The 72,089-nt window shown below is 32.3% G+C and overlaps 2 protein-coding genes and 1 long non-coding RNA gene across 3 annotated transcripts; 1 reads left to right on the top strand and 2 right to left on the bottom strand.

Annotated features, from left to right (window-relative positions):
- The first annotated feature begins 12,820 nt into the window (after positions 1–12,820).
- LOC129217636 (cytochrome P450 4V2-like) lies at positions 12,821–35,882 on the top strand. The gene is made up of 10 exons (XM_054851969.1): positions 12,821–12,907; positions 14,759–14,844; positions 15,795–15,985; positions 19,768–19,843; positions 21,771–21,900; positions 22,298–22,489; positions 22,758–22,931; positions 23,064–23,130; positions 25,968–26,147; positions 35,716–35,882. The coding sequence occupies exons 1-10, from the start codon at positions 12,866–12,868 to the stop codon at positions 35,880–35,882; spliced, it is 1,305 nt and encodes a 434-aa protein (XP_054707944.1). The 5' UTR covers positions 12,821–12,865.
- A 1,397-nt stretch (positions 35,883–37,279) lies between these two features.
- LOC129217625 (cytochrome P450 4c3-like) lies at positions 37,280–53,990 on the bottom strand. The gene is made up of 6 exons (XM_054851957.1): positions 53,925–53,990; positions 50,294–50,470; positions 43,585–43,758; positions 43,128–43,194; positions 40,384–40,563; positions 37,280–37,437 (listed from the first exon to the last, which is right to left on the bottom strand). The coding sequence occupies exons 1-6, from the start codon at positions 53,988–53,990 to the stop codon at positions 37,280–37,282; spliced, it is 822 nt and encodes a 273-aa protein (XP_054707932.1).
- Positions 53,991–54,211: 221 nt separating this feature from the next.
- On the bottom strand, positions 54,212–59,047 carry LOC129223751 (uncharacterized). Its single transcript, XR_008580644.1, has 3 exons — positions 58,918–59,047; positions 57,576–57,651; positions 54,212–54,333 (listed from the first exon to the last, which is right to left on the bottom strand). It is a non-coding gene; the product is annotated as an uncharacterized LOC129223751 (long non-coding RNA).
- Positions 59,048–72,089: the final 13,042 nt, after the last annotated feature.

Genomic DNA, 72,089 nt, shown 5'->3' with positions numbered 1-72,089 from the left:
ACAGGCAGTTGCTTCAATCAAATGAGGAAGCAATTTTCACCCGTCATACCTTGACGGGTGATTTTCCAGTTTGTGTATAGTTTGCTAGAGTCACGTGATACGAAACAAATACCTTATAAATGGAAACAACTTTGGAATTGAAAATACTATGCAGAGTAAGAATGTGTGAAGTTGATCAATGTAAAAATCAGAATGTGGCAATTCTTTCTCTAACTAATCCTGACCTCTTATATTCCCCGAAATTGCGGAACATATAAAATTCATTGAAAAACATTATTTGTTTTTGTCAGCGCAACCCAAAGTTTTGATGACAGCGTAGAATATGATATGGGGAGAAAACATTTGTTCTGAAATTTGAGTTTCTGTATGTGAAATGAGTGGTTCGCCCTGGAAAATATTATTAAAAGCCTTACATTTTCGGTAAAAAAAATTTTACAAATTGATACGTAAAGGAAAATTTTCGGAGCCTATGTCTCCTCTGTTTGCCAACCAATTTTCTTCATTCAATCCCCCCTTTTTTTGTTTGGTAGCTACTGTCAAGTTTTAGTACTATCAATGAATGATTTTGAAAACGGACGCTAAGTGATCTAGACATTAATTAAGAACACATTTTTATCCCAAATGACTCTTCCTACGCGAATGGATCGTCCATTTTTTTTCCGATTTTGATACGATTCAAAAACCCGTAAAAAATAACCCTAAGACATTTCTCCCGTATATGTTTGGAAATTTATAGGACCTAAATTGACTAGAAAAAGAGTTAGAAGCAATTTTAAATAAGTGAAAATTCATTTTTATCTGATCTTTTGTGTGAGATAACGTAAAGCACATGCTGAATAATACTATGTTTTTCCATTCCTCGTTTGAGTGTTAAGAATAACATTATTGCATTCGTTTTTATTGTTAAAGCTATGTAGGTAATCACGGGCATTTTACATATTTCCATTTAAATTATATTTTTGTGACTTTAGTATGTAATTCATAATTATTATTACTGTTAAGGTGGGGGTGGGTTTTTGTTCCAAATAGATAAAAGACAGCTTCTTTCAAAAAACAGAATTCTCAGTAATACTTGCATTTGCTTTTACCATAAACACATCGCAAGGTCAAACTTCTGATAAATTCGCCGTATTTTTGCTACGTCTGATGTTTTCGTTTGGCCAATTATATGTTGCTTCAAGTAGAGTGTATTCTTTTCATAACTGAAACTTAATTTTTCTAATGGCAAAGGTGAAGAAAACATAGTCAATAATAGTAAACTTTCTACAAAGAATATTGCTTCTAGATGAGTTTCACATATAAACTGATTTTTTCTTTATCATTTCGTTTATATTATTTTGAGAAAATCAGATAAAAAGCAGAATTGGAACAAATTACTACTATTTTGAATTGTTAATGCATAGGAGAGAAGCAGAGTCTGTGATTCCCTGGCCACCATTCAAGTACCCATTCCAAGAGAACGTTTGAACTTTAAACCAATTTTCAACCACGAAATCATGTCCAATAGACAGCGTGAAATTTGCCATCGCTTGCTAAAGGTGTTTACGGCTAAATCCTTTACAACCGTCCTTACTAGTCTTTTACATTTTGCCCGAAACTTCCTTTTCAGTAATAAATTATCCACGTCTCCTGTGCGCGACATGTGAATGCCTCGCTTTGCTAAATCGATTAACTCCATAAAGCAAAAAGTCGAGAAAAGTGATGAAAAAGATAGTGTTATCTATAGGAGTGAATAGGCCTTCATGTTATATTTTCTGCCATCACATGGATGGAAATAAACTGAACCAAAACTTTAATATAAATTCACATGCTAAGCATTGATAAAGCACTATTAAAGCAGAAATGAGGATTTATTTTTTTAAACTGGAGTTAATCGATTTGAGGCCCTTGAGGCATCTATGTATAAATTCTGATGATATTTATGAAATCTCACAATGAGAGAGAGTTCCTTTTGTTGCAAGCGAATCCAGTCGTTCTTTGTCTTTAATCTCGATATAAGATGGAATTCATTGAAAGAAAATTAATTTTAGCACCTTTTTAAGAAAGTTAAACGCTTGTGAAACTAATTTTATTGAAAAAAAAATATTTTGTTCAAAAGAATTGTAAAACACTTGCGAACTCAAGAATCAAATTCTATTTCTCCGCCTTTTCCGGCTATGACATCAGCTAGATATAACAAAGGGAGTACTCATTCTAGGAGTGTTCTCTAGGTCATTTTCTACCCCAGATCAGGCAGCGTAGGCAGGTCAAAAAAATTTTTTTTGCCTTGCACGGGGCTGTTTTAAATGCAACTTTTCTGAATAAACAGAGGTTAATATCTTTCTTTTTTAAGAGGTTAATTTTCTTTTATGGAGTAGCAGGGAGGAAAAAAAACACACCCTGCATCCATCCCTCCTATCGACGATGTCGCAAAATTTTATACGTTAAGGGTATACCGCCACGTCTAAAAGTGGTAGTGAAGATCACTACCGCCTGAGCTCTGGGGACGAAAAAAAGCAGGCATATCGAAAAAACCCATAACAACTTCTGAGGTCATCCTACAGGGTGCCCAGCAAAGGACTCCCTGGTTTCAAAATTAAATATATCGAAAACAAAGGACGATATTGAAATTTAAAAAAAAAAAAAAACGGTATGTTTATTGTGAAAACCATAAAAATCATGTACGGAAACTTGGAAATTAGTCTAGAAAAGTGCCAACAGGTGGCACTGCACACTGTAATTGCAATAGAAGGCTCCATAAATTTTGTTGCGAAGAGGTTGGACGATAATTTCTAGCTTATATGTAAGCATATCTGAGAGACTAAACTACTGCTGAAACAACCAACCTCTTCGCAGCACTATTTGTAGAGACTCCTATTGCAATTACATTTTTGCAGCGCCACCTGCTGGCAGTTTTTAAAACTAATTTCCAAGTATAAAATAACTGTATAAAATTGAACGAAAAATTGTTTAGATCGAAAAGGGAAACAAAGGAATGAGGTGTCAGCGCCAAGATCTTTCGAATCGGGCTATTCACTCAAAAGTTATAAGGGGGGGGGGGCGCAGACAGACAGACCGACAGACATTTTTCCCCACCTCAGTACCCTACTTTCCAAATTTTTAATTTTTCGTTACTATTTATTTAGTTATTTTATTTATTTTTGACTCTCATTTTTTCGTTTTTCGCGCTATTTTTAAGATGCATTAAGCCTTCTTTCAAGCATTTTTCTTCTTTCTCTGACTTTTACGGGGGAAAGTAGGGTAAAATAAGGAAAAAATAGATATATTTCAAAAACTCACGAATTTTGAAACCGTACATCTCTGCACCTATCTTAGCTATAAGGAAAAGAAAAATATATATTTAAAAGAAAATGTACTCTCTTTAATTAAACAATTGATGATTTTGCTCTTAAGTAAATATATAGAATTCATAGAAATCATAGAATATATAGAAATTCATAGAATATGTAGAAATCAGTTTTCATCTTTGAAATATAAGATGAAAACTGAAAAAATAGACCGCGAAGATAAACAGAAAAAATGGAATTCCTAGATATTTGTGCGAGCTCCCCTCAACCCCTCTACCACCGGGGCTTTTATTATGTTCGTTAGGAGATTTTTCTGCACATGTGTGCCAAAACCCTTTGTCTGTTGTTCCCCCCCCCCCCATTCTCATTTTGGGCTTTTCTTTGCTGGACTAAGGTGGAGAGGGGGGGGAGGGAAGGAATAAAACGAACACCTGAACATATCTTTTCTCGCCCCCTTCCTCCACCACCTGCAATCCAGTTTTAAGAAAACAAATCACTGTAGATCCTTACTTTTTCAAATCAAAAAGAAGAATCGTATTAAACGAATCTTTGAGGAGTCTTTAAAAATAGAAAAGAGGGGGAAAATGGTGAGTTTTTCAAAAATTGACGAACTTCGAAATTGAATGTCTCAGCATCTATTATGGCTACAATAAAAACAAATAAATAAATAAATTAATAACTAAAACACTTTTGATATAATTTTACGTTCTTTAATTTACTGATTAATAATTTTGCTTTCAAGTACATAAATGTTGAGATAAAAGACGAAAACAGAAAAACTGCACCTAAAATTTAAGATGATGGCGCGAGCTCCCCCTTGATCAAGAGCCGTTTCTGTATGTGTGTACCAATTTTCAAAATTACATTTTTTTTTTCAAAGGTAACCGACTACCGGACAGAATATGGCATCCCAACGATTCCCTTACAATGCCGACTGAACCAGCAGAATATTTTCCATTCCCAAAAGGGAAATCTTCCCTCAAAGGATACCGCAATGGGCAATGAAAAACCGCTGGCAAACTGTGTCGACGCTCAAGGGATGCATGTAGTTTAAAGAATTTAGCAAGAACCCTTTCTGTACTTGTGTGTCAATTTTCAAAATTGCATTTTTTTCTCCAAATCATTCATTGACTAGACTATCAATCGGTGCTCCAAGGTAACCGATTACCGGACAGAATATGGCTTCCCAATCATTCCCTTACAATTCCGACTGCACCAAGCATCAGCAAACTATTAAGTTAAAAGTTAAATTACAGCAGTTAAAAGTTAAATCATTCAGATTTCTTTCCTTGTCTGCCAACAATGACATCGTTACCAGTCGCACGAATTAAACGCCTTGAATTAAACAAAATTTAATTTTAAAAAATGTTATATACAGGTAATTCCCGTTCTATATAACTTGCAAGCTTCGAAGAAATTTTATCAGACACAGAAAATTTGCTCTTTTGTGTCACACTAATACTATAAATGTGCACGAAGGTTTTCGCATTAAAATTGTGAAAAAATACTAATTTTTGTGGTCTTTTAATGTCTCCAGTAATTAAAGTCTTACAAAGGCAAAACCTAGCAGAGTACACTCCCGAACAAAATCGTTTTCGAAAAAAATAAAAAATAATAGATTCAATTCTTTAGAAGCTGCGGTGTCACAGACAAATACACAAATTTACACATTAAACTTATAGTTCTCTTTCTTGGAGCGTTTGGGATTTCAAACATAGTTTCGCTTGCTCACCATTTGATTTTACATTCTAGTTCTTCAGCGTCTCTGTTTGTGCTTGGTTGACAAGATGCATAAAATGTAAATAAAACTAATGTACAGTAATCTTCGTATTTTTTTAATGCGGATGTTAATATGAAACAACTTTTTCTGTGAAGATGTAAATTAGTGACAATTTGTAGTGACAGCGAATGGGAAAGACGTAACATAAAATTGATAAATTATGACGTAACAACAAAGATAGAAATGAAATTAATTAAATAGTGAGATGATATTAATACCATTAAAGGTCATCATATAAAAAATCAAGGTTCAAGAATTAACTGTGACACGGATGGATCTAAAAGTATATTGATAATGTGGAAATTGGTGATTTAAATGTCAATTCTAGCGTTGAAACTTCAAGATTTATGTATACTTTTTAAGATTATTTGCTTCGCTGAAAACTTAACAAAATATGAAAGAGGGACAACAGTGATTTACAGAAAATTTAATGATAGTCTATTTTGGTTTTAAACTTGGCACGCGATTTACTCGAAACTTAACCTTTTGCTTCTCACGGTCTGACTCTGACTCGATCAAATATTATTGTTCAATTTCAGCTAGTCAGAATGTCAATTTTAGCGAGCCAAAGCTGTTTCAATCTCGGAAAGTATGTCTCCATTCATAAAAGTTTGATTATTCTGAAAATAATTTTTTTTATTACAGCTTAGAGAAAAAAGGTTTTTGGTTATTTTCATTTTTCCTCGCACCATTATTCTTTACAGCAATGAAAAGCACACGTTTAAGACGCATTTGCTAAAAGGAACAGTGGACAAAATTAATTTTTTATAAATTCTTTTTATTGGTTTCTTTTAAATACGAACAGCCACCATTTTTACGAGACACCATTTTTATACGTTCCTGCTCACTATATTCAAAAGGCCAGCATTAAGCATTGTTTATTGAGTCAGGAAGCAAATTTTATTTCTTGACGTTGATATTCGAGTATGACAAAAATTTTACGCCGCCATCGAACGATTTCGCAGCCAATGAATCAATTTCTTCAGTACCCTCAATATTATTTCCTCTAAAAGATCTTATAAGATTCCTATCTGAATAAGAAGCTCTGATTTTTGAACCATGCAATATGGATACAGCGCTCTATCAAGTTTCATTATGGGGAGTTTTTACTTGTTTGTTTGCTGTTTTGTATTCCTGGATCAACAGGATACATTGGGTTAAATGCTGTAGTAGCATGCCACTTTATGACATTGGACCTGTGTACAGATATCCACAGTTTATTAGAAATTTCAAGGGTAAAGGAGGGATCCCACCGTTGAGCTGTAAGTTTAATTTTTCTTTTCCATTTTAAATTATAATACGGATTTTTTATTTAAGAGAAATAAAGCTATCGGACCCTTAAACGAGCTACTGAGCACAATTCCATGACCAAAATATCGTAAGATACTAACGTTTGACACAAAACATTTAATTTTTTTTTCTCAAATGTGTGGACTGGTAGTATTTTTATGACTCTGCTTCGGGGTGTTTTGAGAGTTAAAAGTGGAAAGCAAGCCGGAAACCCAGTTAAAGAACTTTGCTAACCAGTAGAGAAACACAAAATTTTCTAATCGGTTTCTTTTTGGAATGCTATAAATTCATGCTGGCAATTCATCTAAGAAAAAGTTTTCAAATCCTTATTTTTATCAAAAAAAAAAAAAAAAAAAATCGGCAGTCATGGGACTGCCGATACATGTGAGAACTTAAAACTACAAAAACTAATTTGATGTGTTTTTGCGCAAGCGCGCGCGCGCGCGTGTGTGTGTGTGTGTCTGCGGGTTGCGTGTATGCGTGTGCGTGTATGCGTGTGCGTGTGAGTGTGTGTGTGTGGGGGGGTGTAAGTGTGGTGTGTGTTTAATTTTCATTTAAAACTAATTGTAGTTTCAATAATTAAAATATTATGATTTTTAAATTCAGAATATCAGCTACAGTCTAGTTTTTATGTTTATCAGCAATCTGAGCATTAATTACATACATCTTGGTATGGTCTATTTCAGCTCGTTTATAAAGTAAGTATTGATGCAAAGATAGGAAATATTTGAAAATAAATTCTTAGTTTGTGTTATTCAGTTTTTCATGCCATAAAAATAATAAACAATACACATACTGAACTTTCCAAGTAATCAATTTACTGCATTACCCCTCTTTAGACGACATGCCGTGAGATTGACCTAGCATGCCGGGAAAGTCAAATTTTTTGGCATACCAGATAATTTCCGGCTTATTTCGAAAAAAAAATTAAAAAATAGATTTAAGTAAAGAAAAAATTAAATTTACATAAATTAAAAAAAATCCAATTTTTTTTATGTTTTCAAAAATGTCATGATTTTTTAAAGTCCTGATCACACACACACATCATCATTATTATCATTATATTCCAAAACTGATACTAAAGGTTTATGGTAAATAGGAAATAAAAACTTTGATTCGAATCCATTAAATCTCTTGTAAAGACAGAATCAATTGTAGTTTCATGTCTCGTTCTGCTAAGATTGCAATTATTGAACATCGTTAAATTAAATTATCTGTTTAAAAACTCCATTAATGGTATATTTTTGTCATCTTCAAAGTTGATGTTGAAATTCAAACTCAAAATCATTACCAAATCATCAAAGCTCTTCCCAATTTTATTTTGAAGTAATGCAGAAGCGTCTTTAGAAAAAATAAATGTATTTTCATTCAAAAATTCTTGTTTTGCGTTTATAGACTTGGTCGATGAAATATAAACAGAAACCATTACAATTAGCGGTCCATTTGCAGAGTGCAACAACAAACACGCATATCACCGATATCAGAAACATTACTGCTTTTCAAATCTCAAAAAATTCCCAAAGCGTCTAAAGAAGTTTTCACTTCAAAAATATTATGTTGCTTTCGGTCGGAAGTTCACACTTCCGACCGAAAGCAACGTAGCAATGGAACTGAGAGAAACCGCGAATGCGCGCTATTTAAAATGTCGGTGCTGAGGTGACAGTGTCACGAAATGGATGGTTTTTGGCAACCTCAAAAATGCTCAACGCGCCTAAGGAAGTTTTTACTTCAAAAAAAGTTTGTTCTTTCACTCGGTGTGTGCTCACTCATCGGTTGAACTGCACTACTCAAAATTTTCACTGTTTAGAGCGAGCTTCAGTGCTAAAAATTTCATTGTTTGCCCCAAAGAAGAGGACTTTCGTTTTTTAAAGTTGAAACATCAGTACCGGCAATTTATCTAAGAAAAAATTTCAAGTTTTTATTAATTTCACACCCCCCCCCCAAAAAAAAAACTTGTTCATACATTCGGTGTGTGGTTCGTTCAGCGGTGTACTACCCCACCTAGATCTGTTATTGTTTTATAGTCAGCTACATTGTTAACTGACGTTGTTGTACTGTATTCTACCGTGAACAGGTAAAGGACAATAACTGCAAATTTTTTTTTTTTTTTTTTTTGTCATCTGTTGTTCGTTAGCTTTATTGTACAGGCTCGTTTATTTGGTTTCCGTTGGAAAAAAAGGCGCGAAAGAAACTTCTAATTCCAACATTTCCCTATTGCAAGCATTGAATCCAACGCACACTTCTTCAAATATCTCGAAAACTGATTTCTGCAGATACTACCGTTTACCCGCCCACTAAGGTGGTTCAAAAATACATGTAAAAGAAAAGTTTCTCCCAGATAGCAGGACATCCCTCTATATTTTTAGACTTGTGGATATTAATATACTGGAAGAATTTTAGCTTCCTGTTACAACTGAAAGAGGGTGCTCAACTCCCTACCCCAAACTTCATAAGTATGGAGAGGGGGGTTAGCAAAATACATTGAATTGAAAAAACAATGCTAGACATTATCATATACACTAGTAATATGCATATACATAGCAATAAAATAATTACTAGTCTACCCGTGCGGAACTCCGCACTGTGCTTCGAATCGCTTCATAAGGCATTTCGTCCTTAAAAATTTCGAAGAAAGAACATTTTGAAAAGAACCGAAAAACGTAAACGGAAAAAAGTAAGAGCACAAGAGAAGGCATGTTATATGAAGACATCAGTAACAATAATTCGTTAAATTCAACGTTGTGATAATTTGATCATCGCTCACCTTTTGGTTGTACGTATTTTTAATGCAAACATAAATATCATAAAAAGTGTGGCTAAGTGACTCGTGAAAAAGCAGTAATTATGCATGTGAAAAAACAGGTTGTGGCAATTACAGTCCTGCCCATGTAAGCATCTGACGGGGAAAAAAAAGAAACATTAAAGAGATATTTATTGGCACGGATTCGAACTGGCGTCATTCTGATTAACAGTACGACACTCCAACAAACAAAGAAATTTCGCCTTCCTTTTCGAATGCTATTCATTGAAGGAATGCGTAGAAAAAAACAGCAAAAAAAGCTTTTTGCCGAAAAAAAAATAAGATCATTCGTCTATGTTTTGTCATTAGCAAGCATGATACGATTTAAAATTATTCGTAAAACAGGAAATGTGATTAAAGAATGAGGAAGATCTCATGTAGCGATTGAAACAAACATTATAGAGAAGCAATAAATTAGATTGAAAATAAGTGTTTTTATTATTGAAAATTGAACAATTTCCCATAGCAGGCTGCTTTACCCGTTATTGCTTAAATGCCCGCACATGTTTTTCTTTCAATCGAACACTTAAAATTCAAAACCAAAACCAGTTGAACTGAGTCCGTTTTTTAAGTGTAATTTTTCGAACGTAGAGAAAATGTTTTTTTTTTTTTTTTTTTTTTTCCCCAGCCGAAAGCAGAATAGTAGAAAATGATTTCTGACTAATGAAGTTGATAATAATTTTAATGTTTTATATCGAATTCGAATTAATAATTAAAGGTTTACTGGATGAATCTCGTAATTTTAATTTGGCGTAGTATATTTCCATTTGTACAAGAGGTCGAACACTGCTATTAGTAAAATCTACATTTCAGCATACAATGAAAAAGTTTTTCTCCACAAAAAGGATTCCCTTGAGGTAAATCTAATTTTTTTATGCTTAAATTATGCTTAGTGGTCTGGACCGAGTCAAAGCTTTAAAAAAAAAAAAAAAAAAAAAAAAAAAAAAAAAGAAGAACACCCTTCGATTGACAGTCAACTTATCTGAATAACTGTAGCCTGCATGTCGAAGTACCAAGTAGCATTCCCATTGCATTTATTTTATTACGTGTGCTATCTGTTGTATGTTATGAGTACATGTAATGCGTAATATTAATCTAAATTTGCTATTATGTCAGACAGCCCGGGTTTGCCCGAAGTTTAGATAGTTTATAGCCAAACGCTCTACAAAAAAAAAAAAAAAAAAAATTTAATTTAACCGAACAACTAAGTCCAGTACTTTTAAAATTTATTTAAAAACAAAAAAGTTTTTTTTTTTTTTTGCTGAAAGCGACGCAAAATTGTATTGAAATTTTGCTTAAAAAAAATCTGTATAAGAACTACAGGCTGCATTAAGTTCTTGCAACAGCAAGGGGCGTTTCCAAAAACTTGATTTTTAGACCGTAAGTCTATTTTTCTTCATTAGCCGGCCTGATAAGTTTTAAAATCAGGTGGGAATTTCTTCAAAAGATAAGAAAGATCTCGTAAACTGACAGAAAAATAATCCACAGAAATAATATATAAGATAAGATATTGAAGAGAAATGTTTTTATTTTTGAAAATTTGTACAATTTGTTATCGGAGGCTCCTTGAACCGTTATGGCTTAAATGGCAGCACGTGTTCATCATTTAACAGCACGGTTAAAATACAAAATAATTTGAACTAAGTTATTTTTTAAGCGTAGGTTTTCGAATGTAGTAAAAATGTGATAGGATATTTATTTTTTGCAAAAAGAAGAAAAAAAATATATTTTACTCTTCAATTTCAGGTAGTATTTTTTTTTTTTTTATTTGTAGAAAAAGTCCGAAACTCATTAGAAGAATCTATATTTCAATATACGATTTATTATTTTTTCTGAACAAAAAACAATTCCATTGTGGTCTGAAATCTTAAACCTGATACTTATATTTTAGCTTAAATTATGCTTTAATTTTCTGACCGGAACCAAAGCTTTAAAAACAAAAACAAAAAATAGCCTTCCAATCAAGAATCAATTTAGCTTCATGTCGCATCAAGTTTTCCTAACAGCAAAGAGCGTTTTCTTTTCATTTATTCTATTCCAGCGTTTTTGTTATTCATTGTTATTAAGTCTTCCTGTAATGGCCGACAGTTCTCTAACTTTTTGATGCAGATTGTCCGGACATGAGCCCGAACACTCATTCTCCTGGTTGCCAGTCGAACGCTCCGCGTTGATCGAGCTATTCAGCTCTGTCAGTCACAGTGCAAGTTAAAGTTATAAATTTAACCAAAACCTCATTCTGGTTCTTTAAAACAGGAGTTTTTGACACAAAAAAACAATTTTTAGACCGTGGGTCTATTTTTCGTCATTACCCTGCACGATAAGTTTTAAAATGAGATGTAAATCAATGAAATCGATCAAGAGTTGAAGAAGATCTCGCGTAGAAACAAAAACAGGCTGCAGAAATAATATATATAAGGATTTACAAACAAAACAGCTGGGGAAATTAATTTTTTCGAAATTTGTGGCATTTTCTATGCTACGGCTAATGTTAAATTAAGGGATCATTGAGCAACCTCTGAAAATTTGAGTAAGAGGCTAAAACTCTTACAGCACAATACTATTGATAACTCAAAAAACAATAGGGGGGGGGGGTGTCCTGGGCTGTAGCTGAAAAGAAGTTTTTTTGAACCACCCTACTGCCCACGGCAGTATTATTGTTTAACTTCAATGAAGAGGATTTCGGTCCGTCAAATTTGTGAATCAGATTGTCTTGTAAGATGCGTATTTATGTACTAATAAAAAAACGCGAAAGAAGTAGTTCTTCGTTTACATTGGTCGACTTCCGATTTCTGCTACATTCAAGAAGCAAAGGAGACTGGGGGGAAAAAAACGTAATACAATGTGTGCTTTAAGAATGTTTCAGAAATCAAAATTAATTGTTTGTATGGGATTTTTGATAACTTATTGTGCTGCATTTTTATAACAGGCTATAGCGGAATTTTAATGACGCAGAACACGTCAAGTTAGAGATTTAAAAAAATCTTATGGCTAAAAGTGCTGTGGCCATTTCATGCAAAAATTCTATGATTGATGGAATATTTATTGTGTTTTAATAATTTGATACATTTTTTAATGGATTATTTAGCTATTTATTGGATAAATATAATTCATTGAAAGGTTGTTTTCTTTTTAATGGAACATTCAGTCGTATGTTGTACATGAATGTATATGAATTAGTTTTGGCAAGATTTAAAATGTAAATAAGCATTTCGTTTTGATTTGTTGCGAAAAAACTACTGCAGAATGCAATGATTTCTGTTTCAATTTTCCTTCCAACCGTACAATATATTGTGATAACAATTTTCATTGCCAACAATATGGCTCGTATCTTCTTCTTCTCGTATGTCGTAGGTTAGTTTAAAAAAAAAAACTACAAATAAATAAAAAAAAACCGTTGTATTTTATCCATCACGTAATTTGGATAATCTTCGAGATGAGATACAAAACTCCTTTGAATAGTTTGATGAGAAGAAAAAAAAAAAAAAATGTGGAAAGATCTCAGAAACGTGATTAATGCCGAATGCCTCTGGCATTTTAAAAGCAATTTATTTCATTCAATTTGATGAGAATGTAAGTACACAATGTTTTTAGATAGATACTGTATAAAAATGTACCTGTTCATATTTCTCTTTTGCAGTTATATTCCAATTTATATATGGTTTTTCCAAAGTATTTTACAAAGAAGGCTTGTTTGTACTATGGTTGAATATGAGACCACATGTCGTCTTATACAAAGCTGAACTAATTAAGGTAATTAAAGTATTTCTTGCTTTTAAAAATGATAGTTATGTTTCACAACTAAGACCACTTGGATTGTCCCTCCAGAGCACATTGGTATCAATGTTCTCGCTCTGGAAGATCCTTGTCTCTGGGTTTTAATAGACAGGATCAAACAATTCTAGACCGTCTTTGAAGTGGTCACCTTAAATCAAAGAAATTTTCCGAGGGATCCAGGAACTTTGAAATATGTTCCAACTGTTCTTTTGGGCAGGGTTCACCACAACACATTCTCGCGTGCTTGGGGCTCCAGAAACAAGATTTAACTGACGATCCTTTAACGGTGTCGGATTTTTTGAGGGTGTACATCATGGACCTAGTCTAGCACTGCTGGCCAACGGTCCAACAACATGGCGTGCAACAACAGCAACAACACTAATAGGATACACAAACATACGCACAGGTACACCGTTGAGAATGGAGGGAGTGAAACTTTCATTCGTGAAAGAAAGTTATCGAAATATGAGGTCTTATCGTCTGAGGAAATTTTTAGAAAAGAAACCAAGTTTAGCGAGTTTTACTGATAAGTGGTAGACATATTTCACACGTTTTGGTGGATGGACCAATGAGCAGAGATAAAACGGTGGGAGTGAAGACATTCATTCGTGAAACAGAGATACCAAGTCACGTGATAGGTTTTAAAGAAAAGAATTGGAAGAAATCAGGTTTCTTTTGCTAGTTTCACGCCAAGCGTGTCAACCATTCGTCGTTGCTGAGTCATGTTACTTGAGGATGATGTCAATGTTTGAACTTGCTCCCTCCATTTATTAATTCCTGCTCTAACAGATACACCAATACACATTAGCCTGGGTCAAAAAGCAAATTTTTCGGGGATAAGAACTCCAAAGGAAAATTCCAAAAGTGGGCCAACCAAAGGGGGGGGGGGGTATGTATGCATGATCTTTCAACAACAAGGCAACGAAAACGGGCAGTGGGTAGCTTAATGGAAAAGACGCCGGTCTCAGAATCGGACGTTGCTAGGTTTGGAGCCGGACACCACCAAATACCCTTCGAGTTCGTGCTCGTAAAATCAGCGAGTCCGAAAGTCTTGAGGCCGGTTGCTAGCAGTTGCCTTTGGTACAGGGTACCGCATACTCTCCTTACCACTCAGTACACCGCCGGATGTACCATTTCTCAGCGGCCCCCTTGACACTGGTTTCCGCAGCATTTAACCTGGATACAACCAATAAAAATTGTTAGGTGCATGGATCTTTGCAGTATCATGTTATTTGATTAAAACCAGTAGATTCAATCCAAATATAAATGTAAATTACATGCATATTTCTTCTTTAAATGTAAAATGCTTTACCGTTCATTATTTTTCCAAAATGAAGACACCTTGTTTGAATTGAAAATCCAAAGTATGATGCTTTCGATATTTTTCCGCAATGCATACGGAAAAGTGCAACTTGTTAGCTGTATCACTTTACACTTCACACACTCAAAGTCCCCGTACCTACCAGTGTACGTGGTTTAACTGATTAGATGAACCTTGAAATCCAGATCCAGACCAGAAGCCGAGCAACTCCTGATCCAGCACCTCCAAAGGTATTGATTTGGAATTGGAACCTGGAGGACTTTGTGACCAAGCATATTTAACATACCCCAGTCACCTTTAAAGAACACGGAGGATCTTCGACCGGCTGTCATCGAACCCAGGATCTTCCACTTAAGAATCCAACGCCTTACCAATCATGCCACATCGGCCTCTGTTAGCGAATCACAGTGTTACAGTAGAAAATGTTTTCTTGACGCACTTTAAGATATGCATACTTACATATAAAAATTCTCCAGTTTTATGGACACATTTTTAAATTTTTCTAGACACTTATCAATCATCCTCAAGCTCTTGACAAAGCTTCATCTTACTCCTTGCTGGAATGCATGTTCGCCGGTGGATTACTCACAAGGTAAATTATAAGTTTCCAAGTATAAAATATGTATATTATAATTCCTTTCTAAGTAATGTAGATTTGTTTGTTTCGGTTTTGTGAGATTCAGTTGCTTTATTTTTTTTTATGAAGAGTTATGGAAAGAAATCACTTAATTGTAACAGATTTCAACTAAATTGTTATTTTTTTTTTCAAGTTTTTTTTATTAACTTAACTATTAACTAGAAAATCACTCGTCAAGGTATGACGGGTGAAAATTGCTTCTACATTTGAACGAAGCCATTGCTTATTTGGTGAAATTTTTATAGTTGAAATTTTAACCCTAACTCCAGTGGATTAACCCTAAAATCCAGTAGATAGTGTTTATTGTTGACCAATTTTGTTTCCTCATTCTCCTAAAATGAGTTTTACCAGTAAAACAGTTAAGTTACCGGATCCAGTTCCACCTTGTCAAAATTAAGCTTTTCCGTGCATATCAAACATTACCAAAAAATATTATCAAAATATCATGCCGTAGCGCGAGTTTCATTGTTGATGACGTCAGGAGCGTTACTCGATCAGTGAATTCGCTATTATATGAGGATTATTTATATGTTCACCTTTTAGTTTGTATAATCTGACATATATTTTCATAAGTACTCTACAAAAAGAAAAATGCTGCAAAAAGGAATGTAAAAGAACATATTATTAAACATATATCAGTGAAATAATGTTTTTATTAATTTTATTTTGGAAGCGTTATTTACGCAGTTTTGCTACATTAATTGAAGAGTTATAACATTGGACTCTAGTTACAAATATTAGCGTGTATTTTTATTATTCTTTTTTTTTCTTTGCTACGTTCCTATATATCAATTTTTGTTGCGTAAAACATGACTGTAAATTTCAAGAAGTGAGTTTTTCATTTATTTTTTATTCACTAACTTCTATTTATTGTTATTAATATTATTTATTTATCTATTTTCCAGCAATGGCGAGAAGTGGCGCCGGCGCAGAAAGCTAATAACGCCTACTTTTCATTTAGAAATTCTGAGAAGTTATCTCGGGATTTTTAACGAGCAGTCGATGATTTTTCTCGAAAAGCTGAAAGAATTACCCAAAGAACCATACATCGAAGTTGATAATTTGCTTGGAAAATATTCCGTTGACATTGTGTGCGGTAAGATTTGCAATATACACGAGCATTCTTACGTTACAGGGAGTGGTTAAAATAACCAAGCTTAACATTGGTTTATAACGGTAAAATGAACAATCAACAAAAAACAAGCAATAATTGCCAAGCTTATTGCTTTTTTTAAACATGATAATTTTTTACTAGTTATTTACATAATAAACGATAGTTCTAAACTGTATTTTTTTATTTGTTTGCGTCATTCGACAGTGATGAAATTACAGATTTTGTTTGACTCTACCTATGTGACTAAAATTAACATTTTCGCCTCACCTTTGTAATCCAAAACAATCAATTTCAATATTATTTAGGCTTCTCTTATTCAAAAAGAATTATTATTATATCTAGATAAGCGGTTTTCATTTCATTTTTTTTATTTAGGACAGTTTAAGTAAAGTGGGGTAAAATGATTAAGTGTTAGGCACTACTACTACACTGCTCAAATCAATTAAAGGATATTAAGGTTTTGCGTTGATCTTGCTCCTGGAGAACTTTGTGGATGATTGATACGTTATTGACAGCCGTAGTTACATATGTGAGACAAAAATTACATTATTTTAGCAGAAAAAATATATTTCTTAACTTTTGGGTACAAAAGGAAAAAAATACACTTTGTGCATACGAGAAAAACAAGTAAAAAAGTGGGTTTCCTCAAAAGAAAATCGCTTTTAGTTGGGGGTGTGGAAACCCCCTGAAGCATGGAGTCAGTGAGACTATTAATGAGGGGTTGGGGTATTCTGCCCCACTCCTTCTGAATAGTTCTTTCCAGTTTTTGGAGAGTTTGTGGAGGGTGTAGGCGTCTAGAAACTCGCTGCCTAGAATGTCCCAAACGTGATCTATTTGATTCATATCTGCAGAACACGCTGGCCATTCCATTCGTATGATTCCTTTCTAGATAGAAGTTATATATCACCAAGTTAGAACGATGTGGTCTGCAATTGCCGTCCATTAACATGAAGTCATCTCCAATTGCTGCAGGGAAAGGGACTCCAATAGGTTTGAAGGTCTCATCCCTACTTCGGCAACGGGTCAGAGTTCCATTCTGAATGACATGCAGATCGGTGCGTCCATCAATGGAGATGCCAGCATATACCATCGCACCACCATCACCAAATTTGACACTTTCGTGCACGAACGCTGGATTACTTCTAGTGCCACGTTCCCTCTAGATGAAAATACACCACTATTATAATGAAGAGAAGCTCGGGACTCGTCAGAGAAAGGATATTGCTTCATTCATTTCTTCTCCAATTCACATGCTCTGTTACTCCTCCCTGCAGCGCGACGGTGCCTTGCAGCAATTGTGACACACACCATTGGTCGAGGAGCTTACAGACCTACAGCGTGAAGACGATTTCGGACAGTTTGTGCCAAAATTGTGGTGACAGTACCCGAGCAAGGGTGTCTTTGTAGTGGAATGGCATTCATACTTCCGTGCCTCTGAGCCGTTTAGTCTAAATAATGGTCTTTATTGAGCGTTATTGCCTTCTGTGACCTTGTTCTGATCCTCGACCAGCATTTTCAGTCTCTAAGAATCATTTTCATATCCTGGAAATCACACTTTGCGAAACTCCAATAGCTTCTTCTGCATCGGCTTCTGTTTGGCTCCTCTCTTGCCTGCCGAAGACTCTAGAAACTTCTGATTCCGTTAAATGACTTCGCTGATACATCATACTCATCGAAACAACGCGCTTACTGAATGTCGATCATTCTTTTCTGCTTTGTCTTACAATAGGGGTTTAGCGGAAACCTCTTTCGCTGCCACTAAAACTTCGTCATCGACGTCAAACTCAAAATTTGCATACTGAGATGTTTGGAATTGAGGAAAATTTGTATTTATGACTCCCTTCTTTGAGTCTATGCAAAAACATATTTGTTAATACCTTTTTTTTTTGTACAAGACTTACAATATCCTTTAATTGTTTTGAGCAGTGTATTTCCGTATTCCATTGTAATATTTATCATTTTAGATGTTTCCACTTTTGGAGAAATAGACGACATACAGGTCGACATGTATACTGTAACCACTTGCATCCAATGAAACAACATATGCTGTAAGAAATTTAAAAACAAAAGAAAAAAATCTATAGGTACGGGTGATCCTGATTAAAGCCCTGAATCGTAGCTAAAGTAGCGACCCGTAAACCATCTTGGGGCCAAACGATGCTTTCTTCCATGTCAGCTATTGTGAAGTAGCGTGTTTTGTTTCTTGATTGGGGTTTCTTATTCACTCCATGTTAATCCGCAATCAAGAAACACCACATTCAAGTAGCAAAACACGCTACTTTACCAAACTAGACATAAAATAAAGCATTGTTTAGCCCCTAGTTGGTGGACGTGTCGCTACTAAAGCTACGATTCAGGACTTTAGTCCTGCTGGAAGCTATAGATGCTGCAAGTCCTTAAGATGAGTTTTCTTTCCTTTCTGATGAAGTTGCGTACGAGCTGTAACCTCTTGCAGAGTCAGTGCATCCCCCACTGTAGCATTCATTCTTTCATGTGGCACCACTATCGGCGTTTGCCATTACCACGCGAATTTTGACGCCCAGTTTCCCTACCAGATTGAGGCTCTTGAGCTGTCTTCGATGTGAAACTGTACAAGGAATTTAATTTTACAAGAGTACTGTAAGCCAAACGAGTACTCAATGGATCTTTTTATTTGCCGCATAATAATACGACATGGACGCTGTCGATTTTCTGCATCTTGAAAATCCATCGACAAGAGCCAGGTTCGAACCTGCTTCTTAGGCCTTAAGATGCGAACGCTTAACCACTACAACACTCTGCCCGCACAAGAAGAGTATTGATCATGGGAAAAAAACATCTTGTTGGCAAAATTTCTGCAAATCTGAGCACTGTAAGAAAATAATTCAAACTAAAAATACCATGATGCTGCCTTCTGACAAATTATCCGCAGGTTATTGGAAACAGATTGAAGTACAGTGAGAGAAGGTTGATTAAAACTTGTATGTCATATTTTGTTAGCAGAAAAAATTATTCACATCGTTCAAACACTGAATGAGTCAATAATTCAGTCGTAGAGATCATTATGAATTGCTTTTATTCAATTGAAATTAAACAATAATGTATAAAAATGTTAAGTAATGTGTATATATTATCTGTTTTTTAATTGGTCTTAGTAATTTTTAAAGCCTTTTTCGTTTTCTCAAGCTGTATTCATTTTACCTCTCACAATGGGGTACAATAATCACAAAAACAAGCCTAAATTAAGAAGTGACTAAACAGTATTTTTTTTTTTCAAAAAAGAAGCAAAAAAATAAATTTAGAGTTTTTAGATAATGTAAAGTGTTTTAAGTGTCAAGAAAATTCAAATATTTTAAGTGGTTAGAGAAGTGTATTTATGATCCTTTCACCCCACTTAAAATTATCTCTTTTTTCAGCACATTAAATGAATTTATAAAATGTGTTGCTGAGTTAGAGATATTGAATTGTTAATGATTGCGTAATTTAAATGAATTTTTCTTTATTTATATATAGACCTCTGTACCATTTAATAACTACCAAATAATTTTATTATAAACACGCGTCAAGTACCTTAGGAAAACTACAGACATACAGTAAGATTAGATCATCACCTTGGCTTTCAAAATTGAATGTTTTTACTTATAAATGGGCATAGTTTTTGCTCTTTTCCAATGAAATTTGCATTGTGTAAACACTCTTTGCTCGCCCCTCTTTTGGTAAAATTTGAAGTGGTGGGCCTGGAAGAGATGTAAAACCATTCTAACTAACGCATTTTTCTCTTCCAGACTCCGCTATGGGTCTGAAAGTAAGCGGCCAAAAGGGCAGTGATCTTGCTGAAAATTATTTCCACGCTTACCATGAGTAAGTATATTATTTTTGTAAGTGAAATGGATGAGTTATTTTTTATTTTTTATTTAATTTTTTTTCCCGAGATGCTGAAATAAGATTGAAGGGAACAAATGATCATCATAGTACACGAAATACACCACCAGCACAGTCATTCCAGCCGAGGACCGCAGTTTCGTGCTTATTAGCACTCATCACCCCGGCATAGGAAGTGACTGAGCTAGAGGTGGAAAACCTCTTAAGGAAGTCAAAAATGCCAAACAAACTGGTGGTTAATATAGAATTAGCACTGCCCAGACGAGTGACCGAAGCAATAATTCGGTTCACCCGAAGATTTAAGGCAAGGCATGATATTTTCAGTAAGTTACCGCCCATTAGCCATTGCTTCGGACACTCGTCTGGTCCGTGCTAAGTCTATATTAGCTACTAGTTTGTTTGGCATTCTTGACTTCCTTAAAAGGTTTTCCACCTCCAGTTCAGTCACTTCCTATGCCGGGCGGATGAGTACTAATAAGCACGAAACTGCAGTCCTCGGCTGGAATGACTGAGCTTGCGGTATATTTCAAGTATTTCTGTCTTATCCCTGCCTATTGAGCGGTAACTTACTGAAAAGATCATCATAGGTTTCGCAATCGAACGAGAAGACATACAGTCGTGTCCACTTATTGGAGTATCAGTTTTGAAGAATATTCTGTTTAATGTAATAAATTTTCAATTTACCAAACAGTTGAAGTTAGCCACTTTGATCCTAGAAAATGGAATATTCAGGTTATTAGAATAATATTTGGTGGTAAGTTGGGCTATTCCATTAAGCGAGCTCATGCATTAAAAAAAGCTTTATCATGTAACTTAACAGATGCGTATCTTTATATTAGAAGCTTAAGTTTCTTCATGAATTAATGCCGCTCATTTTCAAAAAAATATTAGTTTTAAAACTTGGTAATTTAAAAATATAGGATTATTTTATCTCCACCTGTTTAATTATTTGCAGTGAAATGACAAATGAAAACATTTTACTTCAGCTGCCTACAGATGACGGCAACCAAGATTGCTTGATGTTAACGTTGCCAATTTGCAAGATAGGTATCAATAATCCCAAAAAAGATAAGAAAAGAAAAGACACCTTTCAATAAAATGTTTCTCAACTCTTTTCTACTGACTTGCCCCTTTTCGTGTATCGTTAAATATTCATATCCCCAACACAAAGACGTTTGTGTTCATTAAAATGTGCCTTTACAAATTTTGCTGTTAAACCATTAAAATTTAGTTACTTTTCCTCACATGCCATTCGTTCATGGAAATTTATTTTACTTAATATTCTTTTAAAGGGTTTAGAAACTAAACTCAGTGGCGCAGCAGTCAATGGAGTAAAGCCCTCGTATGTGAGATCTCAATTGAGACGCGTATGTGCGTCTCAAAGCAATATTTTTAGCATTATTAGTTCTCTAGTGTAATACACGGCTTTTCTCTGCCAAAAAGAATAATGCGAACACAAGAACTATTACAATGTAAAGAACGTATCATGCTTGTTTCAGAATTCACCAATGTAATAACTTCTACTTATTACTCCATGGTAAGCGCAGCATATTTTTATTTTTATATTTATTTATTTATTTACTTATTTATTTTGCTTGCGGACCAGAGTGATGCGAAGAAAGAATATTGCAATAACAAGAAAAGGTGGATGAGTACTGGTAGGATTTATATTTTTTCCTTTTTTTTTTTAATTTACAAGTATATCTCTTTATTAAAGTTTATTTCTGCTGTTAAATAACATTTTTTTTCATCCATTAAGCTTTTTATTAAATTTAAAAAATCTGTTTTTTACTATAATGTGTGTCAAAATGTTTAATCATAAGCACACTTTCTCATTTATCCATGTTTACGATTTAACAGGCAACATGACTCAGTAATTTTATTCTTTTCGTATATGTATTTTTAGATGCGGAAAGATTTTCGTTCACAGAATTTTAAGACCATGGACAAATTATGATGCACTTTTTTTTCACTGCTTTCCAAAAGGGCGCGCGTTGAAGAAATTTCTTGATGTTCTTCGAAGTTTTACGAAAAAGGTTCGTATATAGAACAATGCATTATCCAGTGGCGGAATTACAGGTTTGGGGACCTGTCGCAATCCGTTTTGGGGGGAGGGAAGGGGGCTAGAGATGAACGGAATTACATTAAATATTTTTCAGAAGCCTATTTTGATTCCCTATGTCATGGCCTTCCTTTACGATTGCAACATTTGCGACATGGTAAATCCGCCACTGACAATTCCTAGACCATGAGTGTTTTTATCTGCATTCTCACAACCTTATTTGTTTTTACTCTGTCTCTTATTCACTTTAAAGATCAATCATTCATTGATCATTCTTTCATTCGTAATATTGTAAGAAAAACTTTGCACATAAATAAAAACTTCGAAAAAAAATAAATGCTAAAAATAAGTAATAAAATAATTTGTTTTAGGTCATTAACGAAAAGCGAGAGTCGTTGCTTCAAGAAGAAAGTACTCTGTCGGGCAAAAGTCAATCCAAAGAATTTTCACAGTTACCAAGAAAAAGAAAATCATTTCTTGAACTCTTACTTGAGTTTCATTTGAAAGATCCTGATTTTAGTTTAGATGATATTCAAGAAGAAGTTGATACTTTCATGGGAGCGGTAAGTGTGAGGGTCAGGTCAGTACAATAAAAAAGGTAAAAATATTTCCTAAATTACTCTAATTGCTTGGATCTTGCTTTGAGTAAAATTCGCGCATTTCAGTATTTATTCGCTTTCAAGTATTATAAATGTATGTGATTAAGAATGAAATCAGGTTGGCGGAAATTGCTTCCTATATCAACAAGTTTAAACTGAATGCATTAATTATAATACATGGATACTAAAACTTTTGTCCAATTTATTTTTATTGCTCCTTTGTCAATTTCAGGGACATGACACTTCAGCAATCACTTCAAGATGGATTTTGTTTATGCTCGGAATGTACCCAGAAATACAAGAGAAAGTTATTAACGAGTTGGATAACGTGTTTAAAGGTGATGCACACCGGAAGATAGCCTACGAGGACTTGAATAACATGAAGTACACAGAATGTGTTATTAAAGTAATTATCGCTGACAATATATATTTATTCTTACTCCTTCAGATTGAATTACTTAAAAATTTTAAAAACAATATATTTTTTTTTCTATCTTGTAATGCAGCATCTGTAATAAATAATATTTTATACACTTAGGAAACTTTACGCTTATTTCCACCTTTACCATTTGTTGGGAGAGAGGTACATACTGATGTTAATGTTGGTAAGTAACAACTTCAATCGGATCCATAAATTTGTACAATTTTACAAAATCTTAACAAACACCAAGTAAGATAAACCGGTCAGAGCGGAACATATTTAACTAAGTCGAAAAAATTGTCAATTGTAGTCTTAAAACGGAAAAAAATGTAGGGATGTGTGAGGCAAAGTGATATAGTTCAGATAATTTGACTTTTCCGAAATGAACAAATTGAAAATTCCAGTACGTAACAAGAAGTTCCGTCTAGAACTAAACGAGCCTACTTTCTCGTATACTCATACTACTTTCTAGTACCTGATCAATATTCTCAAAAATAGATAAAATCGCAAATTGTTCCAAACACATTTTTTTAATATTTTAAGCTGACTTCTAGAAATAAAATATGCCTCACTCATCTAAAAAATTAGATGCAAAAAAAATTAATAAATAAACGAACAAATAAAATAGCAGCACCTTTTAAACAAATCAGAAAATGCACTTTTTTCATTAAAAAAATATTTAACCGGTTTCAAAACAAAAAAATAATAATTAAAATTAATTCGCAACTCCAAAGCTTGAATACGCCACCTTGCGGTGATTAACAATACTACCGAAAAAAGTAAAACATTCCATTCCACGCGTTTTCTTTGGGGTAAATTACAGGTTTCAGACAGTTTATGGTATGATGTAATTTCAGAAGAATAGAATAGAAATCTTCCCACAAACACAATGAAAAACTATTGTCATTCACTAAGCGTCAAAGCAAGTTATAAGTTACGGCATTTGTTTGTTTTACGTTTTTCATTCGTCATTAGACAGTGACTGCAGGGCCTCCTATAGTTTATTGGAGTTGCGAATAAGCTCATTAAAATAAATACATCACATTAAAAAAAGGTTCTTTTTCCCCTGTTGCCAAAAATAATTTTTTTAATGAATTAATGCACTTACCAAAATAAATAAAATCAATAAAATGTCAACTTGAAGAAATAATTTTCATTGTCAGAAAGAAAAAAAAAGCGTCTGCGCATATTTTTATGTAGAAACATAAATGACTTCGAGTTTATCCGCCGAAAACTGAATACCTAAATTAAAACTTCAGAGTGAAAATGAAAACAAGTCATATTAACAATAATTATTTCGCACTTAAAACCATGTCTGCGGAGTCGGAGTTGGGGTCAATCTCATTTTGGGATAAAGGAGTCGGAGTCGGTGACTTTTTCCTCCGTGTATACAGTTTTGTTGAAGCTACGAAGTCAGAGTCGAAGTCGGGGAGTCGGAGTCCGACTAATTGTCGGGCACAGGAGTCAGAGTCAGATGCCCCTAAATTCTCGGAGTCGGAGTCTGGAGTTTGTCGTCAAGAGCTATTTCCAACAAAATTCGTTTGAAGTAAATCCGCCTGCAAGTACGGAATCTACATTGACTTTCAGTTTTCTCCGTAGGGGCTAATGTTAAGGGAATTGAACTTTTTAAAAATGAACGGAAAATTGTTCAAATCAAAAAGATATTTTATATACAAGTTTTTCATCAAAAGCTTTTTCCTACAAAGTTTGTTTGAAGCAAATTCACCTCGTAGTTCAGAATTGTCTTAAATTTCCCCGTAAGCGCTAATGTTAAGTTTTTTTGAACTGTTCAAAACTGAACAAAAAATTTGTTCAAAACAAAAAGTGAAATATGGGAATGAGGTGTCCTCGCCGAGATATTTCGAAAAAAAAAAGTTTGTACGAATCGTACTATTCATTCAAAAGTTATTAGGGGAGGGGGGAAGACAACCAGACCGACAGACATCCCCCCCATCTCAATACCCTACTTTCCAATTCTTAACTTTTCGATACTTATTTAATTATTTTATTTATTTTTGACTTTTTTCTGTTTTTCGCGATATTTCTAAGATGCATTAAGCCTTCTTTCATGCTTTTTTCTTCCTTTTCTGACTTTTACTGAGAAAGTGGGCTGAAGAGAGAACAATTTAGTTTGTTATGAAAATTACATTAAAATAATGTTTTTTCATTTTTGTCACTAAATTTTCACCACATAACCAAGTAGAGAAGTTGTACTTTTACTTTCTTGGGGCAAAAAGAAAAAAAAAAATGTTTCCTATTAAAATGAAATGTTTCCTATTTGATAAACAAACATATTTTTGAATGAATGAATAAGTAAATAAAATAAAAAATGAAAGCATAAATGAATGATGCAATAATAAAAGACTTAATTAATTAATTAATTAATATAGGAGAATTTATAAATGAGTGAATAAAAAAAGAAAATAAGTGAATGAATAAATAATCAAGTGAATTAATAAATGAAGTGATGAACTAGTTGATGAATAAATACATAAATAACTTATTAAATGAATAAATATGTAAACGAAACGAACTTTTTACTTTGGCGATACTCTTTTCAACGCGTGCACTTGACTAACTGTAAAAAGTATTTAAAATAAAAATAAGTTTAAAATTGAGTGAATAATCACTGAAAAAATATTAGTAGGTCTCAGTTAATATTTTAAATGTTGTAAAAAAGAACTGTATAATTTTTTATAGCAAAAACAATTCTTCACTTACAACAAAGTATTATAATGGGAGTATCGGTTTTTCAAAATTTCTTGAATAATCATGTGATTTGATCTTGAAAGGTAACTACTTAATTAGGCTACATTTGTTACTACATAGTAGTTAAAATATTACCAAATAAATAGAGCTACAAACAGAGGAACTATTTCACCATTTCAAATACTGTTTTTGCAAATTTCCTGGTTTGAAAAAAATATATAGCAGAAGAAATTTTGCACATGTTTTCAAATTAAATATTTTGTTGAATTCTGCCTGAAAAAAAATTAAATGACTATTTTCATCTAATTTTAGGCCCTTACACAATACCAGGAGGCAGTGTAGCAATATTCAACGTATACATGCTACACAGAGATTCTGAAATTTTCCCCAACCCTGAAAAATTTGATCCTGATCGGTTTATACCGGACAATTGCAAGTACAGACATCCGTATGCTTTTATTCCATTTTCAGCTGGACCAAGAAATTGCATCGGTAAGATATATGCTAAGTAAACGATAAAATGTTTTTCACACACAAGCACACACACACACACATGGGCGCCCATATAGGGGGGGGGGCAGATGGGGCTCAAGCCCTCCCTTATAAATTAGAACTATCTGGGTTTTAGTACTTTTTTCTTTGCAAAAGTGTAGAAACATTTCGCCTCCAGCCATTAATGAATAAGTTATTAAAAATGTCAAATTTTAATAATTCTAAATCTGTACTGAAATCAGTTTTTATTGGGGGAAAAACCTGCTAAACCATGGGGAAAATCTAAGCCCCCCCCCTCCTTAAAATTTTGCATATGGGCACCCATGACACACACAACCACAGACATATATACATATTAGTTAGGGCTCGACCGATGGCATTTTTTGGCCGATGGGCCGATGTCGATTGTTGGGCGATTATTGAAAGATAGCCGATGGCCGATGTCCGATTGTTTTCTTCCAAATGGTCGATTGCCGATGGCCGATGCCGTTGACCGATGACAAAAAAAAATCTAACAGAAATAAATTGATAAGACTGTCAGGGATTTAAAGGATCCTTGATTCATTTCACTTTACTTCATTTCTACGAATGAGCACTTGTAATCACAAAAAAAAGGTCAGATTTCGACCTAAATTTCTATTTCACAATCACCCAACTTACACTTCACAAGTTTTTTCGACCGAAATATTCATTTTGAAAGCCTCCTTAGTTAATTATCGCAAATTCTCTTGTGATGTCTTCATGCGCGTAAACTAGCATCACTCAAAAACGTTATGAAATAGTGAGTTGAAAACTCAAACGTACGTAGTATGATCAAAACGTTCGAGGACAAGTTGCATAAAACCTTACCATGAATAGTTAGCATTGCCGAAGTAAATCTATCTGCAAAATAGTCACCTTGAAAGACTCTGCACTTCTGCCAACGTTCGTATAGCTTTCAGAAGGACTCCTGGAAGACATTTATCGCAACCTTCTGTAAGGCCTCTTGCGCTGCTGCTTTAACTTCATCGTGGGGAAGAAGGCGACTTTCATGTTGAGGATGCACGGTTCGATTGGTCAATACTCTGATATGACAAACAAATAAAATAACGTTTCGTCGGACTTAGCTCAGTGTGACTTTTACCTGTTCCCAGAAAAAAAAAACATTTGCATGGACGCCGCTTTCTTCCGTCAGGAGAAGATAAAGCTGCATCACAGAAGGTAGCGAAAAATGGCTTCCAGGAGTGTTTCCAAAAGTTATATGAATAATGGGAGAAGTACATAGTCCCTCAAGGTGATCTTTTGAAGGTGGATGTGCTTCGGTAATGTGAACTATTCTGGGTAAGGTCCCTTCTGGGTAAAGCTTGTCCGTGAACTTTTGGATCGTACTACGTACCATCTGTATAGGGTGTAGTTATGTTTCTCCTTTTTTGACTGCTGTACTGCTGTATGATAAAAGAGAAAGAACAACAGCCCCCCCCCCCTCCCCCCTAAAAAAGAGGAAGAAGGAAAAAAAAAGGAAGAAAAACAAAGAGACTGTTTAATAACCATTTTTTTTAAATTTAAACATATAACTAAGGTTTCAGTAATAATGTAATAATGTATGGATTTAGATACACTAAACATGGTTAAAAAACATTAAATTATGTTGTTTAATCATTCAAAAAAAAAAGAATAAAACAATGAAACGTCAACAAATTACGCAATTAAAGTGGAAAGATTGCACGTAGACATTTTTTAGTCATCAAGTTAAACAAAAAAGGTAACAGATAAATTACAATATGAAATCATAATAGGAATAATTTTATACTTGTTTAAAATTTATGAATAGAAAAGTTTGCATTTTTCATAAAAGCTATTACAGTGACATAAATTTTGCGGAAAAAAAGAAATTGCCACGAAAAGAGCGAGGTTCTTAAAACGCAGCTACAATAAACATACTAAATATTTGCACCAAGTTTCATAACTGAATACATATACTACTTGATCTGATGTTTGCACACGTAATATCGAACAATTTGATTGTTTAATCTTTTATGAAGAACTACAAACAAGTTCTAATTGAATTTTTCAATTTAGCAATAATTTTCTGAAATTAAAAAATTGCATAATAGAAAATCCTTGAAATTTTTCTATAACATATTATTAAAAATATGATGAAAACGAAATTAACTTGTGCATTGATTTTATATAAATACATTACAACAGAAAAAAATTCGATCGCTATAATGATGCAAAAAAGATGGCGCATTCTGAAATATAGGTGAAACAAGTATAAGAAATATGCAAAATGACATTTCTTGACCAAAATAAATAATCGCTAAATATTTAAGAAATGCTTGAAACGACGAGGGTGGATTAGGGGGTCACCCTCTGATTTTGGAGTGACTCACAACATTAAACTTCGGCATCATTTTTTTAGTACAGAACCGCTACCACCAACGCCTCGGAAGAGTTTCTGAATCTATTTCAGCACTTCTGAAGAAAAAAATTCAAAAGTCCCTTTGATTTCCGAATTATGTCATCATTCAAAACGTCTTTAAAACAGTTTCTTACATTAATGCTCTAAATTCTTCTTAAACAATAGATAAAGCTTGAAAAAAAAAATATCTCTAATTTTATGAATGGTGTTAGTTTAAACAACTCAGAAGTACAACTAGAGTTTAATTTCAGAAATTGAAACCATTTTTGGGTTATGAGAGATACATACGTACATCCAGTAGCAAGAAACAACACAATAATTAACTTGTTTGGTACCTGAATGCAGTATTAAAAACTCTTTTCTATTAAACTAGAAATTCATACTGAAGTTTAAGTAAACAATTCTATATGAAAACAATAACTCAATTTACTTTGTATTAAAAAGTAAAACAACAAAGGTCCTTTTTTTTTTCAAAAACATCGGCCAATTCCATCGGCTTTTTCGATGTTTTTTAAGGCTGATGGACCGATGTTTCCTGCAAGTTGGCATCGGTCGCCGATGCCGATGCCGATGGCTAAATTGTTGAACCATCGGCGCCGATGCATCAGTTGAGTCCTAATATAAGGGTGGTCCTTATTTTTTAAGTTGTAGATATTTTACGCGACGTTCCCTCAATTTGTTCCATTTTAAAAATAAATGATCCTCGCAACATTTTATGTCAATCCAAACCAGTGCCCCTAGGGCCCCCTTTTTTGTGTTTCGGAAAAAAAATTGCGGATTTTCTCATTTTTATGTAAAAATATTCGTACATTTTATATATAAAGTAACTTTGAACCTCAATAGATGCTGCTACTTCCAGACCGACATTCTCTAACTTTCATTGTGTAAAATTTTACATGTTACAGAGAATGCATGTACACTATGACCTTGGGTCAGGCATACTGCTCTTCTGCTCTCGTTCCAAAAAAAAAAGCGGCAGGAGGACATTTCTTTCCACCAAGATGGACACAAGGGATTCCAAAGGACATTAATGATTGGCCTAGGTCATTAATGAATGATCTTTGACAACAACAAATTGCCTCTTCCAGGCTTTCAAAGTGTTGAATTACAAAATTTCCTGTGTATGTAATTGGTGTGAGAAATAGGGTCTCAAGGTTTCAATGCTATAAATATTAGGAATGGCAATTATATTTTAATTCCCTGTTCTTTAATTATAAATACACTTAAATGTTTATGCCGCCAATTTTCAATTTCTAAATATAAATCTCGAAATATCCTCGATTACTCTAATATAAAAATCTACTGTATTTTCCATATCTAGAATATAAATTTAAAAAAATCTTGATCTGAATAATGTAAAAATCTATACTTTAAATTAATTTTCTTCTATTTAAGTACATAGACTTTTATTATCATCAAATTCTTCTTGCGATTCACAAGATTTAGAAACCGAAATGGGTATCTATCCTAAACTGTTGAACCTTTTTTCTACATCTGGTCTACAACAACGCAAAAAAGCTTGATAACTATTTATATCTGCAAGCCTTTCATCACTGTTAGACAAATGCCATATTAGGGATAAAGATGCTGTTCATTTATTTACAATCTATGTAAATGTAGTAAATTTAAATTCAAATGACCTTTTTTTAATCAATCGTACACTCGTCAAGAGAGCGAGAAAAAATCATCGTTAAGTAAAATCAAATTTCATGAATTTAAATTTAGATGTAATTTTTCAGTGCGATCCAAAGCTTCTTCCAGATGGGTCATTCCATGCGAAATGAGCAAATCAGCTGTGGCTGACATGTCACAGATTTCAATGAAAATTTTTATTTAGGTAAACCATGCATATCTATGAGGGAATGCAAAGTATGGAAGTTTAAAAATGGGTTTGTTGCTTTGTTATTGAAATTAGAAGTTGATGCTTACGCTAAGCCTAAATTTTCAGAGTTCATTGCGGACAGTTTGTGACTCAATAACTCCATAAGTTATATACGTACACTTGAAAAATAAATATCTCCATATTCTATAAACAAATCTCTATTGGGAAATAGCAAAGTAAAATTTATCAGGATCTTTTTTGGAATCTGAGATATTAACAAAGATTGAAATTTTGCCAATTTACTTCAGATTTCAATTCACGCTTCCAGCTCTTTTAATGAAAAAATAACAGTAAAAATGATTCAGATTGAAAAACTATCTATAACTGATTATCTGCTCTAATTTCGTAATTGTTTATGAATTTCTTGATGACCGAAATCGTACTTTAAAAAATAAAAAATTTCCGAAAATTTTATTTTTTCCTCTATTTCAGATGTTTTTTTTTTTGAAGATGAGGGAATACTCTAAATTTACTCAATTTCTTTACGTAACACATTGAAGTGTCTTTTAGATGCTACTAAATTTTAATCATTGGTATCAGCGTATTTCTGTTGCTAGAGTAACTTGAACTAAGGTAAAATTTCATTAGTTACTTCTTTTTATTGTAAGTTTAGCAAAACTAACCATTTCTTTCGTGTTTCATTTTCTCAAAAGCATGTTTATAAAGTACTTGCTGAAATGTTTCCTTAATTATTGTGTTGAATTTTCCTCTCCATTCGTGATATAGGAAAAAAAATAGCTCTTAAGAACATACTAAGTTTAAAGATATGGGCGGAGGACCATCTCGTCTAATTCACAATAGCATTTCACATTGGGCTATGGTTTTGAGGAGATTTGTTTTATCCATGAATAAGATATTTGACGAAATACACTTCATTCTCTTTTGGTTTACAGGGGTCTAAAAATGTCATTTTTGTCATTTTTCCGATTTTTGAGGGGCTGTAATCTATAAAGGGTACACAAACACACAGCAACAGTTACATATTCTTTTTAGCATGGTTCCAGTAATTAGTTTTTGCCGTATTTCATTTGTGTTTCCGTCCCCTACGCGAGTTATCCCCTTTTGAAATGAGTAAAATTTTTACATTTGACCTTGAACTTCAACCTGTTGCCAATATTTTAATTATTAACTTACAATTACGTAACTCAGCATGTAAGACTAGCAACTTATGCACTTTAACATCAAAGCTTTAAATTAACTATCATAAATGTAATTCAAATAGATTTTGGCCAAAATGCAAAAAGTCCCTTTTTTGACTACGAAAATCCCTTTTGATGACCTCTAAAAAATCAAAGGTCCAGTTGAGAGAAAAAATAAAAGTGGTTTTAAACATCTTTCAAAGCTTTAAGGGGTATGAATTTCAAAAAAAAATTTAAAATGGTCGAGCGCACGCATTCGTCAAATCTGTATGGATGACTCATAAAACACAAAGAAAATGCTATTTTTCTGAATTTTATTTTAAGTTTGGAAATTGAAAACCAATTTCGAGTTTCTTCAAGCAAATAATGGAAACAGAGCTCTATATTCTTGCAAAATTTTAAAGTTGTCGGGATTTTCCCTCTTTTGAATTTTTGTGTCTATGTGAAGGAGAAAATCATCATTTTACAAAATGTCAATAAGTTTAAAACTGATTTTGAAGACAAAGGAGTTAAAATACAACTTCAAAAGGATGGTAGTTTTTTTATGATACTAAGCACATTAGTGGGTAATAATTTCAGCAAAGCTAATGCATTCCTTAAAGATTGAGATTGAAAAATAAAATGCTTAATTATGAGAAAACTGAAATATTTTCAGTTTTTGAAACTCGGTTAAAAGTCAACTATAATAACTTTGAAAATTTTACTGATATCAGGTTAATTACTCTACTCCATAGATTGCAACAACATATAACTTTTATGTTTTCATTAAATAGTTAATAAGATTCAAGCTTTCAAAATGCAACATTTAGCATTAATGAGAATGCTGTTCAATTTGACTAATTTTCAATCACATGTAACTATTCAAATAAAAAATATTAAGCAAAAATATTTTAGATATTTTTATACAGGCATAAAAGGAATCTGTATACCAAATTTCATAAAAATCTGTTACCATGCGGCCACCACTTTTTTTGTGAATTTTGCTCATTTCGTATGGAATGACCCAGATGTAACTGGAAAAAGAACGCCAATAGGCTTACCGTGCTAGCTTCAGGTCCCAATGTTGAACAGCTTTTTGGAATTCCTGAAATAACTTCAGTCAGATACTGGACTGAAAGTTTCTTCAGTTTTATGTGATATTGCTAACTGTTTGATACAACTGCTAGAAAACACGGCCGTATAAATTGTGCATGCAATTTTTTAGAGCAAAACTGAACTGCGATATATTACATTTGGATTGCAATCATAATGGACAGTTAAGAAATTCTTGTATGTCTTAGTTCTAGACCCGATATTCATTATTTAAGCGTTCAAAAATGTTGTGTAAAGATCTTCATCATTTAGAACTTATAACATTTCAATCACGTACACATGCCACTTAAATTTTAAAAGACGAAGTTTATGACATATTAATGTTTGTACAAAGAGAAATGGAAAAAGATCTTTTCATTTAAGAATGCAGGGAATTATCATGACTTGTAATAAAATTTCTGGTAAAATCTATAATAGAGAGAATTTTTTTCGGCAACCTGGAGCTTATCCCTGAGCCAGATAGGTGGCAAAAGGAATTTATTGTTTGAAAATTTATACGTTTAGGAAACTATATTTAAATTGGCCTTAGATGAGGAGAAAGCCCTTAAATGCTGTTTTACAGTTAAGTGATGTATGAAGATATGGTTATTCGCAATTGACCCAATCGAGGTTCCTTTAAATAATATAATGTGTCTAAAAAACTAGCAGCGTATAAAATGATGACATACAGTGCTGGCCAAATTATTAGACTGAGACTGTTTGAAAAGCAAATTCTTTATTGATTACATAACTATAGACACATTAACGAACAGTGAAATAACTATCTAATATTTAGTACGCATTCCCTTGTTCTTGATGAGCATTTTAAGTCTTTTTGGCATACTTTTCACAAGGTTTACACCATTTCTTTACTTTTTAAAAAAGGAGGTAAAAAATTGTTTATACTCACTATTATATATACTCACAATACATATACTCACTAATTACCTAAAATTAACTTTAAATATAACAGAACACAATAATAAAAAGAACTAGTGAACTGTTTAAACTGACTGAGGTTATGTTCCTGGTAGGTAGATAAACAAAGAACATAAACAAAACAGACAGTGCTGCCACCTGCAAACATTAAATTATGCTAAAATAACGTAATAATCAGTGTACAGTATGTATTGTAATTTAACAGTAAAATAAATAGTATTTTAGTACAAATAGTGCACAAAAAAAACTCTTTAGTCTAATAATTTGGTCAGAACTGTACATGCAGCAGAATCAGCAATAGGAAAATTCACAAATCGCATTTGGTATCTAGGGGATAAACTAGTACCTCTGTCCGTATTGGATGAAGGAATTAACTTTGAAGATAGGAAAAGACTACTTCAAAAAATACTTGCTGATAAGGAAGAATTGTCTGATGACTGTATAAGAAAGTTTCAGATAATAGTAGATGATTTGGAATATTTTCTTAGTGAAGATCCTCTTTATAGAATCAATTACAACTCAATAAAACTATTTTATAAGTTACAAATATCAAAAGGTTTTTTTTTTTTTTTCATATTTGATTCTGATTCCTGGCAAAATGAAGGAAGCTATTTTTAGGGAAGAGATATCTTAAAATGCTGAAAGTTGTGAATGATACAACTGAAAGAGAAGAACAATTAATCGAAGAATATCACCATCAATTTACCAAATATAAGTTACAAAAGCATTTTATTTTACAGTCCAAGACTTCGGAAAAAAATACTTACGATCGAGCTATGAGAAAAGCGTACGATTGAGGTAAAGTTTCTAAAGCATTTTTTCATTCTTATTCAACGTAAAATCTTTATGAGATGTAAAGTAATAAAAAAAAAAAAATTTAGCGCTACCTCACTGTAAAAATATTTTGAAAACCTAGCTAAACGATATACTGGGTCTGAAGTAAAAACTCGAAGATTTGTGGGAAAATTTTCAAAAGTGTTAAAGTTCAACGTCCTAGGGGCACGTGTTATTATTGACCGATCGAGTTCAAATTTTGCACACGTTACTTTTTATCATAGTGTCACAATACTAGGGGCGTCACTTGTTGAATTCCGAAAAAAAAATCCCATATAAATAAGGAACACCCTAATATGTATGGACCACCCTAATACATGTGTGTGTGTGTGTGTACAGGGTGTCCTGAAAAAGCTTAACAGTTTTTAGAAACTCCATAACAAGAAACCAGTTAAGGTTAAAAAACAGTTTTTGCAGAAAATGTGTTTGGCAGGGCGTAAATTTTGCCTCCCTGATATTCTGATTTTAGTTCAAAAACTGTCCAATTGGTGGAACTGCTGATAGCAAGCCCAGAAATCAAAGAAAGTGATAGTAAATCACAATGCGATTTTTTGAAATTTACAATGGATGAAATCACATTGCAATGTTCTTCAAATGTCTACCATTTACTGCAATTACATATCGATTGACTAAACGGTTTCAAAAATTTATTACCAAAAAACTCTTAGCTTCGGATAAAGAACATTTCCTACGATCCTTCATAGCTTCATGTGACGTGTCATTAATTTTTCTTCTCAGAATTTTTGGCTTTAATTCAAATGGTTTGCGATTATGCAGTATGTCGGCAAAACCTTCAAGCACTTGAGAAACTTGATCAAATGAGTAGTGACGAATGTGCAGCCATTGAATTGGAAATTTTGCTAGAAATTGCCAGCATTTTACTCCTCCAAACGACAAGCCGAGGTTAAACTTTTAGAAAATTTTGTAATGCAATTTTGTTCGATAAAAATTTCGAAAAATTGTGATTCATTTAGACTATTTTTCTTTGAGTTTTTTAGGGACTTGTGATTTGCAGCGCCATCTATTGAAAACACATTGAACATAAACCATATAGTGTGGCAGGAAAAAATTTACGCCTAATCGCATGAATTTTCTGCCACAATAACTTTTTCAATCTGAACCATTGTCCATTTATGCATTAAAAAATATATATATATATATATTTCAAGCCATTCTGTAGTTGAAAATGAATTTTAATCGAATATGTGCTATGATCCCATTAAAAAGTTCTTTTAATTGAATAAAATTAATGAAACTATTGCATTAAAGAAATTATTTCACTGTTTTAATTTTCCGTTTCAGGACAGAGATTTGCCATGACATCCTTAAAAGTGTTGATAGCTAACATTCTACGAAACTTCAGAGTATTTTCTGTTGACCAGAGAGACCAGATTCCTTTGACATGGGAAATTACACTGACGAACATAAAACCCATTCGGCTACGATTGATTCCTCGTAGCGTTGATTGATTTGAAGAAACTTAGAGTAATAAAAAAAGAAGAGATGTTCTTGACATAGCTGTTTGATAAGTTAATGTATATTTTTCAAAAATCAACCAAAAATCGGCTATACTAGAAATTATATTTAAGCGCATGCTTGCTGTTAGAAGTTTTTTTAAAAAAGCGAAGTTTAACAAAAGTGCTCAGTAAAAGAAAAAAATGTTTTGTCTAGTAAAGAAAGAAAACAGATTAATAAAACAAAATTCTAAATAAACAAATCCTTCAATGCAGATTTTGAAGTTTAAGCACAAACATCAATCGCACAATTTCAACAGTGTACTTTATACTTTAAGAGACATATGAAAAAACGCAAAAATGTTTCTGTGCTGGTTGTTTTAACTATTCATACATACCAGTAACACTTTTGAACGAAATTCAATTATTGTGTTTAGTTACTAATGCTACTACTTATTTAATTGCAGTTAATTAGTTAGGCTCTCTTTGCGTTTCAATCCGTCCAATGGCGTTTTTTTTTCTTCAATGCATAACACGTAACAGCGTGTCCGAGATATTTTTTTTTAATTATTTCAAATGCAGTTCACAGTTTTTTCCCCTTAAAAAACACACACACACACACACGTTACAAAATGTCATGGGTTAGATTTCTACCAATGCCTTGAGTGTTATTTGCTCTCCCCGCGTGCCAAACTTTCGTGTCTTGTCTTTTATTATGTGTACACAAATTTGGAAAAACTGTTGTAGTTATTTAATGGGACAGATGCAATGTGAATAGTAGGAAGTATTTTTATAATTGCATGAAAAAATTGTTCCGGAGGAAACTTGAACATATAATTGAATTTCCTCCAAATGTTATTCTTCTTCTTCTTCGTCGTCTTCTTCTTGGAGCTAATTTCTCATAGTTAATTTAATACGGACTGCAATCTCAGTGCATATTACGACTCCTTACGTATGAGGCAGTGAGAAGAAAGGGGATGTATGTGAACATTTAATAGTTTTGAGTACGTTTTTAACTTCAGATCCTAGGAAGGCTTTCATTGATTTTTTTCTTCTGAATCGTGATATATAATAGTAATAAATAACATAATAATAAACATTACTAAACACACTATTTCTGTATCATGCATTTAGACTTGATTCTCCATTTAGCGAGCTTCAAGGGATAGAAAAAGTCTTTAAGAATGTTGCGTCCTTAAATAGAGTGGTTTTTAAACTACAGTGAAGAGTCCGGGACCGTGAAAAGTCGTATTTTAAGGGAGAAAATTGTTAAATAGAATGTCGTTAAACAAAAAACCAACTGTATTTCAAAATAGTAAACATTTTCACATTTAAGTTAATCATTAAATATTGGAAAAGTTAAATCATGGTATAAGAAAAATTGTTTTAATTTTTTAAGTGATTTTACATTGTCACCTAGGAGTAAATTTGACACGAATTGGCTTCACATTATCCAGGGTCAGTTTCCACATAATATTGACTTGGTCTCTATGATCCAGAGAAGTCACTTTAAAAGATCTCAACAAGTGACTCAGCTGCACTTTCATGGACAGCATGGCAAACTTTTGGCCTAAAATGTACAAAGAAATGCTAAAGTTAGTATTTTCAGTTTTTTTTTTACCACACAAACAAAAACACCTATGAACTTTTAGGTAATTAATTTCACTATACTTGCTAAATTACTGCTGATCAAATATATATATATATATATATATATATATATATATATATATATATATATATATATATATATATATATATATATATATATATATATATATATATATATATATATATATATATATATATATATATATACATATATATATATATACGTGTGTGTGTGTATGTATGTATGGTATATATATTTGTCAGTCACACACACATATTTTGCCTTAAACTGAAATTGGATAAAATATTCCTAAAAGTAATTTTTAAAATGTTTATTTGAAGAGTTAAAAATAATATTCTAATTCAGTAAATATAATAACAATTGAATGATGAATCCTACTCAAATTTTTCATTGGCGAACTTTTTGCAAAAGTGTATGAAATACTAATTTAACACCAGTCATTGCAAATATAATTAAGAATGTAGACATAATGATTACAACAATGCTTGTTTAAACGAATACTGGTTTCGAATTTTAAGAACAAAACGTTGGAGTGAACCATGCTGAGACAGATAAAATACAATTGAAGAAAAAGTGCAAGAAATTGACAGCTCTACTTTTGTGTTTTACATTGAAATATATGGAGATAAACATTCTGTTTCAACAGGTACAATAACGAGGCATCTCCAACCAATACTTTATAAAACATCAATGGAAAGGAGCTGTTACGCGCTACATATCTGTACCTCAGAGCCAAACTAACGTAATTCCAAAAATTGCGATTTTCCGATTATTAGTGCATTGTATGAAGAATTCTATTCCACATAAATCTTAAAAGAGCACGAGTCCAATCGCTTGTATGCACCAAGGGACCGTTTTTCTTCTTTTTTGTAAAGTAGCGACCATGTGATTTACGCTAGGGTAGACCGGGGCACGTTGACGCAGTGCCCTTTTTTCAAAACGAATTATAACTGAAGAGCCAAAAATCATAACAGATTGATGCTGCTTTTTAGCACACATTCTCACAAGATTTTAAGCATCAGTCGAGCTTCGGTCTAGCATGCAGAAATAATCATATGTTTTCTAGCAAGTTGAGTAAGTTTTGTGTTGAACGTTTCGAAGCTTATTGTGAATAAATAATATTTAGTTAAAAAAGAACAAATATATAAAAATTAGCAGAATTTTATCCTTTTTTGAGAATTGTAATTGTATGAACTGAAATGTTATTATTATTATTTTTTTACGTTAAAAATAAATCCAAGCTTGGTGACGGGGCAAGTTTACGCGTTGACGTCGGTGCACCTTTACGCACGTTCTTACGGTGTCTTACTTCTAAATGTGACCTAACGCTTTTTTTGCTCCGAAATGTCTCAAACCTTTCTAGCATTTTCAGGCTATTTTGTTTTGAAAATCACCATTTATTTTTAAATTGAGTTACAAATTCGTATCTTATAGGTTACAATCATGTAGTGCTGTCTTCATGCCCATTCAGTTTTTACTTTATGCAATATTCAGTCGGTAATAAATTTGCTTTATTTTAAAGATGGAAACACATTATGTTCAAAACACTAACAGAACCACGGTAAGTGTCAAAATATCAATATGCGTAAATGTGCCCCGTGTCCGGAGCAAGTTTACGCAACTGACTTGGACTCAAAAATATTTTTTTAACGGTTAAAAACACAAACTGAGCAACAACTGAATATACCAATGTTTCCTTCATTAACTGCTGCGTAAGATCGCCATGTCGAAAATTTCCTAAGTTAAAGCATAAAAATTGGAAAATTCATTGAAAAAATTCCGCGTAAACGTGCCCTGGTCTACCTACTCTGGTTCTGAGGTACAGATATGCTGAACTTTTTAAAAACTCTATGTATTTTTTTGAAAATGAATTTAACTTAATACTAGCATTGGTTTCTTATTTGGATTTAGTATTACTTGGATTGTTATTAAAAAAAACCAAAGAAGCAATTGTTTTATTAAGTGTATATTTGGATCAATAACAAGGAAGTTGCAATTCATAACAATTAATTACGCACCGGTAATATTATGCTTAATTAAAGCATCGTAAAAAAAGGAAACGAACAGGCAAATTCTAACACATTAAATACGAAGAAAAATCTCAAAAATGAATTTCCAAAAGACTTTTGAAAATTCAAAATGATTGAAGATTTTTAGAATGTGGAGTTGTTCCCTACTTCAATTTTGCTTCTATTTATAAACAGCCTTTTTTACAGATTTGAATTTTCTAGTCATGTTTTTACCCTATCATAGTCAAGGTGAACTGTCTGTTTGTAGTTTAGATAAAAAATTAACTTACATCAGTAATTTTTGCCGTTATAATAGGTACGTCGCAGTTTTGTTCAGGGTAGACTGCCCATCTTATAAATACTTAAGCGCAATTGCATTTTCAAAGATTTAGAATACCGTCAAAAGCAGTAACTTTTAGTACATGGCATTAAAAACAATTTTACTGATGTGAGAAATTGTTTAAAACAAATAAAGAAAAAAAAATCACTGGACGAACTATTATGACTCTAGAGGTTTTCTTGGGGACTTGAACGAAAAGCTGTTCAGTTGGAGACAGCAAAGACAAACTAAATAGTAACATGTGCAGTAATTTGCCAAAACCCGCTGAAGCTATCCTTTGCTAAATCCTCATTCCACTTTACACGAATTTTGATAAGGGCCTCACCATAAAACCATTTACGTATTACAATTGTTTTCAACTGTTCTGTCTGCCAATTAATTTCCAACTTCAATTGTTACCGTTTTTGCTGTTTTAATCTCGCAAAGAGTATACTTAACTTGTAAAATCAAACTCTACTGCATACTTTCAATTTTCGGAAGTAAAATTAATTGTGTATATTAGAAGTGGAGTAGATCCAGTGAAGTTTTACTTACCTACGCAGTTCCGAGGTCCTGCAGAAAATGGTAAAAAAGCGTAGGGATGCCTACCAGAGCTGTTTTCTGGCAAAAATCTCTCAGGAATATATTTTTCTGGTTCTGGAAAGACTTTAGGATTTCTATGCAGTGAATAAACATTGAAAGCAACGAATGAGTCTTTTGGAATTATCTGATTGCCTGAAAATTAAAAAAAAAATGTTTTATGCATTTTTTTAAAGGGGGGGGGGTAAAAATAAGCACAACATAACATAAACGTTGATCAGTAAACGTTGCCTATGGATTTAGAAACGGATGACATATTTTTTTCTGAAGTTCGGTTTAACTAAATACCTTTTGTTAGACAGATGTAATGGAAAAGCCTAAACGTGTCATGTAATGAATTTAAATGTATCTCTTAAGCTGAAAATGCATTCTCAATCCATAAACCTAATTAAACTTATCTAACCAGTAGCAACAACTGAAATATAAATTTTTCGAAGCTGTTAGTATACTTTAAAGATCTCTTACCTGTTAGAAGGTACATTTTTAGTTCCATTTGAAGATAATTTCGTAATAATGTATGCTCTGACGAATATGGGACACTTGTTGTTTTTTTTTGGGGGGGGGGGCGGAGGAGGGAAGGGGAGCGGGAGAGGGATTATTATTTTGGCTCTGATGGTAACGTGGATTTTCTGAAACTGTTTCTATAATTCTTGTCGATGGATATTCAGGGATTGATGTATTTGTACTGCAAATGACTTTTTGGGATTTATCTGCTCTCCCCACACAGTAATACTACTTATTTTGTTGAAGATTTTTTGAGTAATTGTTCATGTTATTCTAATTGAGTTTTGGGGGGATCATCTGACTTATGCGCATAGTAATTTCAGGGTCGGTTTTTCTAATTTTAAAGAAAGTTTTTCGTGACTGCTGCTGTATTTAGGAAGTACTGATTTTTGTATCTCTGCGTTTCTAAATGTATAGCACAAGTAGCTTGAAAATGCTTTCGGTGGTCTTTAAACGTTATATTGGATTATTTTAAGAACTGTTCTTATTGTAACAGTGTCTTTTAAAAACATTTCTTCATTGTGATGGCAAGTTAACAGAATGGCGTATTTATCGTTGCTGTTGTCATGAAATGCCATAGTGAAAAATTCGTCGTGGTTTTTAAAACTAAAAAATAAATTGCGCAATTTTTAATTACTATTTGTTTATTTATTTATATATTTTATTTATTTATTTATTTATTTTTTGCCGGTATTAAATAGTTGTCTGAATGTCTACCACAAACGACTTCTTTTACTTACTTAGCACAAGTTCTACTATAAGGAAAATAAAAATAAAAGTTTCGAAGTAGAAGTTTTCAAAAGAGAAGAAATATGCGCAAACATAACCAATGTTTGTTTGGGTCTTCTATGGGTGGATGCTGAGATATGCTTCAAAATATAAGCGGAAGTTGAGGGCTAAAAAGCTTAGATTTAAAAAGGAAACCCTCCTGCAAATGTGCTGCGTAATTATTTTTTAATGAGAAAATTGGCAGAAATTCTTTCTTCAGCTGCCGTTTTATCGATTAGCTTACTATTTTGCATAAAAAAGCACTCTTTGTGAATTCGTAGCACTTATCTTTATAGTTTTTTTTAATGAATTTTAAACTTTATACAAATCTTCTTAACTTTCAGACAAATGTAAGTGTTTTCTTTTTAATCAAAACTTGTTTAAAAAAATGATTAAAATGGAAATGCAGGTTTGGAACTTTAGTACTAAATGTTTTGTCGTGAGTACAATACTTCCTTTCATATAAGGAAGGAAACGAGCTGATGTGTGCATCACATGACTTCCTTTTACTCCAATTTAATGTCATTTCCCCATTATTCGCTATTTTAATGTGATTCAATATTTATTCTCTAAATATCACCAACAATGGCCAAATTGAAACCAAAAAAAAAAAACTCCGCCAAATTTGTCGCCAAGTTGGCGACAAAACTTGGCGACCAAAAGACTGGCGATATATCGCCAAGTGTCCGACAAATTATAACGCCACTTGAGTTTACATCGAAATTAACAATGATTTCCCCCCAAAAAGGTGCAAAAGACCCCCTTAGGAACATCCGAAAGCAACCAAAAGGGGAGGTGCACAACTAGACCCCACTACGAGTCTATGTACCAAATTTCAACTTTCTAGGACATACCATTTTTGAGTTATGCGAGATACATACGCACATACGCACATACGCACATACGCACATACACACATACGCACATACATACAGACGTCACGAGAAAAGTCGTTGTAATTACCTCGGTGATGGTCAAAATGGATATTTCGCGTGTCTATACATTCTTAGGCACTTTTCCGCATGTGGTCGAATCGAAAAAAAAACTCAACATTCATTTGGGGGTGAGCAAAATGGAAATTAAGGGCGATTTTTGAGTGAAAATTTTTTCGCGAATACAATACTTCCTTTTTTGTAAAAGGAAGTAAAAAGGGGGAAAATTTGAATGTTCACCGTTATTTACTTCTGTTTCTCCTTTATGCTTACCTGAGTTAGAGTTTATATATCTTCTTGCACGCGTTGTGGAGAGCATCGCAGCTGGGTTGGCACCCTAACATCCTGGGTCTTGGCATCCACGGATATGTATTCAATTATAGATAACAGTGAATTGCTTTTTTAAGAAAAATCAGCGCTGACATCTACCATGATAATATCTGGTTTCAACGAAACAGATAATTAATCTGAATAAAATACATGTAGTAAATTTACCTATGACAATATCTTTCTGAGCTATTCTTCCAAATACAGGCAAAGGCGGGAAGAGACGGAGCGTTTCCTGTTAAAATGAGAAGTCATAAAAGACTTTAAATGTGAATAGAATCATAAAATACTACATTTTTTCCTCTGAAAAAAAGTCTAAATACACACATATGATGCTACTGACGAAAATGCTACCGATGTAAATATAGCAAATACTATTTTTTTCGAATCCAAAACTTTCTTTTACATATACGGATACTTAATGTACAAAAACAATAACATTAACACATTAATATAAACAAGACTTTTCTCCATAAATGGTCCAAAGCTTTTATCTACCTTTGTTAAAGGTTGTCCTCCCAATAAAACGATCGTCAACACATGTAATTGCATAAATTACATTTAAATAAAAATTCCATGCGTATTTATTAAATAAATTTCACAAAGATAAATATTAATTACTTACTTTTATAACGCATTCTGTGTATTTCATTTTACAAGTGTCTTCGTAAGTTAATGGTCGATGTGGATTATCCTGAAACAGAGATCTTTGCTCATCAAATACCTTATCTTGAACATCCGGGTGCAGTCCCAGTAAATATACAATCCATTTCATTGTACCTGCTGTCGTATCATGGCCCTTAAAAATATATGTGATAAGATCACTGTAATTATATTTATATGCAAAAGGAATTACAAGTTTTCTGTAGCAATATGCAAGCATTCTTGTACCAAGATGCTAAAAGGGAAATCATGTTATACATTTTTATATTAGCCGTTAGCCTATTCAAAACAAATTTGCGTCTTACTCGAAAGTAATAAATAATTATAAAATTTGAAGTCTTAATTTAAGTTAATGTGGCTAAATGGGTATTTATTATCATAAAAGAAATGTTTGTTCCTTATCTCTTCTGCGATTTTCAAGAAAACAACTTTATGCTAATGTAGCAAATACAAGATTTTGAAAATTACTTTTAAATAAAAGAAGAAAGGCTTTTTCAAAGGCGTAACTATGTACAAAAAAAATGTCTTCATCATTAGTTCAACTTTATCAAAGTTTGCTTTCAGAAAGCAAATGCACGAGTCACTAAAAAAAATCGCTTTTAGTTTAAATTTTTAAAAATGTAAATTTTAGAATTGTAATATTGTAAATTGTAATTTATGTTTCGCAATACGTGTCATGAAAATCGTGATAAAAGTCGCATGTTTCTCCACATAGCACCCCTATAGATGAAGATTAAAAATTCCAATAGAATGAATTGTATGTTTGCTTCAAAGAATCCTCAATTCAAAATTTTCATTATCATTACTCTTAATAATATATATTTTTTAATAATTTGTTTAACTATAGGTAAAGAAAGTATATACCTTTGTTATATGGCCTTTGTTTATCAATGGGCTTTATATTTTATCGTTTGTGAGGGAAATTGCATGAAATTTATTGTTTTACCCTTAAATTTTCCCTAAGGAACAAATAGGGTAAATCAAAGATTTGGAACCTAAGTTAGACCACCCCTAAACAAAACCACCACTAAACAAAAAAAAGGATAAAAACCGGTTCACTAAGTAAGACGATATACAAAGTTAACAAAGTACCTACAAATCGATTTAAATGTGAGTATGATAGTTGAAGAGTTTCCTCAATTTCATCAAATCTGAACTTGATTACCATTAGACCGCTAAGAAAGTATACCGTTTCAAACAAAAAAAGAATTTTCCTTATCGGTACAGGCAGGGACGTGCACAGAAATTTTGGAGCCCATTACAAATGACTTTTCCGGGCCCCTCTCCATATTGTTTACCCCTATATTTCACCGCTAGTTACAAAAATATTGGGCCCTCTCCAGGCTCGGGCCCCGGCCAACAGGTGTCCCTCCCCCCTCCCTGTGCACGCTCCTGGGTACAGGTGTCTTCGAGTATTTATGGAACATTATACAAAGAAAAAACAAATCCGACGAGTTCAGAACCTCCTCTTTTTTTTGAAGACTGCTAATTAATATAACCCTAATTTCAAATTGAACTGGCGGCATCGTGAAATAGTAAATTTAGAATATTGGTCAAACTTCAGAAATCATACACAGTTATAATGTATATTATTAAAGAATATAACTTAAATCAAGGGGTGGGGGGGGGTTCTGTATTCAATTCCCCCTCAATTGAACATTAAATTTATTTAAAAACTGAAATAGTAAATAAAGAACTTTATATTTAAGTGCCTAAATAAAGTTATTTATTAGTAAACAAAATATTAAGGTAATTGATTCTACTATTAAAGTAGGAAAATATATTTAATTTACTGCTTTGCTACGCAGTAATAAATACATTAGTAACACTTATAATAAAAAATTAATAGGTGGTTCAGCGTTGCGAAAATTAATCATCCATGTGCCGCGAGAATTAAAATATCGTTCAAAAGAAAGCCAAAACCTTAGATGTGAAAATACACCGATCACAGCAAAACCACGTGTCCCTGACGTATGAAATTTAAAGTTTCTTGGATTTCTCCGAGACCCCTTATCAGATTCAGACCAAATTACAATGGGACCATCTGGGAAGTATACCCTTCCAAACAATTTTTTTTTTTTTTTTTTGTTTTTCAAATCGGTCCAGTAGTGTTGGAATAAGTCGAAAACATACATAAAAAGCCGCAATACGAAATCATAACCTCTTTTTTTGAAGTCGGTTAAATATAAGTGAGCGATTCTTCACCTAAGATAAAGAACGGAGGCTTATTACGTGTCGATTCTATCCGAAGAATGTGGCATTTATGAAGCTTAATAAGTTAAAATATGACTTAACAAACACTTCAAATGTTATTTATATTTATCGTAAGGAAACCGCCTTGTCAATAGCTAGTATTTCCCCTTCCAATTTTGAGTTGTATCTCATTCTTTGCCGCGATGCGATTTACCTTCAAGCAGGAACCAATTTCGCAATAATCAAAGAAGGCAGCTGCCTAAGGCGGCAAACTTTTCAGGGGCGACAAATTTTGCTTTAACCAGGGTTTTTTTTTTTTTTTTTTCACTCCTGAAGTGAACTAGTAGCATTCTTTCATTTTCCATCTTTTTCTTGTAGTTGAATAATGTTTACTTTCACTCATCTTATGAAAATGAAAATTTTTCAAGCATGGTAGTGTGAAGAAAAAACGGTGTCCGATTGAAGAAAAGTAAGTGTCATTGCGTTTGTCCTGAGGCTCCAACAAGATTGGAGTTTTACTAAAATTTTTAGCGCCATAGTAAGGTTTATTCAATTATGGTTTCTTCAGTCATTGACGTGTAATTGCTCTTCTACATTACACTGGCCAACACACATTTTGGTGCCGGGGTATTTGGAGTTGATTTCATATGAATTTGATGCCCTGAACTCAAATATGGCATTAGTTTTTGCCTAGGAGCTCGAATTTCTGAGATATAACATTTTAGTGAAATATACGTTACACTATTTACAGTTAAATCCATGGATCAAATAAATATACTAAGTACCGATTTTTTATTATCAAATTTTAAAAATATTATATTTGTATATAATAATAAATACATACAAATACAATATACTAATTATATACGGTAAAATAATGATATATTACTAACATAGAGAAAAAAAATCATTGACGAAACCAACTACTCACTGAACACTTCCGAAGCTTTTTTTCCGTTACATTCTTGAATGTTTATAATAAACAAAGATAGAGGAAAAAGGACTTGATGAAACTAACTACTCACTGAACGCTTGGGAAGCTACTTTTCCGTGACATTCTTGAATATATTATGGGACAATCCCTTTTTAAAATCCAGCAGTAATCTGCCATCATGTGCGTATCCCATCTCCTTGCAAGTGGTCCTCCAGAGTTTTAATATCATGGTGAAAGATTTCACCTGTTTCCTCAGTGGTGTCTCCTAAATTGTCAGGAAAACGGATTTGAAACTTGTTTACCAGTTCAACATAGTTGTCTGCTTTGCGTTAGCAAAGAAAATTTCTGACAACTGCAACAAATGAAGTCCGGGCTTTTCGCTTAGCCTCATTCATCGAATTTACGAAGGCAGGATCCTTAATGAATTGTCTTATTTGTGGGCCATCAAATATTCCTGCTTTAATTTTTTCGGTACTCAACTGAGGCATTTCCCCCCCCCCCCTACATATGCAAAGCACCATCCGTTCTTATCAAGAGCCTTTACAAATTGCTTCATAAGGCCTAGTTTAATATGCAGTGGATGAAAGATGATTTTCTCTCGTGCAACTAAGGGGTCGTTAATGATATTCTTTACCCCAACGTCCATGTTTTCTCTTTGAGGTCACTCTTTTCTGACCCAGTGGTGTGTTTTGTCTCCGCTATCCCAGAGCCACAAGAAAGTTAGGATATTTGGTGTGGCCACTTTGCTGTCTGAGTAAAAGGTTTACCTTTTTCAAATAACCCATTGCAAATCACCCATTGATGTTCATGATACTTTATCTTCTCCAAGACCAAACCTATGCTGTTATATTCTTCTTTTATTTTTGTTGAGTGAGCAATTGGTATGGAACCATATTTGTTCCCATTCTGTAGAAGGGCTCCTTTCAAACTTCACTTTGAGCTGTCAATAAATAGGCGCCAATCATCTGGAAAATATTTAGGAACAGACAGTTTCCAGAAGCTCTTTGATTTCGTGACAAAATTCAAGATTGTCTTCTTAAGAGAAGCAGGGTTGCAAACCCTTTTCTCTTGTAGGGTAAAAAGAGATTTTGGTTCCTTGTTCCAGTAAATGTTGTTCGTTCGACCTGGGTGCCAGTAATTCAGCAGCTTCTTTTGATTGGCATATATACTTGCGCATATTGAGATCTCTGGTGAGGTCATTTAACTCATCCTGGTTGAAACGTTGAGGAATTGATGATATGCCCTCATAATCACTGTCACCTAGTAGTTAGTATCTGCAGGGTGATCAGATGGTCACTGATCTAAAAAAGTAGAGCTGATAGAGAAAAACTGATTTCATATTTAGATTCAGCGACCCAAATATAGCTTAAATTAATTATAAAATCCTAGACACCAAAAAAAAAAAAAAATTGTGTGCCTCTGTTATTAACATTAAAAACTTTTCTGTTAATACTATTGAGTCTGGGCGGCAAATGAAAATGAGTGACGAGAGAAAAAGGCTGATTGATTGATTTTAAAACGTGCTTAAAAACCGATGAACAAAAAGGAGTCTTCCTAAAGTTTTTAGAAAGAGATACATATTTTTTAAATGGGCAGCTTTCAAAGCAGAATCTTTGAACTTTTTGGAATGTAATCCAGTAACAATTTACAAGTGAAATACCATAGAGCAATGAGGAGTGGTAAGAAACGTAAAGTGAGTGAACGTAATAATACAGAGGAAATTATTTAAATCGTTGATTTAAATAATTTCCTCCATAGATGAAAACAATTCTCCATTTGCCGAATGTTAAAATACGAGCATAATGCACGATATCAAACATTCATAGCTCCTAATCAGAAGGAACGTTAAGCATTAAAAAAAAAAAAAAAAAAAAAAAAAAAAAAAACAATTTTAAGACAGAATAAATAATGTCAATGTTGTAATTTTGTCACCAAATTTTCTGAATATGGAATACTTTGGCAGGTCACAGTGACCTGCCGTCGGGGAACATATGAATATAAAATGCCATCACTTCTTCATGAGCTTGACAGTTTCAATTTCGGGAACACTATTATTTTTTTTAATCACGGAAATTTTGCATCCTTTTTTTTTTCTTTTTTTTGAGGGAGGGGGGGGCGGTAGATTTTAGATCCGCCTATGGGCGGCATAGAGCTAAATTCGGCTCTAATTTCAAGCTAGGTATCGTGAAACCATAGAGCTACCTGAAAGTATGACAGAGGTTCCGCAAATGATTAGTATTTGCTTAATAAAAGAGTCAATCTTTTTGTATTTTTTTTATATTCACATCCTATTAAATTTCAAATTTAATGATCTTTTTTGCCAATAACTCGCACAAAGCTGGCTTGCATAACAGGTGCGTGCTAGTGTAAAACTATATTGGTCATTCTTCAAAACGTGTAACTTTTCTGTCACACGCCTCTTACAGTAAAAACGTTAGTTAACAATTCATTTAACAATGATTTTTAATTTCATCAAAAATATATCTATTTAAACCAACCAACAGTTTTTTTATAATAATTTTTGTTTTAGTATATTTTTGGTTCACAACATGTGAATTCTCACCTCCGTGGAATGTCACACACCTTGTCTGCCTGTTTATGTTGCTTAATAACGTGTTTAATTAAAAGTATATACTTATTTATTTATTATTCCTTTCAGAAGTGTCTCAAATACTAATTGTTTAAGCACATTTAATTTTTTAATATTGTGTTTTAGTTCGTTTTAGTAGGACAAGGAGTCATGACACACAATAAATTCTCACCTCCGTTACCTAAACACAAAATGCTGTTCTTTATTAACACGTGGCAGTAATGACATCAAATTTTATTTTCCACGATACAAGGGAGCCTCCTTGTTTATTTTCAGCCATAATTGAAGTTGTGATATTTTTGTCGAAAAACAAGAAGGTAGATTTTGCTTTAAAATCTTAGTGTGGTTATTCTGACGTCTCACCCCGGTGAACTTGAATTTCAGAGATGTAAATTAATGTAAAAAAATTAGTGAATATTTTTTCATATGGTTATCAGGTGCAGATTGTAGCAACGAAGAAAAAAACAATTCTCCGAAAAATGTATCTTTTAGGCCTATATTAATGGAAAATTCCTCACCTCCGTGACAGAACTTATTAATGTCAATATCTCTGAGGTTAAAATAAATGATGAAAGGGAAATACATCAATAATAGGTATTCTACCAAAATTATAGATTGCCAGTATACCCTGAAATTTACTAAATACTGTTTTCTGACATACATTTGAAACTACTAATTAAGCCGTACTTTAATTAAGAGAGCTTGATATTATGTTCCCCTTTCGAATTAAAATAGCTGATTGTTTGTACAATTAACAGAATTACTATTTTGATGTTAAATTGGTCTCGATTTTTAAACATAAATTTTTTTTTATTTTTTTTTATTTCCGAGAACAAGTCATAGTTTTATTGATTTTTCGTAGAATTGCCCTAATACGTAAAGTCTCATATTGCGCACAGGTTAAATTTGATAACAATTAAAGCAATATTGCCAGTTGATTAATGAGAAACTTACTCCAGCCATGATTGTATTTACTTCATCTTCGATGTCTTCTATTGTAAAACTAGGGTTTTTCAGGTGATACAAAACCATCAGCTCCAGGAAAGCCTTTTTACTTTTCCTGTAGTCACTGTCTTTCAGATGTTCCACATCCAATGAACGTTTTGCGTTTGACCTTTTGTCTTCAATTACCTATGAAAGTACAGTTATTCCACCGTCATGTATGTGAAACAAAGTGGAGTAATGTTTTCCTGACATTTTTATGCGTGCACAAATTGTTATGGATAAAGTAAAAATATTTTTGCTGACCAGTGAAAGTATTTTATTAGTGTAAATTGTTCATCAAAAAGAAAATGTTTCTTAATTGTTATATTTTTTATGAAGTTATGAAGTTCACTTGTCACGTGCAAGATCAACTGTTTAACTTTAGTCTTAGACTTCTAAATTCTAGCAAAATTTATATCGAAACTCCTGCAGCAAATTTTTAAAATAAGCTTTGCTTTTCCAAATTATTATTATTATTATTATTGGAGTTTTAATAAAAAGGCAAGCAAACAAAAAGGAAAAAAAATACTGGGCCATTCCGCAGGCAATCCACATTCATCCACAACATTCCACAGAAAATAAGACACTTTCTCCTGCACATGATATATAATTCAAAAGTTATACTAAAAAAAGCTAATGAGCAAAATTTATTGGTCTAGGTAATTGACATAATGACACATACATGTAGGATTTCTTATACAGAAATTTTTGTTTATTCAACGTTTTTGCAAAATGTGCAGTTAAGATCTTTTCCGAGGAATGACATTTATACAATTCTGCTAGCAACATATAGCTAAATCTTCTTTCAAAACGTCTCTACTTTCTAACAATATTTAGTGATATCTTTTAAACTCAGTACATTATTATTAATCCGACAAAAAGTCCTTAAGGGTCCGCACTTATCTTAGTTATACTTTAACTAAGATAAGTGCGCCAAATAAAGCCAATCTGAAGTTCAGGGCTTAATATATCGCTTATTTATGATTCAATTGGCTCCAATTTATGTACATTCATTAAATGATTTATATAAAATAAGAAAAAAAAACATTCCATGCAATAACACAACAAAAAGTACAAATAATCTTTATAAAAATAGAATATCTTTTTTGTCAAAATAAAAACGTATTAAACCATGCATGTAGCTCTGCCTTAGTTCTGGTTAAGGGCGGTAACTTACTGCTTAAATATTAAACTTTATTTGGACAACTCAAAAACATTATCAAAAACTCCATATTAATCTCAATAGATCAATTGTCGCGCTTGGAATACAGATAAGTCACCATTATTTTTTTTTTATGGGGGAGTCCCTTATGCACGCAATTCGTGCGCATATTACTCGTATGTGCAGCATTTGCAGCACAGCTTTATATCGTCCACCGTCCATCCGATCCTTCGGTATCTTAATTAGGACGCTGAAGTCCTAATAATGCCAATCATGGCCTTTTTAGGCTACAGTTTATTTTTCTAGGGTTATCAACTCACTGGAAAAAAATAACGGCACACAGCGACATTTGCCTTTCAACTAAATAATTTAGGCTTTTAGAACAATTAACATTTTTTTTACAAGTAAACTACAGTGATCTAAGGAAAAACAAAATGTACTGAAAAATTTAATCAGGCAGTTTTGACAAGACTTTTGTGATAACTGGTGAATTCCAGAAAAAAGGAGACATGACACTTGAATTTTAAAAATTAATATTCTGTCACTTGCCATGTACCATTCTCTTCAGAAATACGTGAGTTTCTTGAATCTTAACTTGTTTTTCCCAAATAGTTTGCTGACTTTTAGAAAATCGAGTGCAAAATCAAGTTTTCCTTTTGTGTTTTTACAGAGCAAAAAATCTCTTCTTTTGTTACATACTGTAACTTCAACAAACTTGTTATCAACATATAATATTTAGGTCTTTTGAATGTCTAGTTGAACTTTATGATAAGTAATTTTAAATTCTTTTTATTTTAACCATGAAATAGGTCCATTACTACGGTGACAATTTGATGTCCTTCCGTTCAAAAATCCTACATCTCAATTAGTCTACCAAGTACTTATTGTGTATAGAAACTCATGTTTTTTATGCAAAGCAGAATTATGTCCCTTGTCAAGGAGACATAGTTAGAATTTCAATACAGATTTAATTTATATGGTTTTTAATGATAACGGAAAGACAAAAAAATACGGTAAAGGAAGGACATTTATCTATCGGCTGATACGGGGTAAAATTTTAGAATGCTAGTACAAAACAAACTATTATTTGAAGTGAGTTGTCACATTTAAAACATATATAAGTAATATTTGTACAAAATTTATGAGTGCTTTCATTTAAAAATTTAACTTTTATTTATTTTTTTTAAAAACTGTTTCGTGATTTTATTTCTTGTATTGTATGTGATGAAAATCATGAAAACTACACTTAAAAACTCCTAAGCATGGTTGAAAAACATTTTGGTACGACATGTTTCTGATATGACTATCTAATTTAAGCAGAAACATTTACCAAAAAACTTGAAATTTGTATTGGAACAATACAATATTTTCAAAGTACTTTCCGATTTGTTGCCACAAGTCACAGGATGGGACTGTTGACAGGATTGATTTAACCGATAAACGTACTGCGAAGAGATTAAATTCAAAGATCACCTTTCAAAAAAATGAAGAAAATGCGCTATTTGAATCCTGTAACAAGTTATGTTATTGAATATAGTAAGTACATCAACAAATTGAAGCAGATTTCACTTCAAAGTTAACAGAATGACTTTGAAAGTCAGTAAATAATGTTGAAAATGAAGATACAGTTAAATCAAAAACACTAAGTCATAAAAATATGCCAAAGGATTCATTAACGTTTGGACAAGTTTTGCTAGTTGGATGTAAGGAAAAGAAATTAACAAAGAGCAATGTTGCACAGTTACTTCATATAAAAGATGAAGGAATAGAAGTATCTCGTTTGAAAGTGCGTAATAATGTGGGAAGGATCTTCGTGTTTCCTGAGAAAGAAGATAAATGCTCTATGGATTATGATAAAATTATTGGGTATTTAAAGAACAGAGAATTGTAACAGTTGGCTCAGGCATTAGGTATCATTGTTCACACTGCTGTATTAGTTGAATAAATGTTTGATTGAACATTTGTTCAATCAAACAGTTGGAATTGAAAATCAATTGAACAGTTGAAATTCATATGCTTAAAATAATTATTTTTTAAACTAGAGCTGAAATTGCAATGATTGAACACTCCCGTATGTGCTCTATTTTTTATAGAATTTTAACTTTTATAATTTAGCTGAACCTTTGGGAAGAACACGATAGCGTGAAAATCATGTCACAAAAATGTCCTTTCGTTACTGTTTTTCAAAAGCTACTAACAAAAAATTCTTTGCTTTGGCGTTTTTTGGGAACTTACTATGATGTGTGCAAAAGTATATGCATCAGGTTTTGAAAAAATATGTATTTTGATATGCTCAGAGACAGAAATGCAACGATTTTTTTGTAAAACTGTCCTTCCGTTACTGCTGTAATTCACCAACTGTTGCGCTAACTTTGCTTGTTGCTAACATCAGTTAGGTTTTCTGACACAATAACGACAAAATGAATTTTGCGAAATTACGTATGAAAATTGGGGAATGGTCTCATTTCTGTACACAGTCTTATCTGGTCCACCCACAGAGCACATATTTAATTTATGTTAATATTTTAAAGACATAGTAAATATAATGCAAAGATTTGTAAAAGCACTTGTAAAGCTACTTTTAGAATTGTAAATTCACTTTTTTTTTCCAATTTAATCTATCGGGTTTTTTTCTTAAGAATATAAACAAAAGGATGAGCATTTATTCAAATACAATGATATAATGATCATTGTTTTAATTGCAAACATACTTCATACCTTTCTTAGGATTGTCTTCATACGCTCCAATAGGTTCAGAAAATTTCTTCCGGTGGGAAAGCAACGAAAAAACAAAGTGTCATTATAAGTCCATGGTCTCATTACACGATGCATCAAAATTTCAGAGAAACTGAAATAGATAAAAAATATATCTCTACTCAATTATAAAAAAAATTTGAAATGAAATTTCAGTTGAGGCTTATCAGGTTATACTAATCACTATATATATATATATATCAATATATATATATAAATTGATCGATTTATATATATATATTTATAAATATATGTATATAAATCGATCAATAATATATATATATATATATATATATATATATATATATATATATATATATATATATATATATATATATATATATATATATATATATATATATATATATATATTATTGATCGCCTCTAATAAATATTTGTGAGTTACGCATTGATTCTCTAATTTGAGAATATGGTCCATCGATGGAAACTCGATGGTCCATCCATAGCAACCGGTTGCCATGAATGGACCACATGCTAAAATATTTGTTTTAATTTTTTTTTCTTTATGGAGTACATTTATCATAAAAGTGAATATTCTTATTAAAAGAGAAATACACTGAGTAATTGTTCCTATAAGTAACTTAAAATTTGAGTTGGATTTCCTTTCCAAAAAAATCGGAAAATGTTATGTGGTTCATTGACGGCAACCTTCCTCTATCAGCAAATGGCAGTCTGCTGCAAGCTGTTAAACTTACAGCATCAAGCGAGCTATTATCTATTCAAAGCTTTTTTCTAGTTTTTTAAATCCGGTGGCTAGGAAGGTTTGCCAACTATAGACAACTTCTCGACTTTGCATTTAGGTTTTGACGTCTGTTAAGGCAGCTACTAATCCCTCCTCATAAGACTAAACTGGTAATGTTGACTATATCAATTTCAATTGATTCTTTCAGATTTTACGGTAAAATTTGTTTGACTTTTACAAATCAATATCGCGCACGATATTACATTGAATGACCGAAAAAAAAAACCCCGAATGATTTCAAAATTGCTTGTTTAACAGCTTTAATGCTGTTAGATATGAAATAATTGAAACTGATATGGTACGCAACATTGTAGTTAAGATTTATATTTTAGAACAAATCACAGAAAAAGGATTCTGAAGTACTCGGAAACGTTTTTGAAAACTGCATGGAGAATTCTGAACTACTCGAAAAGGATTTTGGAAATTGCACGGAGAATTCCGAAGTACTCGGAAATGTACTTGAAAATTTCATGCACCGCAGCTGTACAATGTACTCAGAAACGTTTTTGAAAATTACAGAAATAGGATTCCGAAACACTCAAAAATGTTTCTGAAAAATACAAAAAGAGGTTTACAAAATGCTCAGAAACGTTTCTGGTAAGTACAGAAAGAGGATTCCGAAATACTCGGAAACGTATTTGAATATTTCATGAACCGCAGTTGCTCGATATACTCAGAAACGTTTCCGCATTTTCTTTTTTGCAGTAGCAAGGTAAAATGAATGTAGAGTTTTTATCCTTTCGGGCATCTCTGTGGAATCTTACAATTTCTAACAAACACTTGAGTTGAAACTGAAATGTTATGAAGTATTATTTAATAAATTTATATGTTTTAACTAAATTAAGCTATAGCTTGACAAAGTTCACAATTAACAATTGACGATTTACAATGAACAATTAACAACTTTACAATTAACAATTAACAACTTTACAATTAACAATTAACAAAACCATGTAATTGAAAAATGAACAAATAGACAAAGCAAACACGCTGAAACAATTTTTTGCATTTGATACCTGTGCGGAAGCTGGTGATAATGTTGTTACAACTGAGTAATTATACTCTCGACTCCTTTTGCTGTAGGTAGAATCCATGTCAATTCAACAAAGGCTGTAACATATTGGTCTCGGATTTTTTTGAATTTAACGTACGTTAAAATTCATAAAATTTAAGAAACACTTTTTTTTTGGCCAAAAAAAATCGTGGGCCGAGATATAGGCCGCCAAAGATGGTCGTCCTGTCATGATTTCTCACTTGGGATTTTCGTCAAAATTTTTAACGTACATTATCTCAGGAAGGGTAGAAAATATTTTGTTGCGATTTGTTTTATTTAAAAGGACATTTTTTCTTGTTTAAAAACATATACAACATTTCGCAATATGTGCTTCAGTTTTTTTTCCACATTCTTTTGAAAAAAAAAGTTTAAAATAATGTTTTTGATTTTTCCCAAATATGTCAATTTCAAAAATTTTCATTTTTTTACAGTTCATTAGTACCATTGAGAACTACGTTTTCTGAAAAGGAGAGCTTCCACTTTTTCGTTTAGCAGATTTTTGAGGCATTTGAAAATATGAGGGTTTTTAAGGAACTCTTTACGTAATTGCAGACCTGAAAGTTCAAAAAAAAATTTCGCAACAAGTGGCCAAAAAACACTTTTAATTAAGTTATATAGCAAAATTTTCATTTTGAGTTTCTACTTTATCCAGGAGTTTTATTTTTTATGAAAACTAGAACGCGGTCTCCAGCCGATTCGCTGTCTTTCAATACGCAACCTTTCAGCGTAGCCCCGAAAGAATAGTTAAGCGCAATGCCATCTTGTTCTCACTAAATTTCATATCCTGAATAAAATAGCTACTCAAAATGAAAGTCGCTATATGACTGAACTGAAAGTGTTTTCTTCGGGTGTACTTGCTGCGGGAAAAAAATTTGGAAATTTCAGATCTGCAATTACGTAGAGTTCATTAAAAACCCTCATTTTTTCAAATGCCTCTAAAATCTGTTAAACGAAAAAAATGGAATCTCTCCTTTTCAGAGAACGTAGTGCTCTCAGTGGTACTAATAAACTAAAAAAAAAATAAAAAAATTTAAGTTGACATATTTGAGAAAAATAAAAAACATTATTTTATATATATATTTTTTTTTCAAAAGACTGAAAAAAAAACTAAAACACATATTTCAAAATGTTGCATATGTTTTTAAACAAGAATAAATATCCTTTTAAATAAAACAAACCGCAACAAAATATGTTCTACCGTTCCTGAGATAATGTAATTTAAAGATTTTGAAGAAAATCCCAAGTGAGAAATCATGACAGGACCGCCATCTTTGGCGGCCTGTATCTCGACTCAAGAATTTTTTTGGGCAAAAAAGAAAAAAAAAAGAAAAAAAAAAAAGATTTCTTAATTTTTTTTTATGAATTTTAACGTATGCTAAATTCAAAAAAAATCCGAGACCAGCATGTTACAGCCCTTGTTGAGTTGACATGGATTCCACCTGTAGTATTATCTGAGAACTTGAATAGTATGAGATTGCATGTTTCAAATCCATGATCAAAAATAAAAAATGCAACTTACTCGTGAAATGTTTTCAAGTAGGCTTCAGCATCTGTTTTGTTCAATTGAGAATTTACTTTACATCCCATTGTAGATTCTGTAATAATAAAAATCTAGTAGAGTTAAAAGAACATTAAAAAAGCGTATTATGCAAAACTTTTGTAGGAAACTGCATACATGTGTTTCAGGGTTACTAGGTACCCCCTTTTTTAAAACAAAAGAAGTGAGCTCATGGATAAATAGACAGCCGACAAAGTTATTCATGCGCCATGGTATTTATTCAATTCGAATACATTTTTTTATTTATTTTATTTTTACAACAAAACATTTCGCTATACTTTCTTTTTTATACATGGATTTCTGACATGTCACATCAAGTCTTTGCTTATATTGAATTTATTATTTTCCCTTGACGTCTGCCTTAAAAAAGCAGGGCTGCAGTGTTGGAGGGAAAATGACCGACTCCGACTCCTGGAATTTTGAAGTCTCCTCAATATCAGTCTGATTCTGACTCCACAGCTCCCACTCCTACTCCGTAAGGCTGTTTTAAAAAATCGCATCATTCATTTAGGCAATAAACACTGAGCTATAATAGAAAAATATGTATTTATTTATTTATATTTTTTAAACTGTTTAAGCGATTAGATAAGTCTTAATGTTTATCCTAAAATTATTTTCCTCTAAACACGTCTAAATGTATATTATTTATAATGCGAGGGATAAGAAGTTGTAATTTGAATGTATTTACTTGCTTTACTTGCTTTGTTGCCAGTTTTTATGTACAAGTATATTTTTAATATAATTGTCAGGTTTCAAATCTCTACTTAATGATTTTGGAACATTTTTGGCTATGGCATCATGTATCCCTAGTCTCCCCTATTTTTTTACGTAAATAAAATTTACAAAATGTATTCCCGTTGCTAAGATACTAGCAGAGTTGACCTCGGCTATTCTTCGAAGAACAGAGTCGAAAAACGAAAAAGAAATTCTACTGAAACAATTAAACGGTTCTACACCGCTGACGTAACATCGTTACAACCAAGCCTCGTTGCATGCTATCTAAGAAAACATAAAAAGCTTCCTTGAAAATGTTTTATACTATTTTAAAGTAAATTAAGTTTATTTTATTCTCAGTTGTTGAATATTTGAGCAATTACTTGTTTACCACATAGAGTAACATGAAAACAAACTTTATTTTCTTGTAGTTTACGGATGGTTATCTCAACAAACTATGAACTGCCGAATTTATCTTTCATTTGAAACATCTAGCATTGATTGTATATCTACAGCTTTAAAATTGCACAAAACAACTGTTTGTATTAATCTGAGCAAAAAAGGATGATGATGGTGATAAATATTTTACCAGATATAATATTTAGTACGCATTGTGAAATCAAGTCATCAATTTCAATCCAAGGACGATGGGACAAACTTCGGTATTTTCTCTGTTATAAGGATTGACTGTTCGTTGAAAACGGAAATGTATCCTCTCAGCACTTCCAAATGGAAAGCCAGTGTTACTTGTTTACGTCGGTGAAACCATTTTTTTCCGTTGCTGCAAAAAATATAACACTTTTAGTTACCATTCTTAGGGGTCATCCACAAATGATGCTACGCTCAATGGGGCGAATTGAAGAGGTAACAAGAAGTTTGACATTACACTTTTTTTTCATGCAATATGTTAATGAGAAACAGCGATGCATGTGACAAGGAGAAGAGAAAGAGAGGGGTCAGGTGAAGTGTGGCACTTTGAGACAAAGGGAGGAGGAGGTCAAATGTAATGAAAAAAATATGAGATCATATATAAACAGCCTCTTAAAATGCTTAAGCAAATAAAAATATTTCTTTCTTTTTTTTTTTTTTCTTCTAGTGAATGATATACTTAATAGGCAAATAAAAAAATAATAGGAAATGATTTATTCAGAAAATTTATGCTAGCTTACATTAAATAACGATATAATGCTACTTTTTTAATGTTTATTCCTATAAGAAAAGTAAACTCAATTTCTCAAGAAATGCTAAAGAAATGCTAAATCTTGCTAAAGTTACCTCAGCAGTAGACCATCTCCAAACACGCATTTCATTAGTTTGTAATGAGGCGCTTTCTCCATAACATCCGGATGGTTAATTAAAACCTAAATTAAAAGGAGAATGTCAATGAAACGTTTTGCATCTGATTAACTTCAAAAAACATTTTTTTGTTAAAACAGACAAACGTTTTTATACATTAAACGTTGATACGGCGGGAAAAATTCTTCAAAAACGATCTGTTTGATAATTAAACAATGTTTTGCTGTAACTCATTCATTTCTTTGAAAGTTAATCTTCTTTCGGCATGATGCAGTAAAAAGTTCAACATGAATTTGAAGCAATGTCATACTTTATCATTTGTCGATTTTTTTTTTTTTTTTTTCAAAATTTGGAATCAAAAATTAAGGTAGGAGTCTGGTGTTGGTTTGTCGGTTTTTTTCGGTATTTAGTGTTTCAATCAAGCCCCAGATTAAATCATTGCCAAAATAATTTGACTTTATAAAACAGTTTTCATCAGATTGACACAAACCAGACCTGACAGCAGGTAAAACTTGACCACGAAAAGAAGGCGAATGACCTTGAAGCGAAACATCATTTGTATCATTTGTAATAGGTAGAATCTACCAGAAAGCACCGAATAGTAACAGGCATGGCCTGTCTAATCCTATCTTTTCCAAAATAACAACAAACAACCTATTACAAATGATGTTTTTGCTTCAAGGTCATCCGCCTTCTTTTCATGGTCAAGTTATATTTAATCAACCTTTTCTCACTTTAAGGCATATTTATGTTGTACTTCTCGTCTTTTAACATATTCCATTTTATTTTTGTGTCTGACATTTAAAGTTTAAAACGCCTACCAAAACATTTACTTTATTAGAATTTGAGAAGGCTTTTCTCTGTAGTACTTACTATGCTGCAAACTCATATGCAGCACTGTTAAAACTACAGGTTGCGTTTGGCACCTGTCAGGGGTGAAACGTTTGTTCACCAGCGACACCCGAAAAAGAGCCGAAATTGCACCCTTAGCAAGGGTGAAAAACTGGCTCCCTTCACACAACGTGCACCGTAGGTGAAAAGATGGTACCCTAGGTGAGAAAAATGGCACCTTTATTGCTTCCTATAGAGATTCCCCCCCCCCCGTGTTGTGTGCGTTTTTGAATACAATTGTGTTTTATTTATTTTGATTTATATATACGAAGGCATTTGATCACATTTCAACTTTCGAACATAGTTTAGAAGTGTTCATGATTTTAATTTGTCTGTTCGTGCACTAACTTTCTTATATTCACACTTGAATTGCTCAGTAATTAATATGTTGTTGACAATTTTTACTATAATCCGTACCGAAAATGAACAGGGAAGGTATTTATCAATCATTTGCCGGAACAACCAGAAATATTAGGTAACATTAGATTAGAATCATAGGAAAATAAAAGCGTTTCATAAACGTTTAAAATTTTAATCGAGCGTAACTTATCAATACTTATTATAAGATTCGATATTTGAGTATCCTTATGCGTACAAGATAAATACTAATTTAAAAGCCCTTCTTTCCAATGTCAAGTTTTCCGTCAGATTAAAAATAAAAACGAGCAGATAACTACATTAGCTTCATGCAATAACGCCTGAGAAAGATACGTTAACCAAAACACGATGTGAAACATGAGTCAAACGCTGAGTGAGAGATTTCTTTTCACGCAGTTTTTTTTTTCTCTGCCTTTGCTGCTCTGTTCGTTTCCACTACATAGTTATTTCATTCAGAAGAAATAGACATTGGTATATAGGCTGTTTACGTCGATGCATTTTTATTCCGGAATTAGCAATTCAATTATCAGCTGATTTAAGCGTTTTTATTTTTAATGTTGTTGTTGTTCAAGATAGTACTGATAGAGTTTTAGGTAACAGTTTTGCAGGATATAAATAACAAGACATTAAATGTTTAATAAGGTAAACGGAACAATAAGAGTTGTCAACATACTTTAAACACTTTAAATATGTTCGAAAGTTCTAAGAACTACAATATGATCAAATGCCTTTACTTACGCGAGATTTCGAAGATTAATCCACGAAATTTTCAGTTTTGTACTTCATTCAATGTGAAAGTAAATTTCGTTGCAACTTCCTTCATTCGCCATTCAAACTGAAGTTTCGTTGGACGATAAGTCAGAGCGCATGCGCAAGGAGTCGCTCTCCTATTGAATGGTCTTTTAGCACTTTTGTTGACGTCGTTCACCCACTGAGGAATCAAAAGCACCTTAACGACACTTCCTAGCCTCTGTTTCACCCAGAGGCACCGTTTTTTCACCCTTGGGTGAAATTCTTTACCCCTGTGGAACTCCTGGTTTTAACAGTGAGGTATAGGTTGCTGTTATTATCTAGACCTAATACACTATACATTTAAGTTAGGGTAGTGGTGCCCAACTTTTTTTTTCTCTACGGCCGTATCTCATGTATAGATTAGTCTCACGCCCAAAGAACATGTATACATAAAAATAAAAATACATTTTATATTTTTCTAGATAACAGGGACAGCACGTAAAGGGAATTTATACGAAGTTTCCATTTGTCTTTAAGAAATTAAAATTATTTTAATAATAACAAAAACTAAAACTTTCAATTTAGATCTAAAAAAAACGACAGTATTTTTTCATATGCCTGAAAAAGGAAGTAAAAAAGAGGATAAATTTACCTTTATATATTCAGCTTCAGAAACAGCAACGTAAATCCTGAAAGGCAGCCAGAAGAAAAATATTCCATTTTTGTAGAAATGTTCGCAAATGCCCGATATAATTTGTAATAGAACTGAAAATATTATCTTTATTAAGATTTTTCATTTATAAATAAGAAGATTTTGCTGCATTCCTCCTGCGTACTAAACAAAAGCAATTTTCTCCAAAATATGATATAAAGCTTTTACAAAAGGAGTATATAAATATACTACGTATATTAAGGGAAATTAAATATGTTTTACGTAAAGTAAAAGCATTTTTTTTTTCAGTTATTGCAGTAATTGAAGACGAAGCTACTGTTAAAATTATGAGCATACAGAACTGAAATTAATTGAAAATTAGCAAAACAAACTATTAAAGAATGCATCAAGCTTATTAATCAATTTTAATCATTTCATATTCTGCTCATTTTTTTAATTATCGACGAAAATGTTGAATTGTTTACGAAAGAAAGAATATATACATATGTATATAGATAAAAAAAATATGTATATACATACATATATATATATATATATATATATATATATATATATATATATATATATATATATATATATATATATATATATATATATATATATATATATATATATATATATATATATATATATATATATATATATATATATATATATGTATATATATATAGATATTTTCTCTGAAGTTGTAGATATTTTACGCGACGCCCCTTCAATTTGTTATATTATACAGATAAATGATCCATGCAAAATTTAAAGTCAATCCATTAATGAATCCGTGCCCAGGGGGGGGGGGGCCTTTTTTTGAGTTTCAAAGAAAAATTTGTGGCATTTCTAATTTTTATGTAAAAGTATTCTTACGTTTTATATTTAATGTAATTTTGAAACTCAATAAATGCTTCTATTTTCAGACCGACCATTCTCTCCCTTCCATTCTGTAAAATTTTACATGTTACAGAGGGTACATTGTACACCAATGACCTTGCCTCAGACATACCGCATTTCTGCGCTCGTTCCAAACCAAAATGCAGGGGAACATTTCTTTCCACCAAGATGGACACAAGGAATTCTAAAGGCCATTAATAAATGGCCTAGGCCATTGATGAATGATCTTTGACAACAAAAATTGCCTCCTCCAGGCTTTGGTGATGCAGTTTCACAAAATGTCCTGTGTCTGTAACAGGTGTGGCAAATAGGGTAGCTAGGTTTCAATAATATAAATATTAGTAATGGAATTTTTGAAAAAAAAATCTGTTCCTTAAAATATATTTAAATGTTTTCTCATTTCTTCATTTTTAAAATATAAATTTCGAAAACTCTTCGATTACTCTTAACATAAAAATATACTGGATTTTCAATATCTAAAATGTAAATTTAAAAAAAATCCATATCGGAATAATGTAAAAATTTTTACTTTAAATCAATTTTCTTCTATTTCAGTACATAGTTTTTATTATCATCAAATTCCTATTGCGATTCACAAGATTTAAAAACCGAGATGGGTATCTATTCTTACCTGTTGAACATTTTTTCAACATCTGGTCTACCAAAACGCAAAAAAGCTTGATAACTATTGATATCTGCTCGCCTTTCAGCACTGGTAGACAAATGTCAAATTAGAGATAAAGAAACTGTTCATTTATTAACTGTATATAGGTTATTCTTCAGAAAACGTAACTTTTGAACGCAAATATTTTTCAGTTCCGAAACCTTTATATATATATATATATATATTTACATGAAAGTGGTACCTACTAGAAGTAACCATAAACAATGGCCCAGTTAAGTTCCATTCATTTTACTCATAAATAAGAATAATAAAAAATGCCTTGTTCACGAAAAAAAAATAAATAAAAACATTTTTAGTATATAAAAATCGAGGTCAATTTAATATCAAAGTAGTAATTTTGTTCATTGTGCAAACAATCAACTTTTTTAATGATTATTGGGAATATAATATTAAGCCGTCTTAATTAAAGTACGGCTTAATTAGTAGTTTCAAATGTATATTTAAAAATAGCATTTAGTTAATTTGAGGATATACTGGCAATTTATAATTTTTGTACAATGCATCAGTTATTTTTACCTCAGAAATATTGACATTGATATGGCCTGTCATGGAGGTCAGATTCACGGTGGTGAGGATCTTTCCCTTAATATAGGCCTTATAGATACATTTTTCATGGAACATTTTTCATCGTTGTCCACACCAGAAGGACAACGATGGACGAAGGACGAAGGACACGAGGCCGATCCTCGCCTGGGTGGACATCCCAGTGGACTGAGAGGAGATGCAACTACCCCCGAACAGCCGCACCGACGTCCTCGCCCGGTGGAGGCCCGGGTTTCGGAATCCGCATGAAGAACGGCATTTGCGTTTAGTTAAGGTTTCACTTGATACGCGTCTTATCAGGCTCAGTCATTACTCAAAAGATCAAAGGCGCCGACTTGCCCGTAAGAGAGCGCTGTAGTATAACCAGAAAATCCTTTGTTTACATTAGTTAACGTATTATTTCTGCTGTAAAAAGTGATGCTTTTTCAATCTTTAACATAAAATTTCATTGATACGGTTAACCGATGCGTAATACAAGTCGAATTGACTCCAGATCCGTTTTTTAGGAAAATAATTTCCCTTTTCAGGTAAAGCTGGTCCCAATTTAGGATTCAACTATTTTTCATTGGTGTTCACCTCTGGCAAAATGTACGAATTCATCCCTGAAGCACATTATGTCTTATTAAATAAAAGTGAATAAATACTATTTGCAGGGATTACGCAGGGCCTGATTTACTCACAGTCCAACTAGTTTTATTTGGTGAGTTATTTTAGTTTGTTTTGATTAAAAATCCACGAAAAAGACAAAAAAACATGTTGTTCCGACAAATAAATAAATTAGATCATCGAAAAGCATTCAAAGTTTTATTACATTTAGTTTTATTACATATATATTTATTAAAAGTTAAAATAATCCTCCCAGTAAATGAATCGCGACACAAAACGGCATTAAAAGTTTCAGTAAAAGGTTAAAAAAAGCTAAACAAACTATGTTTGAGAACAATAAAAGCTTTATTTTGCTCAAACCAAAAACACCAAACACGGGGACAACAAATAAAATAAAAATAACCGCCAAGATTTCAAATGCATCGTGACGCACATATATGTAATCTTTTGGCGTCACAAAATTTGACAACAGTTTGGCAGCCTTACTTTTCTTGCCATTTAATATTCACATTAAATCTTATTATCTCGGGGCCAAACAGGTGAAATTGTCGAAAACTTTTTCTATTGCTAAAATTGCTGCCGTCAATGTTTGTTCTTCTAACATTTTGATGGAACTTTTATTGTTTTTTAATTGATTGATACATTCATTTGGCGAATTATTTTACACTTTAGTTGATCTTTGGCTGAATTATACCTTACAGTAACGTGGGTGCTTCCCAATACTGTTTAATTTAGATTTGGCGGATTACTTAGCTCTTAAATAGCTTAATTTAATTTTCCAACAAAATTTTTATTTTTCATTTTCATGATACTTTTTATATTACTGAATGGCTTTTTTTTAAATTTATTTTTTAGCAAATAATTTAAAAGTTTGGAACTTTTAATGTTTTTAGGGGCCTAATTTATTCACATGGCAAAATTTTCCCATTAAATTTCCTCATAGTGTGTAAGCATTTGAGTACCGTTTACATTTTTAACAGGTTTGTTTGTATGTGTTTTAATTGTTATTATTATTTTTATTTTTTTTATTTTTTAAACAAGCAAAAGTTTTGCTCCAAAAAATATGGAGGGAATTTTTATTATTATTTCTTTAAATGCTGGAAAGTAGGTTTATAAAAATCTTTATATAAAAAGCTGCCGTCTTTTTATTTTTAGAAATTTTTATTGGTATGATTTTCTTGGGAGAACTCATTATTGATTCAATGTGAATTTAAATAATTTAAATTCTTGGTCTTTAACATACAACATACTTCCTAATGATATAACTTGTAATGCATATTAATCGATACTAACGATCAGTTTCATGGCTAAAATTTTATTTGATATGTTTTCCACTTATTTTTCTTTCAAATAATTGTATCTCGAAGCAGTTTTTGAGCTTTTTATTAGTTCTTATTGCGAAAAAAAAAAAAGATCATAAACTGAGTTATTCACCATTTTCAGAATATGTCTTTTAAAAAAAAACACATTTTGAGGGGGTTTGAGCAATCACAATTGCATATTGTTCTCACTTGACTGTTCTGATGTCCTATGATTTTATTTCCCCCCGCCTCCCTCTACAGCACCACCGTCGGCCGGCCGCCTCACGATGCTGCTCCTCTAGCGAAAATCGTCTCCAGGTTGTGTCACTTAACTTGCCTACATTTACACATACACCTACACACACACAAACCCATACACACACGCATACATACAGACACACAAACATATACACACACTTACACATACACACAACTACCCACACATACCCCCCCCTCACACACACACAAACACACAACTATCCACACACACACACACATACACATACTACATACACATACCCCCCACACACAAACAAATATACCCCCCACACACACACTCACACTTACATACACACACACACACACTCGTGGTTGCGAAAAACATAATTTGAACTCAAGATGTCAAAGTTCAAATTATTTATTTTTTTTAAATGTTTCCATAAATATATTTATGAAGTAGCAAAAATACCCGGCGTTTCCTGGGTCAGTAATAATTATGAGAAACAATTGCTACTTTTATTTGTTTTCTGTTGTAACTGATAATCATATTTATCAATAATTGTGCTAGATGAAACAAATGTAATTATTTCTTGCACAATAAAACTTAAAAAAAAAAAAAAGAAAACTTTTTGTTGATACAATTTATTGAGCATTGTTCATATGTTTAATAGACAGTATATGGCTTCGTGCATAAGATGCAATGCTTGATTTTATAATGTTACGCTTAATTTAATAATTCAGAACCAAATTTTCAATGTTTTTTTTAAATTGAAAGCAGAAATTAAAACAACCTCTCCCAACCCACTTCCCGAAAAAAAAAGAGCATAACCAAAACATTTTAACATACATTTTCGAACAACAAACTTCTTTTTAAGCTGGTTTGAAATTGTTATAATGTATAAATTGCAATAAATAAGAAATGATCAATATTCAATATCACTAACTCATTTTAATATTTATTGAAGGTTTGTAGTTATATTACTCAAATAATTTTGAAAATGCTTTCATTGCGAAAAATTAGAATAGTTTATCACCTTTTTTTTTTTTCATAAACAGAATTTTACATTGATTTAATTAGTACTAGAGGAACATCTTCCTCTGCTTATATTCATGTGATTTTGTTTTAAAATCTTAGTATTTCTTGAAAAGAAAACTTTATATTTTTTCAATTTTTACCTAAAATATCTTTTCAAACACTTCTTTGGGAAGAAAAAAAATCTGCTTTTAAATTAACTCGAACATTATTAAACTCATTTTTGTTAATTATTCACTTTAAAAATAAACTTCTCTGATATTTATATAGCTAAAAGTTCCCACAAAATCCAACAGATGTCGTTGGAGTCTGACCGTGTTTTTTTAACCGACTTCAAAAAGGAGGCGGTAATCAGTTCATACTGTATGTATGTTTTTTTTTTGTTTGTTTGTTTGTTTGTTTGTCCACTCATAGCGTCTCACCTAGTGAACCGATTTTGATGATTCTTTTTTTAATGGATAGAGGATGGCTCATATTAGGTCCCTTTACTTTGTTTGACCATATTTGTTCTTCAGATAAAAAGTTATGGGCAAAAAACAGTAAATTTCCCTATTAAATGATTAAAATCATATTGTAGCGAAGTTCGCTCTTTTCATCCGTGGATAACGGTGGCTCAGTGGTAGAATTCTCGTCTCCCATACCAGCAACCCGGGTTCAAATAACGACTAGGACAAAGTGCATTTTACTAAAATTTCGTTTCTACTGTTTCCCGTATTTTCTCGAATGTTCTATTAATTTCTGTATCTTTTCAAGTTTGGAAAGTTCCAGCACTTTTTCAAGTTGTATATAAGGAGATGTAACGTTCATTCGTGGTTCTGAATAAAGATCTCGAGTTGAGACTAACGAGTATTCGCTTCATTTGGCTTTCACATTGTCTTCGCTATCTTCATCTACGCGACAATATGAAACTCATTGTTATAAAAGTTTGGTGCCATATAACTGTAACATTAATAGTAATTGTAATGATAATTTTGAATAAAGGCTTTTCTAAAGCAATACAGTGATATAGAGTCGCACTTCTTACTAGGTAACTTCTTACTTTTACTGAAATATCTACATTTACACTAAAAAGAATGAAATAAAAAAATTTTGAAAAAAAAATAGAACCGACTTCAAAATTGCTCTAAAAAGTGAAAAATAATTTTATTCTTTAAACACCTTCGATAATACTTTTAAACATAATTTTTGAAGTTGGCGCAAAAACAAAAAGTAAAATCCATTGTAACCATGCTTCGTTCATATTTTTATCAAAAAATCATCCAAACTTAGGAACGAAACATTTATATCGTTAAGATAAATAAATACCTTTGTGCTGAATAGTAAAGTCAGACCAAACAACGTAAGTAGAAGCACAAATTTATAAATTACAGCATAATTAATGCTGTAATTTATAAATTTGTGCTTCTACTTACGTTGTTTGGTCTGAATTTATATCGTTACTCAAATATGCTGTCATCAATGCGTAATGCATGTGGTAGTGAACAAACTGGACCTGGTTAAATTTATACTTGTAGTTGAGTTATGGCTGCGAATGATTTTATCGATCGTTTTTGCGCCAACTTCAAAAATTATGTTTAAAAGTATTATCGAAGGTGTTTAAAGAATAAAATTATTTTTCACTTTTTAGAGCAATTTCGAAGTCGGTTCTATTTTTTTTTTTCAAAATTTTTTTTGTTTGATTTCATACTACAAACTATTGTTGAAATGACAAAAACTGATAAGACGCGTATCAAGTTTAATCTTTTGTTTAGGTAACGGAGGTGAGAGTTTTTCGTATGACATAACTACTTATCCTAAAAAAACGAACTAAAACACAATATTAACAAATTAAATATACTTAAACAATTAGTATTTGAGACACTTGTGAAAGGAATGGTAAATAAATAAACATATACTTTCAATTAAACAAGTTATTAAGCAACATAAACATCCACTTAAGGTGTGTGACATGTCATGGAGGTGAGAATTCACATGTTGTGAACCAAAAATATACTAAAATAAAAAAATATTATTAAAAACTTGTTGGCAGGTTTAAATAGATATATTTTTGATAAAATTAAAAAGTATTGTTAAATGATTTGTACCTTAAAGTTTTTTCTGTAAAAGGCGTGTGACAGAAAAGTTACAGTTTTTGAAGAATGACCCATATATTGATGCAGTATATTTAAATTTAGATTTTGCAGTTATTCCCTAGGATACAAAGCTACATCCAGATGTGACTGGAAAAAGAACGCCGATAGGCTTACCGTGATAGCTTCAAGTCCCAATGTTGAACAGCTACTCAGAATTCTTGAGGTACAGGACTAAAAATTTCTTCAATTGTATATGATATCTTAGATGATTGCTTTTTATTTGCTAACTGTTCAAGCTGTAATGTTTGATACAATGGCTTGCAATACCGGCCGTATAAATTGTGCATGCATTTTTTTTAGAGGAAAAACTGAACAGTGATACATTACATTTGGACTGCCATCATCATGCACTTGAAATCGTATTACAGCGGGTGTCAATAAAAAAATTCCTGCCTTTCTTAGTTCTAGACCCGATATTCCCTTATTTAAGCACTTCAAAATTTTGTAGAAAGATCTCCATCATTCAGAAATTACAACAATCAAGTACACATACAACTTAAATTCTAAAACACGAAGTTAATGACATATTATTTTTCGTAAAAAGCGGAATTGAGAACGATCTTTTCAATTAAGATTACAGAGATTTCTCATATTTAGTAATAATAATTCCTGGAGAAGTCCCTTCTAGAGGGATATATTTTCGGCAACCTGGAGCTTTCCCTGAGCCAGATGGGTGGCAAAAGGAATTTGTTTGAAAATTTATATATTTTGGAAACAATTTAAATTGACCTTGCATAAAGAGAAAGCCCTTAAATGCTGTTTTACAGTTAAATGCTGTTTGAAGATATTGTTTTTCACAGCAACTCAATCGAGGCTCCTTTAGATAATATAATGTGTCTAGAAAACTAGCAGCGTACAAAATGATGACAAACAATCAGCAGAAGCAGCGATTGGAAAATTCTTAAATCACTTATGGTATTTAGTGGATGAACTAGTAGCTTTGTCCCTATTAGATGAAGGAATTAGCTTTGAAGACAGAAAAATACTACTCCAAAAAATGCTTGCTGATAAGGAAGATATGTCTGACTGATGACTGTATAAAAAATTTCATACATCAGTAGATGATTTGAAATACTTTCTTACTAAAGATCTTCCTCTTTATAGATTTAATTTCAAGTCAATAAAACCGTTTGATAAATTACAAATAACAAAAAAAAATTTCCTACTTGATCCTAATTCATGGCAAATTGAAGGAAGCTATTTAAAGGGAAGAGAGATTGCTAAAATGCTGAAAGTTGTGAATGATACAACTGAAAGAGGAGCACAACTAATCGAAGATTTTCACTACCAATTTACCAAATATGAGTCACAAAAGCAATTTATTTTACAGACAGTCTAAGACTATCGAGACAAAAATACACACGATCGAGATACATTGAGAAAAGCGTACGATTAAGGTAAAATTTTTAAAGCATTATTTTATTCTCATTCAAAGTAAAATCTTTAGATGATATAAAGTAATTAAAAATATTAATTTTAGTGCTAGCTTACTGTAAAAATATTTTGAAAACCTAGGAGAAACGATGTACTGGATCTGAAGTAAAAACTCGAAGATTTGTCGGAAAATTATCAAAAGTGTTAAAAGTTCAATGTCCTAGAGGCACGTGTTATTATTAACCGATCGAGATCACGTAACTTCTTATCATTGCGTCACAAAACTAGGGGGCCTCACTTATTGAATTCCGAATTTTTTTTCCCATATAAATAAGGACCACCTTTATATATATATATATATATATATATATATATATATATATATATATATATATATATATATATATATATATATATATATATATATATATATATATATATATATATATATATATATATATATATATATATATATATATATATATATATATATATATACATGTACATCGCGGGAACACATTTTTAAGAATGATTTGAAGGAAAAGGAACCTTACCACAAAGAACTGGCACCTGTTTGCCCTTCATAAGTCGCATGATTATCAGGTAACGAAAAAAAAGAAAGTCGTCAAAAGTAGGGATATTTCTTGCATATTTTCTTGCTCTCCTCTGCTCAAATGCTATACACAAAACTCCAAATACTGCGATGAATAGTATCCAAAAGACAGTATATCCAGTAAAAAAGGGCCAGATTGTCATTCTGTTAAAATAAGTATTTTAACAATAAAATGCAACTTTTATTAATAAAGAAGGGGAAACAATTTTAGTTTCCTTCTTGAAATTTTTTTTATTGTTTAAATATCTTTTAAGTTAAGCAAGAAAGTTTTCGCGTAATTTGTCAACAAATTGAACAGCTATCACGAATCATCTGCACGAAACAGTTGAAAATCTCTGCGTAAAGGAAAAGATTCATGGTTACCTACTTATTTACTCACACAACTGTTTGGAACTTGTTG

The sequence above is a fragment of the Uloborus diversus genome, chromosome 1 (genome assembly GCF_026930045.1).
Source record: "Uloborus diversus isolate 005 chromosome 1, Udiv.v.3.1, whole genome shotgun sequence".
In the NCBI taxonomy this organism is placed as follows: Eukaryota; Metazoa; Arthropoda; class Arachnida; order Araneae; family Uloboridae; genus Uloborus; species Uloborus diversus.
The sequence above is the reverse complement of the archived record's forward strand: the minus strand, read 5'-3'. Positions and strand labels throughout refer to the sequence as shown.

What these genes read in the sequence shown, in the direction of transcription:
- LOC129217636 (XM_054851969.1), top strand. Translation starts at nt 12,866, where the DNA reads ATGAGACCACATGTCGTCTTATACAAAGCTGAACTAATTAAG. An exon ending in ACAAAGCTGAACTAATTAAG is followed by an intron (nt 12,908 to 14,758) that starts GTAATTAAAGTA and finishes AAATTTTTCTAG; the next exon opens with ACACTTATCAATCATCCTCA. An exon ending in GCCGGTGGATTACTCACAAG is followed by an intron (nt 14,845 to 15,794) that starts GTAAATTATAAG and finishes TCTATTTTCCAG; the next exon opens with CAATGGCGAGAAGTGGCGCC.
- LOC129217625 (XM_054851957.1), bottom strand. Translation starts at nt 53,990, where the DNA reads ATGTGCTCTGTGGGTGGACCAGATAAGACTGTGTACAGAAATGAGACC. An exon ending in TAAATACAATCATGGCTGGA is followed by an intron (nt 43,759 to 50,293) that starts GTAAGTTTCTCA and finishes TATATTTTTAAG; the next exon opens with GGCCATGATACGACAGCAGG. An exon ending in AGGACCTCGGAACTGCGTAG is followed by an intron (nt 37,438 to 40,383) that starts GTAAGTAAAACT and finishes TGTACATTTTAG; the next exon opens with GCCAAAAGTTTGCCATGCTG.